Source organism: Mesocricetus auratus, unplaced genomic scaffold (genome assembly GCF_017639785.1).
Source record: "Mesocricetus auratus isolate SY011 unplaced genomic scaffold, BCM_Maur_2.0 Super-Scaffold_100046, whole genome shotgun sequence".
Lineage (NCBI taxonomy): Eukaryota > Metazoa > Chordata > Mammalia > Rodentia > Cricetidae > Mesocricetus > Mesocricetus auratus.
Window position 1 is genome coordinate 5,647,706 of NW_024429223.1, and position 71,796 is coordinate 5,719,501.

Here is a 71,796-nt window from a genome sequence, read left to right on the forward strand (position 1 = left end):
CAAAATAAAAGTTTGCAGAACCTGAGAAGTCACACTCAAGAGTGTCCTCCAGCCTCTACATACATACATACATACATACACAAGTGCACACACACATATATGTATATACATATATATACACACATACACACAGATACACAGACCCATTATATACAGACACACATACACACATACATACCTACACTAGTGCACACACATATACATAGACGCACACAGATACACAGATACATAAACACATGTATACATAGACACACACAGATACCCAGACACAATATATAAACACACACACACACACACACACACAAGAAGTGGAGTCTGGGAACTTGGTTCAGTCTTTGGGATGCTGCCCTGGGAAGGGATTAGGAATTTCTCAGACCATGTCTAGTTCTGAAGAAAGCATGTTGCTATATATAACCAAGCTTAGATGCCTGGCCTCTTGTCCCCTCACGAGCGCTCCCCCTTTAGCTCATGCTCCCACCATGATGTCATTCACCTTCAGGTCAGGTAGCCAGGACACTCTTGCCAAAGCTGTCACCATGCTAACAAACCGCTTTTTCTTTGTGTTACCCGGGCTTTGGCTTTTAATCTTAACGCTGAGAAACGGATCATTACACAGCCTCCACTTTTCCGCTTCCAAACATGAGCCCTCTGCTGAACTGGCCATCCTTATGGTGGGGTTTCCGCTAAACGGGGAAAAGAGAGCCGGAGAGGTTAGCTCTTTCTCCGAAGAATCTCTCCCCTCACTATAGTGTCTGGCTGACTCTGTGTACCTAAGAGGCATGGCTACAACTGTTCCATTATATATAGCCTCTGCGAATTCCACCACAGAAACCTAACTCTGGCTTGATAGAGTCCAGGGATAATCTATTGCAGCTCACCAATCCCAACTAGTTGAGTAACACCGTTTCCCGTTCTTGTCCTTGAATTAGCCCTGTACACTCTCAGGCTCAGCTCCCATCCTGCTCACACTCTCTCTGTCTCTGTCTCTGTCTCTGTCTCTCTCTCTCTCTCATACTTCCCTCATGCTGCCTCAGATCCTCAAGAGTTGAATGAGGCAAGGTAACAGAGGGGCTTGACAACTTGAAGCCGACCCCCATTCTTTTCTGGGTCTCCTGAGTCTCAGGCTGTTCAGGGGTCTGCACCCCTGCCATCACCAAGTCTTGGCTGGTACCGAATCCATAGCCTGGTGGAGGCAGAGGCAATGGAGAGAACCACGCAGAGTAATGATTGCTGTCAGATAAAGAGAGACTGCCTGGCTCTGGGTCGGGATCCAGCACACCCACACAGCCAGGGCTTGTAGTTGGCATTCTCGCTGGGTCTCTGTAAAACCAACTGCAGCAGACGCTATGGAGGAGACAGAGAGAGAGAGAGAGAGAGAGAGAGAGAGAGAGAGAGAGAGAGAGAGAGAGAGAGAGAGAGAGAGAGGACTCCTCCAGGCCTCGCACAGTGCTGACTGTTCTGATCCTATGTTCTGACTCTGACGCCAACCAAACCCAGGTTCAGGAGAGGCCCTTGGGCGTATGCTGGGAGTGAGCTGGTTTCGTCCACCCGCAAACCATCTCCCCTGAGAGGCATTAGCACCTCCACACAGCACGCCTTTCGTACCCGCGTTGTCAGAAAACTGTGGTGCGAGGCTCCAAGCTCTTCCTCCGCGTTACTGATTCCGTTTCCGTCCTCGCGACAGGTACCATGACCGAGGCGACTTAGCGATAAGTCAGATTTGCGACTTCAGAGGGTTAAGAGCCCATCGTTGTGGGAGGGCACAGCAGCAAGCAGCAGTGAGTGAACTCTAAGCAGGGAGAGGCTGTGTGCTCTCAAACCCGCCCTCGATGATGATGTACCCCCCACCTCCAGCAAGGCTGCACCTCCTAAAGCCTCTTCAAACAGCACCCACTGGGGACCAAGTGTTCAGATGCCGGAGCTTATGGAGGGCATTTTTCATTTAAACCACCACACTTGTCAAACGGCAGGCACACTATTATACAAGCCAATCCAGCTGGACTATTTCCTGGGAACTGGAGTGATAAGACTGTCTGGCAAAGCCTAGACACTAGACACTAGAATAGGTACCCAAGGTCCCTCAGCTCAGTGCCCCGAGGCTTCCCTAACTCTCTTTCTTTGAAAGCCCTTGTTGAAACGTCCTGTTAGTCCCCTCGACTCATCCATGTCCTTCTCTTGTGACCCAGCATTGAATTCTATTGCATGGAACCCAAGTGTCCCCCCATGATGGGGAAGTGTCTCCATGCACTCTGCTTGTCTTGTGTCCGTGGGCAGGATGTGGCACTCTCCCTGAGAGGCTTTGCCTCTGAAAGGGGAAGCTGAGGGAGGGATACGCCGAGAAGTTTCCACGGCTTCGCCTGGTGCTGCGATTGCTTGTCCTGCACTATTTGGTAGTCCCCTTCCTTCTGTGGTTTGGGGATCAAACTGTTTCCTTTGTTGTCTTGTGAGCACGATCCAGGGCCAGGCATCTAAAGCATGAGGACAATGTCCACAGACGCTCCTCTTCCCACTCAGTCAGCCTGTCCTTCCCTGGGGACTCCCAGGAAGGAAGTCTCTTTAGGGTCTCAGTAGCGAATCAGTGTATGGTTTTTATCTCAAACCTTCAGTGTGATGCGAATCGTGTCAATCATCCTATGTGAGCCCAAGTCTCCCCTGATATCAGCTTAGGGACTTTTCAGAGGACATGTCTCAGGATCTCCTGGTTCCTCCTTCTTTTCTTTATTCTATTGTACTTTTTTTGTTGTGCATCGGAGGGTGTGAGTGCGTGTTCACATGTATGTGGAGGACGGAAGACAACAGTGGGTGCTATTCTTTGTGTACCATCTACTTATTCTAAGACAGGGTCTCTCACTGGCCTGGAGTTCACCTACTCTCCTCTCCGTCCCTTCCCAGGTCTGAGGCTAAAAACATGCGGCCCTGTGCTCCTCTAAGTGAGTGCTAGATGTCAGCTAGGTATTGGACCCAGGTTCCCACCTTCATGACTGAGCCACATTCTCTCTCTCTCTCTCTCTCTCTCTCTCTCTCTCTCTCTCTCTCTCTCTCTCTCTGTCTCTCTGTGTGTGTGTGTGTGTCTCTCTCTCTGTCTCTGTGTGTGTGTGTGTCCGTGTGTGTGTGTCCGTGTGTGTGTGTCTCTCTCTCTGTCTCTGTGTGTGTGTGTGTCTGTGTGTGTGTCCGTGTGTGTGTGTGTCCGTGTGTGTGTGTCTCTCTCTCTGTCTCTGTGTGTGTGTGTCTGTGTGTGTGTCCGTGTGTGTGTGTGTCTCTCTCTCTGTCTCTGTGTGTGTGTGTCGTGTGTGTGTGTCCGTGTGTGTGTGTCTCTCTCTGTCTCTGTGTGTGTGTGTGTCTGTGTGTGTGTCCGTGTGTGTGTCTCTCTCTCTGTCTCTGTGTGTGTGTGTGTCTGTGTGTGTGTCCGTGTGTGTGTGTGTCTCTCTCTGTCTCTGTGTGTGTGTGTGTCTGTGTGTGTGTGTCTGTGTGTGTGTGTGTCTGTGTGTGTGTCCGTGTGTGTGTGTCTCTCTCTCTGTCTCTGTGTGTGTGTCTGTGTGTGTGTGTCTGTGTGTGTGTGTGTCTGTGTGTGTGTGTCTGTGTGTGTGTGTCCGTGTGTGTGTGTCTCTCTCTGTCTCTGTGTGTGTGTGTCTGTGTGTGTGTCCGTGTGTGTGTGTGTGTCTCTCTCTCTGTCTCTGTGTGTGTGTGTGTCTGTGTGTGTGTCCGTGTGTGTGTGTCTCTCTCTCTGTCTCTGTGTGTGTGTGTGTCTGTGTGTGTGTCCGTGTGTGTGTCTCTCTCTCTGTCTCTGTGTGTGTGTGTGTCCGTGTGTGTGTGTGTCCGTGTGTGTGTGTGTCCGTGTGTGTGTGTCTCTCTCTCTGTCTCTGTGTGTGTGTGTGTCGTGTGTGTGTGTGTCCGTGTGTGTGTGTCTCTCTCTCTGTCTCTGTGTGTGTGTGTGTCTGTGTGTGTGTCCGTGTGTGTGTGTCTCTCTCTCTGTCTCTGTGTGTGTGTGTCCATGTGTGTGTGTCCGTGTGTGTGTGTCCGTGTGTGTGTGTCTCTCTCTCTGTCTCTGTGTGTGTGTGTGTCTGTGTGTGTGTCTGTGTGTGTCCGTGTGTGTGTGTCCGTGTGTGTGTGTCTCTCTCTCTCTGTCTCTGTGTGTGTGTGTGTCCGTGTGTGTGTGTCCGTGTGTGTGTGTCTCTCTCTCTGTCTCTGTGTGTGTGTGTGTCTGTGTGTGTGTGTCCGTGTGTGTGTGTGTCTCTCTCTGTCTCTGTGTGTGTGTGTGTCTGTGTGTGTGTCCGTGTGTGTGTGTCTCTCTCTCTATCTCTGTGTGTGTGTGTGTCCGTGTGTGTGTGTGTGTGTCCGTGTGTGTGTGTGTCTGTGTGTGTGTCTCTCTCTGTCTCTGTGTGTGTGTGTGTCCGTGTGTGTGTGTCTCTCTCTCTGTCTCTGTGTGTGTGTGTCTCTGTGTGTGTGTGTCTGTGTGTGTGTCCGTGTGTGTGTCTCTCTCTCTGTCTCTGTGTGTGTGTGTGTCTGTGTGTGTGTCCGTGTGTGTGTGTCTCTCTCTCTGTCTCTGTGTGTGTGTGTGTCTGTGTGTGTGTCTGTGTGTGTGTCCGTGTGTGTGTGTGTCCGTGTGTGTGTGTGCAGCTGGGTATAGACTCTAAGGCTTTGTGAATACCAGGCAAGAACTCTACCACTGAGCTACAGCCCCGGATCTAATGGGAGTTTTTACGGAACACTGGCAAAGCCACAGAGAAGCGAGGGGGAAGAGAGTACCTTTTCTTCTGAGATTTGGACTCTGAACGTCATAAAAGGGTTAAGCGTTGCCATTCTCTGCAACATCGGTGAGAAAAAAGTGTGTACTTTAATTTCTAATAAAAAAATCAAACAGGTATGAATAGCAATAAAATTGCTCAAAAATTGTTCAAATTGAAGGGAAACAATTGAAAATGGATTTGGAAATATAATGTTTAGCTAAGCAAGCTATAATGTTCTGTTATTTTAATCAGCATTGTAAAGTAATTTAAATGATGCAGGAAGAGACTTTTATACTTTAATATATAATCACTTTCTTCAATGCATTCATCAAAAGGTATTTCATGTTAATGATTCCGCAGCTGATGACAAGCACCAGCAATAATGGTCTCTTGCCTGCTCTGGGCTTCTGTTTGGAACTTTTCACTTTGACTCTTTTCCCTAATCTTCGTGACTAGTCTTAAAGGGAAGTTGCCATAATTTTGAAAAAAAATAGTGTTGGTAAATGTTTCAAAGATTTGACAGACTTTAAAAAGGAAACTGTGAAGACTCACCTCCATTGGGCGGGCAGATAGACAGATGGATTGTTGGACAGGTGGCTACATGTACATATGGATGGATGGATGGATATATGGGTGAGTGGATGGATGGATGGATGATAGGCAGGTATGTGAGTGGATGATGAATGGACAGGTAGACAGATGAATGGACAGGTGGACAGACAGATTTTTCCAGGATGGACAATGGTTGGATGGATAAGTGGATGGATAGATGGATGGATGGACGGATGGATATATGGGTGAGTGGATGGATGGATGATAGGAAAGTATGTAAGTGGATGATGGATGGACAGGTGGACAGATGAATGGACAGGTGGACAGATAGATCTTACCAGGATGGACAATGGTTGGATGGATAAGTGAATAGATGGATGGATGGATGGATGTGTGGATGGCTGGGTAGATAGATGGATACATGAATGGATGGATGGATGGATGGATGGATGGATTGATGGATGGAAGGATGGGTAGGTGGGTGGATGAATGAGTGAATCTAAAGATAGGGAAGTGGGCTTGTGGGTGAATAAACATGGTTAGATGACGTATCATTGGGTGGGCAGGTAGATAGAAGGATAGATGGATGAGTGGGTGGGTTGATGGGTGGATAGGTATGCGAGTGAAGGTGACGACAGAGAAGGGGATTGGTGGGTGAAGAAACGTAGTTAGACGACAGATCAGTGAAGGAGTGGGTGGGTGGACTGATGGATGAATCCTCTTCACCGTCGACTTGATTGGATTTGGAGACACCTAGGAATTTGGTGTCGCATACTGAGTATGTCTATGATGGTGGTTTCGGAAAGGATTAATTGGGGGTGACCTACCCTAAATGTTGAAAATATGGGTGCTGTGATCCCGCAGATGGAGGGCCTGTGTGGGAAAAAGCGAGCCAAGGAGAAAGCCAGAACCTCTCTGTCTCTGCATCCAGTCCACCTGGAAGTGAGGAGCAGTCTGTGCTGCAAGTGACTCCTGCCATCATGAGTCTCTGCCCAGGCGCACAGACTGAGCCCTCCGAGATTGCGAGTCAAATAAATCCTCCCTCACTTAAGTTGTTTCCATCAGGTAAAGAAGGTAATATAGGAATCTGGGCATTTGCCAATCGGCTTTATCCTGAAATGCCAAAACGCTGTACCAGAACAGACATCATCTGAGTGATCCAACTGCCTCCCAGCCCTGAAATACACTGGAGGTCTCATTCTGCAGCCATTTTGTCTGTGTTCCATGAACGCCTAAGGAAATGTAAAACATTGCATGAATAGAGACCAAAGCAATATCCCCACTTGTTTCTGAGTTGCCATGAGGCGTTACTGAGTGGCTATTTCAGAAGTGCTTCCTTCTTCTTTCTTTGGTACTGTGTGTAAAACCTACAGGCTGTCCTGAGATAAGGAAATAATCTGCCATGGAGCCCAGTCCCGGAATGTTGTTTCTGAATAATTACTGCAGCTTGATCACTGTCATATCTTCACACTCAAAAGAGAAGGCAATATAGTAAAGTTGAAGGATGTGCTGCTCCTGACAGAACAGTGATGATGCATCCCCAAGATTATGAGAGCCTGACTTACCCTTGCTAGATTTTCTGACCCATGCGAGCAAAACATTGTTAGTACCTCTTTGTTCTATTGCTGCCTGTGTTAGTATTTGTATAATTGTAAAGTCCATCAATTCATCTATCCATCAGTCCACCCAACCACCTGTCTGTCCATCCATCCATCCATCCATCCATCCATCCATCCATCCATCCATCCATCTCCTTGCCTATCCTTCCCGCTATGTGTCATTGGTCTATCCAATCACCTGTCTATCCACCCATATTTCCATCCATGTGCCTTTCAGTTCATGCAAACCACCATGCACCCATGCAGCAATCAATCCATGAATCTACTCGCCTATCCATCTTTCCATCCACTTATCTATCTATGTCATCCATCCATCAGCCAACCCATCCATCTATCCATCTACCTATTTGTTAATCCATCCATGCATGTATATTGTCAGAGCCTAACCAAGGACAGAACATAGTCCTTGATGTATCTTTAAAGACCCCTTGGACATGATTTTCAAACGCACGAAGTTTCCAATGCCATGGACTAGAAGTGTGTCTGGAGAAGACAGCATGCATCCTCTGCTCTCTTTCTTTGTGCTCAGGAACCACAGGAAAGTTGGTGGTCTAGTGAGAGTGAGCAGGACAGGGATGTCCTTCTGGGCTGGGTCTGCTTGAGATGGAGGGCCCGACTATTGTCCTTGTCTTTGGGTTTGGCAACGAGACACTGAAAGGAACTGCAGTCCCCAGGTTGATTGGACCCTTAGCTTCTTGCTGATTCTGACTGAGGCCCCATCTCACATTCCAGGGGACTCAGACCAGCATGCCAGTGACCTTCAGGAAAAGGGAGACATCAAGCAAAGGGGATGAGGGCGACCTGGAGACAACTCAGAGACACAACCATCTGTGAGCAGGAACGCGACAGGGAAAGAAACTCCCATGCAGGCTCAGTCCCTAAGATGCTCTGAGCCGAGGCTTTCACATATGTAAATGATCAATCATTACAATCCAGGCATCCTGGCTCTTTGTGAGAGATACACAGGGAACAAGTACACTTAGCCCAAAGTGCGGTGAACAGTGGCTGCTATTCACCGTGAAAGGACAATTGTGTCCAGAGACAATGAGGACAGCATGCTCAGGAAAAGGCTCTTGGCTGCCCACCTCCTAGTCCTCAACAGGAAGTGGCCACAGGGACTAAGAGGATGGCAGCCTTGTTGAACGCAGAGGCTCCCAACTCTGCCTTCAGAGCATTCTTCTTCAGTGCTCCATTAGGAAAGAATCCAAAATGCAAGGCTCCTTCCAAAGCCCATGTGAGCTCTGTCTACTGCATTCTGTGTCCTGTGGTGAGGGAAGGCTTCTGTCTTGCCCTGGAAGAGAGTGTGACACTGGAGACAGAAGACACAGAGTGCCTTGTGTACCCCAGCAACTCATGTGGTTCTACTCTTGAAACCTGCGGGAGATACTCCAGGATAGAGGCACGGGCAGTCTGGAAGCTAGCAAAAGCGCTCCTCCGAACTCGGGGTACTATAGGGCAAGCTGCAGCAGGGAAGACTTCATATCCTCCTTAGTGACAACCCCCAATATTAGGGCAAAGAAGCCAAGTGATGCCTCACCATGTTGCATAAGTACAGACATGCTTGCAGGAGTGAGGTCTGCAGTGTAGAGGGAGGCAGTTGCCTTTTGCAATTTACACAGTTTAAACTACCCTCTCCCTCGCCCGTCCCCCCACCCCACCCCACCCTGAAAACGCTAGGGATGGATGGAGAAGAGGAAGGGACAGCAGAGGAAATCAAGAGCTTAGTGGAAGGCAGCCAGAGGAAAAGGAAATAAGTAAGTGGGGGAGGGAAGAAGAGGCTAGGGAAGAGAGAGGGGGAAGAGTGTCAAAGATACACAAGAAGGAGAGAGTGAGGAAGAAGGAAGGAGAGACAGGAGGGATGGGGAGGAGAGGAAGATAGAAGGAGGAAGGACAGGAGGGATGGGGATGAGAGGAAGAGAGAAGGGAGGAGAGACAGGAGGGATGGAGGGAGCATGGGAAGGGGGAAGGAGGAAGCCTAAAGAGGATGGAGGAGAGAAGGGAGGGAGGGAGAGAAGGAGAGAGAGAAGGAGGTGGAAAGGAAAGAGAAAGGAATGGAAGGAACAAGGGAGGAAGCAGGGACAGATAAAGGGATGGAGGGAAGGACAGGAAGGTAAAGGGGGAAGGATGAAGAGAGGAAGCAAAGAGGGGAGGAAGGAAGGGAAGGGAAAGGGAGAAGAGGGGAGGGGAAGGGTGGGGAAGGAGAAGGGAGGGGAGGAAGGAAGGAAGGAAAGAAGGAAGAAGGAAGGAAGGAAGAAAGGAAGGAAGGAAGGGAAGGGAGAAAGACTTTGAAAAGACTTTTCTCCTGGCAATTTCCACTTCGTAGTGGTTGCATTCTTATTGGATATTCTTTTCTGTCTTTTCTTGCCCCTGCCTCGTGGTTTCCAAAACTGAGATGTATCCAAGTCAGACACTCTTTGACCCACCGTGCTGAGCCTGTTTGCAAACCTTTCTTCAGTTCTCTTACTTAGTACAGTGGTCCCCGACCTCCCTGATGGTAGTTTAATACAGTTCTTCGTGTTGTGACTCCCAACCACACAATTATTTCTTGGCTACTTCATAACTGATTTTGATGCTGTCATAAATCATAATGCAAATATCTGACGTGCAGGGTATTTTATATGTTTCCCCCTCCCCCCCAAAGGGTTCACGACCCGCAGGTTGCAAACCTCTATCAGGATTTGCTGCCTAGCCTTTCTTCTCCAGTCTTCCACAGAGTTCCTGCCTCCCGGGAGTGGTCAGCGCTTACCGATACATAGTATCTCTCCCTACATCTTGCTGTGCCTACCTGCTCTTGCAGACTGTCTGCTTTCTTTCCTGTCCCAGTCGTGGTGCCCAGGACATCACACACGTGGATTCCCACCATGTGTAAGACCATCAAGCGAGACCAGGCCTATGGAACACAGCCTCAATGGAGGGAAGCGGAAATGGCTCTTGACATTCACAAGGGTCACGTCCCTAGATGAGCTAAGTAGTGAGGGGACTCTCTTTGGCAGTGTTTCTGAAGTCCTGCCTGAGTTACAAGTGCACAGGCTTAACTCTTGAGTGGTATAGCTGCCAAGACCGTACAGCTGCTTTTGATCCCCCACGTGTTTCCGTAGTCGCTACAAAAAACGTACTGGTTTTCCAAGCTGGACTGTGGTTGCCCTCTTGTCTGGGACGAACAAATGTTTCTTTGTATTTCCTAAGAAAAGGTCCTGCCTGCAATTCATGTGCAACAGTTACTTTCGGCTAACTTGACATAGACTGCAGTCATACAGAAGGAGGGAACCTCAACTGAAGCATTGCCTCCATCAGATTGACCTGTGGGCTTGTGGGCAGGGGCTGCCTTGACTGTTGATTGATGGGAAAGTGCCCAGCCCTCTGTGGGTGGTGCCACCCCTAGGCGGGTGATCCTGAGCCATGCAAGCAGTAATAAAACCATAGGGAGCCGGCCAGCAAGCAGAGTTCCTCCATGGTCTCTGTTCAAGTGAGTCCCTGCCCTGACTTCTGTCAGAAGCAGAGAGCAACCGAGAATTGTAAGGCGAAATAAGCCCCTTTCTCCCTGTGTTGCTGTTGGTTGGTGTTTTATCACAGCAACAGGAATGCAAACTAGGACACCACATTCCCTGGAATGTCTGCTTGGTTCGTTCTTCGGCGAAGCTGAGGCAAACCCTGCCAAGGGGTTCCAAAGCTTTAGACATGAAAAATCTTCCTGCTCAGCCCCAAACTCTAGGACCTGTTAGTAAATTTCTTGGATCCCTTTACTGTGCTGCTCCTCCATCTTTTCGATCCGTGGCTTTTAAGTTCCTGCCATTTCAGATTTTATTCTGATTTTCAGACCCAGTAAAGGAGCAAGGTATAACCACTGCAAGGAAAACATTTGAAATACAAAGGGACTCTTTAAAACTATTAAGGATGGGAAAATAATGTTGGCAGAGAGTGTAAGATATATATCATGGCCCTGTTATACCAGATGCATAAATTTTAAATAAAAAGTGATAGTTTGAAAAGGCCATTTTATAATAACACAATGATCATTTATGAAGAAAGGCAGGAATAATGAAGGTATGTGGGTGCAATAAAGAAGTTTACAGTTGCAGAAAGAAAACATAAGCAGAAGGAGAAATAGATAAATCTAGAATTGGAGTCAGAGAGTTGGACAGCTTGCTTTCAGTCATAGAGAAAGGAGAAACCAAAACACAATTTGAAGAGTGTTATCAATCATGTGATCTAGTGGGTATTTATAAAATATTATCCTGAACTATTTTGTAATATACAACATCTTTTCAGAGGACACGGAGGAATCACTAGCATATAACTTACTCGGGAGCATAAAAGAAATTTACAAACTTTGAAAGTTAAAGTCACTGCGTGTGGACAGCAGGTATGTAACTAAGTATTTACAGCAGGTATGGCTAAGTATTTACAGTACAAAATTGGTCACATAGAAATGTAGAATAATGCTACAATTTGTTGGACATAAGTGAATTTAGCAAGGTTATAAGAAGTAAAACTATGCCTGGAAACAATTTGTCTATATTAGAGAGGGACAAATGGAAAATGGAACTTCAAAGCAATAGCATGTAAAATTAAGAAAAAATAATTGTGTGAGAGTTATACTGAAAATGTAACAAAGGCACCCATGGAAATTAAAGGAGATCCAAGCAAATGGGGAGGTGAACTAGGCTCATGGATTAGAAAATGCACTATTTTCCAGGTGTCTTACTTCTGTGCACTGGCTCAATGCTATGCAAATCAGAGTTTCAGCAGGCTGTTTTTGATTGATAAGCAGATTCTTAAGTGTAAAAAATAAAAGGATTTAGAACAATTAAAATAATATTAAATGAGAACATTGTGAGGTGACCTACCTATCCCATTTAAAGACTGTCCCTAAACCTGCAGTACTCAAAAGGGTGTGTGTGTGTGTGTGTGTGTGTGTGTGTGTGTGTGTGTGTGTGTGTACAAATTAAATAAGTGGTTCGTATGAACTGAAAACCAGATGCAGTCACTAAGTTGAGGTTTGTCAACAAACTGTGAGGCAATTTAATGAGAAAAGGGCATGCTTTCAGCAGCTTGCATTAAAACGTACATTTAAAAAATGTGTTCTTTGGAGCTGGAGAGATGGCTCACCAGCTAGGAGCACTGGCTGTTCTTCCAGAGGACACAGGTTCGATTCCCAGCACCTACATGACAGCTCACAACCTCCAGCTCCAGGGATTCTGATGCTCTACTCTGGCCTCTACGGGCAACTGATTTCTTGTGCACATACTCCACCATAAACACTCGCATATACACGTAATTAAAAAGCCAACAAATATTTCTAAAAATGTGTTAGCACATAAGCTACCTGACAGAATGCACATAAATTAATTTGTGTCTTGGATCTTGCTATAGATTTAACTATAAGAGCTTGAACTATAGTAATCTTATAAAGGAACAAAAGAAAACCTACCCTTGACCATTGGGTAGTGAAATGTGAGATATGACATATAAACACACACCAGAGGCTGGAAAGATGGCTCAGAGGTGAAGAGTGTGTACTGTTCTTCCAGCGGACCCGAGTTTGGCTCCCAGCCTTGGGCAGCTGGTAATTACCTGTAACTTCAGCTCCAGAGGATGTAACACCTGTGTTCTCGGTGTGTATCCCACTTACATGCACAGGCACAAACACATACGGTTAGAATAGTCAAAAGAAATATTTAAAGATACAAACCAACAGAAACTAGATCCACATTAAAAGCTCCTCTTCATAAAATGAAATTCTCAGCGATGAGCTGGTTAATGGAATATTATTCGGCAATGCAAAAGACTGAAGTGTGTATACACACAGCAGACTGCACAAGTCTTAGAGCTGCTCGGAGAACTAATATCACAGGATATTATATCATTTATATGATATTCCCTTGATGAAAGTGATGACTCCATCCACTTCAGTGAAGACATTGTTCTGGTCATGACCGATTGCATACAGCCTCTGGTATTAAATACCAAGCTTTCTTTTTCATGGGTCCATTGGCAGAAACTGAGCCAGGTCCTGAGACAGGACTTTTGTGAATTAATAGTGCAGTAAGCAAAGGAAGACATCTCTCTTGCATAAGAAGTTCATTTCCTATATTATGCTGTGCACAAAAGATATGTGCAAATGTGTGTGAGTTTCAAATGATGATTTTGTCAGGGTTAAATGACACTGATGTTGCGTGGGAGTGAGTGAGTTTCTTTGTGTGAAGATATTATTCTACTTTGGTTATAGTGGTGGCCCTGTGAATTGCTTTGTGCTACCGGAGAACCAAAGGAAGTTAGTTAATACTAAATAAAACATGGAGTTAAAAGCACTGGGCTCTCCTGCACAAGACCCAGGTTTGGTTCATAGAACCAACATGGAAGCTGATAACCACCTGTAATTCCAGTTACACGGATTATCTGGCGCCCTCTTCTGGACTCTGTTGGTGCTGCATGCATGCAGTGTCCATACACACATGCAGGTTCACAGAACTTCAAATAAAGTAGAAACAAATCCTCTTAAACATTGATTCATAATAAGCGCTGGATAGAAAAAAATTACTTAGAATCACATATTATGGAAAACCTGGTCTAAAGATAATGAGTGTCCCAAGAAGACAACTCATTTGGGAATTGAGCAGTGCACCACGGAAGAGGAGGTTGGGATTTTAAGAATTAATTTTGCAGTTTTTGCACAGAAAATGAGCTCCGTTATGGTATTTTCATGCATGTATTGTATTGTACTTTGTGTTCATGTCCTCCCTTATGTCCCTTTGTCCACACCTTCCTGAGAACTCATCCCCTCCCCTAGATAATCTCACTATGCTTAATTGTCACAGAGGAAAGGGGATAAGAAGGAAGGAAGGAAGGAAGGAAGGGGAAGCAGGAAGGAGGGGAGGAAGGAAGAAGAGGAGAGGAGAAAGGAAGGAAGGACGAAGGGAAGGAGAAATGAGGAGGAGGAGGAGGAGGAGGGAGGGAAGGAAGGAGAAGGGAAGGAGAGAAGAAGAAAGGAAGGAGGAAAGGAGGAAGGAAGGAGAAGGGAAGAAGAGAGGAAGAAAGGAAGGAAAGAAGGAAGGAAGGAGGAAAGAAGGAAGGAAGGACGGATAAAGGAAGGAAGGTGGAGAGTTAAATCTAGACTCTGCCAAAAGGAAGACGTCCGAAATCCACCTGAGAATGTGATCCATGTCTGTGAGTACCAGGAGGGTGGGAAGGGAAAGGAATCTGGAGAGCCGTGTGTTCCCACTACAATGCTTATAGCTAACAAGACTGATGCCATCTGTGGACTGAGCGAATGGCAGCCCTTACACTCCTGGACAAGCACAAATAGATGCAACCATTTATGCACAAGTCTTTCCAAGGTAGGCGTTTTGGTTTCTTCTCAGTGGACTTGCCAACGCTAAGGGAAAATTGTGGTTCATTCTATGCAACGTTGCCAAGGTGCTTTCCAAAATGGTGCCACTAAATCTAGAAGCAACATTAGCTGGGCTTGGGGGTCAGTGTCTACACTTCTAGCACCAGAAAGACAGAAGCAAGGGGAGCCCCGGAACTTGGCGCCAGCCTGGGCTACATAATGAAAGTCTATCTTTAAAAAAAAAACCCGAACACTCAACAAACTAATGCTTGCTCAATTTGAACATTAGGCATTGCCTAACTCTATCGCCTGCCCTGGTCTTGAACTTGGGGCCCTCTTGCCTCAGCCTCTTGAGGGCTGGGATCACAGGCTTGTGATGACACACTGGGCTCTTTTTTTCAAGTTTTTTCAAGTTTTACCTTTGAACTCCAGGGGCTGGGGGGAGGTAACCCCATGTCAGGAGAATACAGCCTGAGGTTTACCATAGGCTGAGCACAGAGGATCTCAGTGAGCAGCCTTCCTTTGTGGGAAAAAAAATATTAAAAAGCCACAGCATCTTACCTTTCTCCTCGTCCAACCTTTCGTTTAAATTTTTTGAAAATGTCATTTTTTTTTAACGTTGGGTTGGTCATTTTGGGCACACAGGCCGACTTCTTTAGGGGACTGTGATAAACAGGGGTGAGACCTTCCACTTCATTTACCAATCGCTCCGTCTTAAATACCTGTAACGGTACCTGGAAATCAACAAAGCTCCATGCGACGCCCTTCCTAGTACCATCAAAGACCGTCTTACCCACTGGAATTTAGGGAAGGGTGCAGTTTAGTTAGCAAAATATCAGAACTTTCCACCCATCATTCCCACTGTGAAAACACAAGCACGTGCATCGGCCGACGATAAAAATAAACCGTGGAGGCGGGGGATGGTTAGCAAAAGAAGGGTCTGGACAAGAAGGAGGCTGAAGTCCCAGGATCGCCAGAGAGCAAGCCTCGGAGGTTTTACAGGCCTCCTCAACTGCCCAGTCTTCCTTCCCGCTTGGAAATACTCGGAGCACCCACGTGCACACAGGATTGAATGCATTGGTACATACATGCATGCATGTCCACACACTGAATGCAAAGAGTCAACTTTTAGGTCAAAGGGTGCTGCATCATATATATTTCTATTTCAGCTCACTGTTTTTTGTCACCTGCAGGGCTGCAGCTGTGGATTTCAGTAAAGTTGCAGAGTGCCTTCTAACAAATTGTTTTTTAAAAAGAAATCAGTTGAAGGATGGTGGAAACAATGGGCACAAATAAGTGATTTTTTAAACTTTTTTGGCTCTCAGCTTTAACGCTAGCTACCACTGCCCTTTTCCATATTCATAAAGTACACACAGAGCTAATTTTGAATGGTGGCCTTTACGACTGTGTCACCGCCACAGCGTCATGTTCTGAAGGCGTAATTAAAGATTTACCTAGATTTATGAGGCTTTATTATCATCAATAGGGTTAGGGAATGCCAGGGAGACACATTGTTGGGAGATTTTAGTCAGCAGTTTTGGGAGCAATGAGAGTCCTGATATTAACTTTAGTGCTGAGGGGGAAAATGACTGTTCAGGATGAGTATGACTCTTTATTCGGAGGGAGCGTTGAAGGCACCTCTGTCAAACTCTTCCCTGCCTCCCCGCTTCTCCTGATTGGGAGCAGGAGGAGGAAGGGGCCACATGACTTGCTCATGACCACGAGAGTGATGACGGAGGTGTCAGACCCCCCTCAGTAGGCACGGTGACCTATTACTCCCTTCAGGAAGCCTGGGCTGGGCCAGCATGGCTTTAAAACAGCATGCAGTGACTTCCCGTGGGCTCTCCTTCAGCCCTCTGGAAAGCAGGAGTTAGATTGGCCCCTCATCACCCACTGACTTGTCAGAGGAAATCCCTAGTATGTCAGAGGAAATCCCTAGTATACCTGTGCCCCCCCCACGATGCCCCTGCAGTCCTCACATGGACCCTCCTGCTTCTGAGCCGGTGACCCTGTGGTGTCAACAGCAACAGGCTTTCTTTCTCAGCTGTGTAGTTGTTCATTTTCTTCTCCTCGGTTCAAGCTGCAATCACACAGTCATAACAAGACAAGTTGCGGTGTTGCCTCTCGTGTGTTTCTTGAAAGTAAATGAGCAGGCTGGGGCCTGTAGCTCGGCACCCTCTCTTTAGACTGGGCAAGGGAAAGGCATGTGTTGATTAGCTGTCATTATGACAAGAGCTACCGTTAGATCCTGTAGTGGAAATTTTCATTTTCTACTGGCCCCTTTCAGACAGCATGTCCTTCTGAGTTTCTACCTTGACTACTCAGGGCTTTTGAGGATCAGTGAGATGAGGATGACACTGAGAATTGTGATAGGTCGGTAGGAAGACAGAAAGATGGTGATTGACAGATGGATAGATGATAGATAGATAGATAGATAGATATGTATATCCAGATGGACAGATAGTAAAATAGGTGATATATAAAAAGATGATATGGTAGATATATCCTGGACAGATGGACAGATAGCAGATAGATGATGGATAAAGAGATAGGTGATTGATAGATGTCCGATAAAATAAATGGTCGACAATAGACTGATGATAAGTGATAGACTGTTGATTCCACAAATAGATAACACATACATAGACAACAGATAGAGAATAGATTGGTAATAGACCAGATAGACACATTGAAGCAAAGGTGGCAGATGAAAACACATAGAGAGAGACATGATAAGCAACAGATGTCAGAAGACAGAAGTAGATATGTTCATATACTAAATGCTAGAAAATACAGTAGATAAATAAGCATAAATGATAAACAGTCTATGACAGATATAGAAGATAGAGTTGACTGATGGAATGATAGATGAAAATGTACACATACACGAACCAATGATATAAAAGGATAGATAGTGGTAGATATGCAGAAGCATGTTAAAAATAGGAGACAGATGATGGATGGATAGATAGAAGATAAATGAATAGACGGGTAGGTAAACAGATGATAGATAGATAGATAGATAGATAGATAGATAGATAGATAGATAGATGGATGGATAGATGGATAGATGGATGGATGGATCCATGGATGCACTGATGGATGGGTGATAGACAGACAGATAGGTAAGTAGGTAGAGGCAGACTCAACTATCTTCTTCTATCTAGCTTCTCAGATGGTAGAGGCTGCCTAGTTCAAGGTCTCCAGGGCAGACTGACAGGCTGGAGGCTCGGGTGAGAACTACTGGAAGAACAGGAGAAGCTTGTGTAGTCCTTGAGGCCTTCAGCAGACTGGATGAGGCCAATCCATGCTCTACGGAGCTCTCAACTGGATGCTGGGTCTGCTGACTTAAATGCTACTCTCATCTAAATCAATGCCATCTTGGCAATAAACCAGTTGTGTTTGAACAAACACTTGGGCCCCAGAAATGGGGACTATCATCCTATGCACTTGGCAGCCCATGAGTTTTACCCCACTCACCCTCTATGAATTAGATTCTTATTCTTATGTTTTCTTTATTTAAAAAAATAAGCAATCAACCATCACTGTCCCTGACACCTTCCACTCTGATGTAGTTTGGGTTAAAACAATAAAGAGTTCAATCTAGGAATTGAGGCCACTGTGTAGGGAAAGTGTCGGAGAAGAGGGTGTCAAGGAGGTGGGGGTTGGCATGGTGTAAAAACCCCTGATGATGCCTTTGCTCTGAAGAGTCCACTTGGCTTGGCTTCCCCATTGGAGGGCATAATGTGCCTAAGTGGGGTAGAAGCTCAGTTTCTCAAACCCTTCTGAGGCACAAGACTTTCTCCCAATGGCTGGGGAGCTTGTGTGTCCTGTAACTCAGAATGTGTTACCTGCACATTCACAAGAAGAAGGGTTGAGGCAGCATAGCGTGCCTCCTCAAGGCAGCCTTGTGCAGAATCAGGATGAGCTTGGCCATCCTGGTCCTCTGGGAGCCCATGCTCCCTGGAATGACTGACTGCCCTCTGGACTTGAACTCCGTTCATGCCCTGAACTATGCATGCTGGCTGATTATCTCGCATCTGTAGAGAAACAGCATGAGAGCATGTTTATCCTGCCTGAACTCCACAAGGCAGTTATAGCTCAGGGCAGACATCGCTGCACAGAGAGACTGACAGTACTCACTCTGGAGATAAAACCAATCTCTAAGCCGCACACTGTAGCTCTTCAGTGGCCTCTAACCCATAATGCAGGCACATAGTACGCAGGGGTCCTGACTGGCACCAAATCTGACTACAACCGGAGCATGGCAAGGGACGGGACCCTGGTGGCCGCGGCCAGCCCTCCATCTCTGTGACGGTTCATCTTCATCATCAACTTGACTAGGTTTATTATGTATGAGCATGTCTGTAAGGGTGTTTCCAATAAGTCTGACTGAACACAAAGGAGAAGGTGAGTATTCCTCTCTCTCTGCTTCCCGACTGCAGCTCATATGCTGCCTCCTAGACTGGTGAGCGAGCTGTAAACAGTTCTCTTCCACGGTCTCTGCCTCCGTTCCTGTGTCCAGGTTCCTGCCTGGAGCTCTTGCCTGACTCCCCTCAGGGATGGATTTTGACCAGTAAGACAAACAAACCCTCTCCTCTCCCAAGTCAGCCTTAGACATTGTCTTACCACAGCAACGGAGAACCAGACTAGGAATGCCCACTGAGGTGGACTAGACCCCTCTTAAACTGTAAGCCAAAAACAACCCTTCTTCTCTCAAACTGATTCTGTCACGGCGACTAGAACAGGGGTGAATTCAGTCTTTTTGGCTTCCCTTTGGTGTCTGGCAGATGGGTGTCTCCTTTGCCTGTGTAAGACAGATCCTTCTCTCTGCCAATTGGTCAGCTTGCAGCGTCCGCAATGAACTGACCATTTTTTTTTTCAGTTGAAATAGCTTCAAGCCGCCTGTACTGGCTTGGCTGAGCTTCTCATAGAGTGCCGTGTTTGTTAATGAGATACTGTTTTCCAGGGCGTGGCGCTTTGGGAGGTGACAGAAACTAGGGAGTGGGGTCTAATGGCAAGAAGTTAGATCTCTGGAGGTGTGCCCTTAAAGGGGATAATGGGACTCTGGTCTCTTGCTCTGTCTTTAGGGTTTTTGGTTTTGTAGACAGGAACACTCTACACTTTGAGGTCCAGGCTACCTCAAAAGTGCAATCAGTGTCCCTCAGTTTCCCAAGCAGTTGCATTATAGGAGCATGCTACCACACCAGGAACTCTCTTTTCTTTTTGCTTTATGGTCACCGTGAAGCGGGCTGCTTCCTCTACCTGCTCCAAGTATGATGCCCTGCCTCACCAGAAGCTCACAAGAAAATGTCTCAGCTGTGCAAAGTAAACCTTTCTCCTCTTTAAGGTTATTGAGAACCGGATACTTGTTACAATAAGGAAAATCATACCAGTACTCCACTGTAAGAGTTTTCTGGCCTGAGCCAGACCTGTTTGCACAGATATAGAATCCCAGATAGCTACTCAGGATCCCGTGTTCAAAAGCCAGCCTAGGAAACTTAGGGAGAACATGTCCCAAAACTTTAATTTTGAGAAGGGCTGTGGAAGTAGAAGATCCATGGCTGAATATTCATCACGAATATCCGAGGCCCAGGGTCCATTTACTGGGATGGTCCATCTGCATAGCTTCCCCCTATTCTCTTCCTCTTTGTGTGGCACTATGGATCTGTGGGTCTGCCAACAGGACACAAAGTTCTGGCAGGAGCCCTTTGCTTCAGACAACACTCAGCATGGTGCTTCGCTGGGACCCAGATCTACCTCTCCGAAACCCAAACCAGTCTCTCCCTCCCCTTCCTCTCTCCCTCCCTCTATCCTTCCCCATCCCCTCCTATTCCATCTGATGTAGTCACTTTAGCAATATTTTTTTAAAGGCAAAGTGCCAAGCCGGGAAGAAATATCCTCCCCGCTAGAGAGCCCAAATGACCTAATGGGGTGATATTACTGGACCCTACGGCCCACAGCCCACCTTTCTCCCTCTGCTGACGGTCATACCAACCTGCCCCTTGCATGGTAAGGTGAGGGCCTTGATGCCGATGTCACAATGAACTGGGTAGGATTCTTTCTTGTATCTCTCTAAACCATACATTCCTGGTCTTAAAAAGGACCATCATTGTACTGTTTTGTTTGTTTGGTTTGGTTTTTAAGAAAGCATCTCACTATGTAACCCTGTTGACCTGGGATTCCCTCTGTAGATTAAGCTGGCCCCCACAGGTTTCTTCCCTTCCCTGGCTCCATCCTATGGCCACACGCTAGACTTTGTTTGTTTGTTTCCGAGACAGGGTTTCTCTGTAGCTTTGGAGCTTATCCTGACACTTGCTCTGTAGACCAAGCTGGCCTTCAAACTCAAAGACATCCACCTGCCTCTGCCTCCCAAGTGCTGAGATTAAAGGCACGTGCCACCAACGCCTGACTGGTGCTTGAGGTTTTTTAAAAGCTGGTAAGTGGCTCTTAACTTCCCCTACTGGGCAGGTTAAATCTTAGTCACAATGTGAAGACCTGTAGTTCTTATGGTGTTATCCCCCAGCCATCCCTGCAAAGAGCTCTGGAGAAGAATGACTCGGGATTCCGGGATTCTACACAATGCCCTGTCAGAAGGTCACTTGGGACACTTCGAGGACAGAGAAATTCGCTGCAGTTGATGAGGTGACACGCCTCTTCCTAGCAGGTTGGGATAGAGTGTGCAGAATCACTCTCTAGCCCCAACATGATCCTCCCCACAGGGGGATGGCCAGATAGCTGCCATAGCCAAACAGTGGGGGGGGGGGGGGGACGGCTCAACCACAGTTCTCACCAAAGGGACGGGAAGTCTGTCAAGGCATCCAACTCCTGCTTTCCAGTATGTCTCTCACGTCAGAGAGAGGGAACATCTGCGGTGGGCCAACGGTATGTCTTAGCAACGTTCTTTCTTGGGGGGGGGGGGGGCGGAATTAGCATTTGGTGGGAAGACAGGTTGGTGTTGCTGCGTTGTCACTTAGTAATACAGCAGCTCTGAGGTGATTCACACCCCTGAGTTATGTTGGGGCTGTGTGGAGACCCAGCACAGGCAGCCTCAGTGCTTACTTCAGAGTCAGGGCTTGGAAATTTCTGGAAACGAAATCACTACGAAAAGCTTGGATGTTTTTCAGCCCATGTTTAGACGTGAGGAAATGTGCACCAGAGGAAAGAGAAATGTCACCGTGCTACTGTGTTGGCCCTTCACCAACACTAGCTAAATGTGTGTGATGAGGCAGACTCTGAGAAGAGTGGGCATGAGGCCTGGCCCTTGCTATCTAGGACAGCATATTATCCATCCATCTGTCCGTGTGTCTGTGCCCGTGTCCATGAGTCCACGCATCTAGGTGTCTGTCTGTCCATCTTCCCATCCACTTATCCATCCATCCATCCATCCATCCATCCATCCATCCATCCATCCATTTACCCACTCATTCATCTGCCCATGTATCTATGCATGCATGCATTCATGCGTCCATGTGTCCATCCATCCATTCATCCATCCATTCATTTACCCACTCATTCATCAGCCCATGTATGTATGCATGCATCCATGAGTCCATGTGTCCATCCATCCATTTACCCACTCATTCATCAGCCCATGTATGTATGCATGCATGCATCCCTGTGTCCATGTGTCTACTCATTCATCCATTTATTTTTTCCTTGCATCCATGTGTCCATACATCACCCATCCAGCCACTTGTCCATTGATTCATTGGTTCATAAGTCCACGTATTCATATATGTATCCATTCATGTGTTCATTCATTTATCCATCCTTCCATCCATCCACCCACCCATCCACCCATCCATCCATCCATCCATCCATCCATCCATCCATCCATTTCTGCTAGACACTGCCAATCCCTGGGTTACAACAACCATCAAAGGTCAAATTCACCTAGAGGTATTTATTTTCAGGGTGATGGTAAAGCTAAACAAACATGAAACACATATAAACAGGGAACAGGTGCATTGCTGTACTGTGCCTTTCAGGAAATCCCAGAAAGTGGGCCGCAGTTCTGCACCTGATCCAAGTGTAGATCTGTCTGTCTGTCTGTCTGTCTGTTTCTCTCTCTCTCTCTGTGTTTGTTCGCGCATGTGGGCGTGTGTGTGTGTGTGTGTGTGTGTGTCTATTTTGAGACAGAGTCTCCCTCTGTAACCCAGGTTAGCCTGAAACTCACGATAATCCCAGGCTGGCTGGAACTCACTATGTATTATTGCATAGCCCAGGCCACTCTTATATTCCCCATCCCCCCCAAATGTTAGGATTGTGGAAGCACGCCACCGCGCACAACTTACAGAGGCGGAAACTTCGGTGGCTAAAAGAAAAAAAGAGAGAACGTGTCAGCCCCCAAAGTTATATTTGTTCCCCAACACCCAGAACCTGTGAATACTGCCTTACATGGCAGTAAGAATAATTTCACACTTGTATGGGAAAATCCAATTCAAGAATCTCAAGAGCAGTTTATCTTGGGCTACCTGCATGAACCCCAAATGTTGTTGCACACACCCTTGTAAGAGAGAGACCGAGGGATACCCCCGAAGACTTGTAGAGGTGATGGCTGTGTGAAAACAGAGTCAGAAATAGTATGCCAACTCACGTTGCAGTAACTGTAACAAAACACCTGAGTCAGGGTAAATCATGAAGAAAAGAGGTGGGTTAATATCAGCCTCTAGCTCTGGAGATCCAAGATCAAATGTGTAGTGATGACATTTTTGCTGATGAGACTACAGAAGTCGTGAAGAACATCCCTGACAAAAACAGGGAGTGTCTAATAAATATGCCTACATCCTTCGGATTATCTTCCTGTAAAGCCACAGGTATTAAGTTACAGAGCACCACCCAAATGCCTCATGCCTAGTTCCCTCACAAAGGTCCTGCCTCCCAGGAACAAGTCAGCCGAGTCTCCTGCTGCTTAGCGCTTCAAAAGGGGTGATCTGACCTCAGCTGAAGATCCCATGCTCAGCTGTAGTGGGCTGAGTTCTAGCCTCAGGACCTCAAAATAAAAAAAAATCCCAGCTCCATAGGAATCTCAGCTGAAGAACATACTGGATTGTCAGGAGGCCCTGGGAACTTGCAGGCCAGGCAAGGTTTAAGCCCTCCCGTGGAGAGACCCCACCCCCACCCCTGCAGCAGCCAAAGAGTGCAACTCCACTTACAACTTCTGATTCCCCAAACTCTCAGCCTGTCCAGCTATCTTGCCTACCTCAGAGGTGCCTGTGGCCATTTGCAACTCCAGGAAAGAGCACAGTTACCCCCACATCGTCACTGGACAACCCAGGTTTGTGGCTGACTGGTTGATAGGCTAGTTGGAGCTGCCCAGTCCAGTCCAGTGCAGGGCTTAGGGAAACAGATGCGTCAGGAGGCACAGACCTGCACCTTGGGGAGATATGTGTTCCCTTCGCCTCTGAGGAAACTGGAGATGATTCATGCACTCACTGGGCCCCTACTAAGGACAAGGGCTGTGGTGCTGGGAGTGTACTGTGTAATCTTCCCATAAGAGGCTGCAATGAGGTGGGTGGGGTCTTTTTTCTCTACATTATTTCAACATAGAGCCACATTTTTGATGTTACTATATGGACACAGGTGACAATTGTTTCTCCCTCCTGCAGGAGCTGCTAAGGTCCTGCCACCTCCCAAGAGGTCCTGCCACTACCCCAGGAATGTATACTGTGTCCACACTCTCTGCTTCACCTAGGTGAAACATAACCAGGAAACCAGCAAGGCTGGGGGTTGGAAATGAGGGAGGGTGACTCTGAGCCTCCCTGGATTATAGAAAAGGCTAATCATTGCCACACTGTGGAACTGGCCCAGAAGGAATAGCCCAGGCCTCCCCAGTGTGAAATGCTTTGTACATTTGGTACTCTGGCCCTTCCAGAATTGCAAGCTAGACACCAGGGGTGAACAGGGAGTTACAGGGGGGGGGGGCGGGGAGGAGGAGAGGAACCCCGTGGAGAGGACAGAGCTTTAGTTTCTAGCTGTCAGGGAAGTTTCCTGGTCTTTAAGGCCAGGCCCTTCTGATGTAGGCCTAAGGCCCTGAGAAACGGCAGCAGGGTGCCCCCGGATGTCTTGCCCAACGGCACCTGGAATAGAGTCAGCTGGTGCCCGGCAGGCACTGTCGATCTGGTCAGTGTGGCCAGTCGCTGCCAGGGTGGCTTAAAGGTGCCTCTGGGATGTTTTGGAAGCTGCCTCCATCAGTGAAGCAAACAGTGTCTGAGCATAGCGGGCTGGGGGCAGCCTCCAGCCTAGCTCTAGGAGGGACTGATGGGAGGGAGAGCATCCTACAGGTTCCAGGAGCTGTATGTGCCACACCTCGCTGGGGGGGGGGGGTCTCTCTGGCTGCTCCTTCCGCCTCCATGCTTGCATCTCCAAAGAGGGTGCTGAAAGCTAGCCAGAGGTGATTGAAGGGTCCTATGCCTTTGAGCCTGGGGAGGGACCAACTTGGGCTTCCATCTTGGCAGTCGCATTTGCTTGTGGGTGTGACTTTGCTCCTCCCCAAGACTCAGTTTCCAAAGCCGGAAGATGCACATAACAAAAATCTTCCTCCCGGGAGTTCATGGCGGGCTGTCCTAGTTCTTTGCAGTCTGCAAGCTGAGGGACACTCATCTGGCTTGGGAGACCCCGTGACCATAGCCTCCTGCTACCTTTTTCCCTTGTTTGTTCAGCCCAGGATTCATCAACACCCATCTCCACTCAGACACCGGGGGACGGTGCTAGAAATCAAAATGACATGACTTCTGCTTCTAAAGAGTAAGCTCTTTAGTGGGAACACGGGTTCTAAGACAAATCAGGGCTGGAGAGACGGCTGTGCGGGTAAGACCTTCCCAGCACCCACATGGGGAGCTCACAGATGTTTATAATCCCAGCTACATGGGATCTGACATTCTCTTCTGGTTTCCTTGGGCACAGCACATGCATCTCTCTCTCTCTCTCACACACACACACAAACACGCACACACACAAACACACACACACACACACACACACACACACACAATGAAAATAAAACCTTAAAAGCCAAACAAACAAATGTCTGGGCAATGGTGGTGAATGTCTTTAATCCCAGCATTCTGTGGAGGCAGAGGCAGGTGGATCTCTGTGAGTTCAAGGCCAGCCTGGTCTACAGAGTGAGTTCCAAGACAAGCTCTAAAGCTACACAGAGAAACTCTGTCTCGAAAACCAACAACAACAAAAACAAACAAAAAAACAAAACAAAATAGTTACTGGAGATCATTTAGACCCCACTGTGGCTTTGGGATGGCCTATAAAGAGAGGATTCCACAGCTAGATAGGGTCTCTGTGGTTTAAATGCAGCGCTGATCCGAGAAGGATGTTATATTTGTAAGGATCCCTGTGGCACAGGATCCTCAGGGTGCCACAGTGACAAGTGGAAGTCCCAGGAGTGGCCAGGGAACCTTTGTCTAGAGATGGCTGGAGTACAGGTCTGGAAGATTTCCTGGGGTGGTGTTCAATGCAGGCTGACAGTATTGGAGGCAGGGTGGGTTCCGAAGGGTAGGAAAGGTCAAATGTGTGTTATGGGAAGCGGCGGGGGGAGTTCTGACCTTGATCAGAAATTCACCCCTAAAGTACAACCCCCTAAGCAGAGTCTCTGGTCTGCCTCATGCTGTCAAAACTCCGTCTCATTACTGACACCGACAGTACCATCCCCAGCAATGGGGAGCAGAAGGGCTGTATGCCTCCTACTCTCCCCAAACCAAAGTCATTTTTAGAAATGTTTAAATCGAGGCATAGCACGCCCACAGTGATCTGTCACGTGAAGTGCTCCATGGTCCATTTATCCATTCTCTTGGTGACGGACGTTGGGATGGCTCCCAGATTGGGGCAATTATATACGGCGCTGCTGGTGGCATGTGCACTTGTTTTTGCTGAGTTTATTTCTGAAGGGTGGAGGGTGCTTCAGCGTAGACACTGTCAAATGCATTTGCAAACTGACTGCTCCAATCCCTACTGTCACCAGCAGGACCCGAAAGCTCCTGCGGTCTAGGGCGTCAGCCTGCACGCTGCATTCTGACTCCTGGCTGCTCTTGTCATTCTGTGTGGTGCTGTCTGGCCGGGGCCTCAGGGGGGCTCCTCACTGGTTATTTTAACAAGAGGAAGCGACTTCTTGTTCCTTCCCTGACGGCAGCACGGGATGTGCTTTTGTGAGGTGTCTCTCTGAGCTGTCTGTTCGAAAAAGATCTTTTTCGTTTTTCTTTTATTTTTTAATTATGTGTATATGAGTGTCCAAGTGTGGGTTTGGACAATGCCTGAAGAGGCCAGAAGGGGAGGGCGTCACATCGGATCCCACGCAGCTGGAGTTAAAGGCAGCTCCCTGGTGTGGGCGCTGGGAACTGAACTTGCGTCCTCTGCAAGAGCAGTACACACTCTTAACTGCTGAGCCGTCTCTCCGGTTCCTGTGTCTTCCACCATTCTATGTCATTTCTCACCAACTCACGTGAGTCCTTTTTAGACTCCACACTCCAAAGTCACCTTTAAGAGTGACAATCTGGCCACTGATACTGACCAGATGCGGCTGTCCCTAAGCCTCTGGTCCACCTGGCTTCTCCTTATACCTGCGGAGATGCGAGAGAATTCCCAGTGGTAGGTGCAAGCAGGGCCTCTCTTGTAGTCATTACCTAGGGTGACTTATTGTTACTTCTGGGACTAGCCTGCCCATGTCAACCACCTGGAGAGCAGCTCTTGTTACAGCCCGTGTGAAGAGATGAGGGGTGTAATGAGCCCAGGGTTGCCTTGACCCTTTCCAGCTCACGTAGAAACTTCCCAGGACCCCTTAGATCTATCTTCTTCCTCCTTGTCCCTCGGAGTGGAACCTCGCTTATGTGGATCCGCCGGCGTCTCTATCCTGTGCACCGAGAGACCGAAGCTTTCCTGAGTATGAGTGTAGACTCAGAGTCACATAAAGACCCATTCTTTCAGTGCTTGACGGAAAGCAAGGGTGCTAACTACCGCCTGACCCCTCTCGGTGTGGGGCCCACGGGCATCTGACTAGCCACCCTCGGCCCATAAGCACAGAGAGCGGATACATGGCCACGGCCTCCAAGGCTCAGTGTCCCCCACTTATGCCTCTCAATGCCCTCCCAGGCGTCTAGGCTCCTCTTTGAACGTGTTCTCTTCCTGGATGGCCCTGTCGGAGAGGGACGTGGTTCATGTGCTCTGTGACATCAACTCAGCCTCGATGGCATAGCTCAACTCGTGAGACCGGCTTCTCAGAGGAACGCAATGCTGTATCTGATGTGCTCAATGCCACGGGACAGACAGGAAGAGGTGATGGTTTGTTTGTTTTTTTTTTTAAGTCATGCACCTTGGAGACATATTCCTCCACAGTGTTGGGGACTCTCATTGAAAGCACCCACCACCACCAAAACTGACTAACAAGACACAGAGAACCTTATGTGCCAACGGGAACAGTGAATAGAAGAATTCAGGGCTCAAGGGGTTTAGGAGTTAACGCTGTGTCAACCTGTCCCCTGGTTTCTTGGAACCACAGACGGTTGTTGTGATGAAAGGTGACCACCGCCAGGGTCAGATGAGACCACAGGATGGCTTGCGTTCCCGCCGTTCCTCATCTCCACACGGAAGCCATACTGGGGACCTACCGAGGTTTGGACTTCGCTTTGTTACCTTGTTCAGGGACAGATGGGCCAGGCCGGGCTTGCCCGGCTCCAGACTAAAAGCACAAAGTGGTGTGCTTGCAGACACGGTGGATTCCAGCTCTCCTTGAAAGGTCTGAGCACCTCAGCCCTCTTGCAACCCCCGCCACTCTTTCCCAGCCCCCTCTCCAATTATTTCTCCCCTTGACAGTCTCCTCAGGCTCCTTCAGGTTCTTTTCCCTGTACTAGATTTTCCCATAGCTGTGACCAAACGCCTGACAGACCAACGTTTTAGAGGCTTTGGCCCATGGTCAAGAGGTTCCCCTGCCTTCGGGCCTGCTGGGAGGCAGAAACTCCTCACTGGTGTTAGGCTGCGGTGGGTGGCAGAAAACTTGTGCCTCCGGGGAAGCCGGGAAGCAAGTGTCAGACAGGAAGAGGCAGGGCAAGCTATACACTCTTCAAACTCGTTCTCCCAGTGACCTTTGACCTACGAGCAGACACCATCTCCCCTTTGCAGATTCAGCTGCGCCCTCATCCACTGATGGAGTTAGTGGCCCCACTGCCCGGATTCAGTCGCCTGTCAGGAAGCGCTACCAGGGGAGACCAGAGCCTCCAGCACACACAGATTCCTTGGAGACCGCTCCCTATGCAAACCACAGCATCCCCCTTCACTAGAATTCATTATCTTGTCCTCCCAATACATCTACCTGTGCCCGGATTTAGGACTCTACCATTGCTACCTCCGCTAGCTACATTAACTGAGAGCTCACTGTGTACCTGTGTCACCCCAAATCACCCAGATTTTCCTCTAGGAATTCCAAAACCATCTTTGTTGAAACAGAGTCAACACCTCCTGGAGATTGGAGAACTGAGGCGCCGAGAGGATAGGTTACTTTCCCATGACTGTTTTCCAGTGAAGGGCTTCCCACCCCATGCCTAAGCCTTGCCCCGCCATCCCTGGGGGGGTACCATGGTCCTCAAGTGTCTGGGAGTTAAACAAGTGCACTGGATGTGTGTGCCTTTTAGATGTGACCCCAAACCTGTGAGTTGACATACCAACAGGCCCCCAGACAGATTAGACCTGGGCACATGGGTCTCCACTTAGCAGTGCTGTGCAAAGGTCCTCTGGTATCTAATCTCACAAAGGGAGATGTTTGACAAGTGGGAACTAGAACTTGAAATAATTAAGGCCTGCGGAAGAATGGACAAGACTCCCTTGAAAAGTCTACTCAATAAGTGAGCCATATGAATTTCAGCTTCAACATTTGTAGACTCTGCCAACCACATCCACACCTTCCTTGTAAGGCATTATGTAGTTGGGATAAACACCTGCAAGAAAGGAGTAAATTTTTTAAGACTAGTGCTGGTGTTGGAATCATGGACTTAAGAATTCTAGGTAAGTGCTCTACCACTGAGTCTGGGGGTGTCTAAGCGGGGTCTCTACCACTGAGCCACACCCTAGCCCATCACTGGGGGATTATAAACAGGTGCTCTACCACTGAAAGACACCCCAGTCCCTCACTGGGGGATTCTAGGCAGCAGCTCTATCAGTGAACCACACCCCCAGCCCCTCACTTGGGGATTTAGGGATAAGCTCTACTGCTGAGCTAAATCCCAACTGTATCTGAGTTTTAGAGCATAAAAACACCATGTAGACAGAATGAGTCTCAATCAGCCCCAAACGGAGCTTTTGAGATGGGTGTCAGCATCCCTGGCCCTCCTCCTCACCTCCCTAGCTCAGCACAGACCATTTTTATGGGCACTTTTTCTTACCAAGTGCAAATTTTCTAATTTTGATGTGCTATACCTAAATTCCCTTTCTAAAGAATCTCTACTCAGAGAAACAAGTTGATTTCTCCATTGAAGGGCTTCACTGTAATTAAACTGATTGCCGAAAAAGACATCATTCTTCTTTTAATAAGGCAATTTGCATATTCAATAACTTTAGACTTACTTGCTGAAAGACAGTTTGGAAGTTTGTTTGTATATTCTCTCACTCAAATGTTTTCAGACGGGTTTACCTTATTTCCATTCACAGAGGGATAACTGACAGAAAATACAAGAGAAAAATACCTTCTGATAAAAAAATATTACTTATTTTGTCTCCAAACACATTACAATTAATGGGCAACAGAGCTCCTGTGGAGGAATATTGCAAAAATCGGTTATCCCACAGGTAATGTCAATGTCCCATCTGCAAACCCATCCTTGAAGTCCAGTTGGGTGGAGGGTTTTATGAGCCGAACTTTTTCAAGGCTGTTAGGAAACACCAGACACGCGCAGCTTCAGAAAGGAAGGCTGCACTTGGGTCCACGTTTTCAGAAGTGGTGGTCCATCATGGTGGAGAGGGCAGGGCAGAGAAAAGTGGCTCAAATCATCATGAGCATGAAGCAGAGACACAGAGAAAGAGGAGAGAGGGACAGAGATTGGTTGATTCATTTAAGGGGAGTATATGACCTAAAAATCCAGGGGTGAGAACAGAGAAGCCACGGTGTCCCATAGCAGAGTGGGTGTGGTGTACTGCACCCCCAGCCACAGAAGGAAGGGTTCTATGAAGATATCACATTCCTTACAGACTGAATGAATGTGTCCCACCCCCAAACTCCCAGGTCAAGCGTCACACCTGTACTGTGGCAGTATTTGGAAACAGCACCTCCACAAGGTGATCGGGGTTAGATGCAGTCATTGTGATAGAGTTAGCAGCTATATAAGAAAGGGTAGGACAACAACCAGAACGCTTTCTCTTTGTCCCCAAGGTGAGAACACAAGAAGACAGCTGTCTGCAAATGGAGACATGACCAGTCCTCACCAGAAACCAAGCTCACAGCTACCGCGATCTCAGAGTTCCAGTTTCAGGGGTTCCGGTGGAAGCAGCTAGGGTCCTGCCAGCCACCCTGTCCGTGTCGTGTTCTACAGAAGCCCAAGGTGTCAAATGCAACACTGCCGCCTTGCCCCCACGTGACGTTGGTCACCTTGATGATCCCCCTACTCTGAAGCCCCAAGAGCTCCAGTTACGTAGCATCCAAGCTCCTTTTTAATCTTGTTTCCTTGCCCCTGACTAGGTGACATTATTGCTGCAGATGGGACAATGGCTGACTGTTGGTACAGACTCGTGAGGGTGAGGGGAGATGCTTTCATCAGCATTATTTTTTTCTCCCCAGAGAAATTTCATGTCATGATTAATCAAGAAGCTTCCCATGCCGTGGAAACTTAAGATGATTCTGGACCAGCGGGCCTCATCCTGCTCCCATGCTGGGGGTGCCTCTGTAACTTTGTGTGGTTTTATTTGTTTGTTTGTTTATTTTGTTTTTTGTTTTGTTTTGTTTTGTTTTGTTTTTACGAGACAGGGTTTCTCTGTATTGTTTTGGAGGCTGTCGGTCCAGCCCGGCCTCGAACTCACAGGGATCCGCCTGCCTCTGCCTCCCAAGTGGTGGGATTAAAGGCGTGCACTACCACCACCCGGCTCTTGTGTGTTTTTTTAAAGAGCTCACCTCCTCCCTGGCAACGTGGAGTGACACCTCATGGCTTGATGTGGCAGGGAGACTCACAGGGCTGTGTACCCTGGGGGAAAAAAAATCACAAACCCCATTTGTTAAAAATTACGTTATAACATAAAAGTTACCGTGCTTAAAAGATTTGTTCACTAATGGATTTGTGAGTGCATGCGTGTGTGTGTGTGTGTGTGTGTGTGTGTGTGTGTGTGTGTGTGTGTGTGTGTGTGTGTGTGTGTGTAACCTCAGAGGCCAGAAGAGGGCATCGAATCCCCTGGAGCTAGTGATAGGTGGTTTCTGAGCCCTCGTGTGGCGCCAGGAACTGAACCAGGTCCTCTCCAAGAGCGGTTTGTGCTCTTGGCCACGGAACCAGCTCTTCTCCATCCTCTTTTTAACCATTTTAAAAATGTACAGCTCAGAGATATGGAGAGAACTTATGGTGGTGTACCCACACACAACCACCTTGGAGTGCTTCCGTTCTAGTGGGGTTTTTTTTTTTTTAAATAAAGCAACCGACCTTATTTGTCCGTTTGTTTGGATGGGGATGTGGGATATGAATTCAGGGCGTTGTACATGTTAAGCAAAGTGCTCTACCGCTGAGTCGAATCTCCGGGAAACCTTCATTCTTTTTGCTAATCTCATTCTTTTTGCCGATCTCTTCATTGATGGCGGGGTGGTGACCTGTATGCTGTGAGCATATGCTTCTGTTATTGGCTCGTGCATAAAGCTGTTTCGGCCAATGGGCAGGCAGGATGTAGCCAGGCAGGACGTATAGGCGGGGCTACCAGACTAGGAGAATTCTGGGAAGAGGAACGCAGAGACTGAGTTGCCAGCAAGAAGCCGTGCAGCCGCTGGGAAAGAAAGAGGTCTGGGCATTTACTGGTAAGCCAAGACCACGGGGAGATACACAGATTAATGGAATGGGGGGTTAATAATTAAAGAGACCTAGTTAATGAGAAGCCTGAACAAATAGGCCAAGCAGTTTATGTATAATGTAAGCCCGGGTGTGTTCATTTGGGACTGGAGGGTGGTGGGACGGGGCTGGACGGAAACTTCTGTCCACACTCATCTATGGACCAACCCTGGAGATATTTCTGCCTTCCGTCCTTGTCAGTAATGTTGCTGATGCAAGCATGCCTATGCAGCCTCAGATGCCTCGCCTTCTGGTCTGTAAGATGCAGGTTCTGAGTCAAAGTTTCTGGATCACAGGGTTATCCGGTGCACAAGATTTTCAAGACCTGGGGGACCACCTCTGTCGGGTGTCGGTCACAATCTCCCATTCTCATTGGTAGGGGAGCTATTTCTGTGCTTTCTCCTTGGTTTCCAGCGTCTGCTTGCATTATTAACTACCTCCGCGGGTAGAGTGGCGATCCTGCCCAGCCCAAGCCCACGCCCAATTTTCAGTCACCCCAGACAATGGATTTTGTACATATTTTTTTTTGGAATCTTTTAATTATAGCCTGTAGTCAGTTGTCACGTGTTCAGATGAAGAGCTGGATTAGTGAATAGCTGTCGCGTGGAGACCGATCACTGCGGTTGGCGTACTTCATCCTTCAAGAGCCTTTAGGTTTGATGTGTCACCCAGATGTATAACGGCATTTTGGGACACAAAGAACCTCCGTGTAGGCTTCAAGTTGGTGTGATCCAGAGTAAGTTGTGGGGACAGCACTCAGGAAGGCTCTGATACTGATAGTCCTGTCTAAGAAGGGCAGCTCGGGTTTTTCCTTTGTTAAGGAACATAAAAATCCGGGCTGAGGACACCTGCCTTCTCTCAGGTGGGCTTCAGAGCTCTGCGGCTGCTTGGAGAAGCAGTGTCTCTCCCCAACCCCCCACCCCTTCCAAGTGATCTCCGTAATGAGCCCCAATCTCAGCAGCTCCCGGTGTTTAACCATTTTCCAAATGGAATTCAGGTGCTCCACTCGCTTCCCTCCAGTCTTGAGCTCCGGCTGTGGAGTGTACGCGTGATCCTGAAAGGGTGAATTTGGACAATCGCAGCTTGGCCGTTTTGAGCACATATGCTAGAACTAAGTCTTTTTGGCTCAGCTGTAGCTCGAATCTAATGAAAATGACAGATAATGCAGCGCTCTGTGTGCCTGCCAAAAAAGAGGATATTTCCCACGAGATAGCACCTGGTGATGCAGAAATAGACACTATAGATTTGTGATTGGCTGCTGCGTGCGCGCATTCATATGTAGTCTGTATTATCAGCCACACAAGATCAGATCCCGGATAATAACAGCAACAATGACATGCATAAAAATTACTGCAGCGAGAGGAGGAGGGGAAAAAAGCTAGATCAATTATATCAGTTATGCCCCCATCCTGGCCCACCTCTCCTGATTTTACCCCAGTGAAAAGGTGGCCCCTAGTTCTGATCTAGTTATTTGCACATTTATTCGTGGATCCTCTTCTTCACTCGGATATAAAAGGGCTCTTTTAGAAACACACTGTGGACTCCAAGGTGCTTACATACATATGTGACTTACATTTTAGTGGCTTACAAATCAGTTACTTGAAAGGAAGGGTTTCGCCTGTGTGCTCTAAGGCAGAGGGACAGGGGGCTGTTCCCAGGGATGACCTTCCCTTGGAACCGAAATGCCATTGGTCTTGAAAAAACCGCCGTAAAATTAAGCTGCAATTTCAGCCCCGATTCTAGTAAAAGCCCCCAGATTTTCAAGGCGTCTTTAAGTGCTTCTTAGCAGACTGCCTCTGAACAGTCACGCACAAATGTAGAACATGGGAACAAGCTTGCTATTTTCCCTTCATCCTGACCCTCTTTTCCCTGTTTTTTTTTTAATTTTTAGTTCTGTTTTTAAACAGCCATTCTTGAGGCACTCTCTTGTTCCTTCCCTTTCAGAAATGTACTTGAGAGACAGCAGCATACACTGTCTCAGAACCAGGCCTGACTTTGCTGCAGCCTGAGTTCAAGGTCTGCTCATCGCTCTCTCTAGGGTCTGGAGACAAAGCTGGTTCCTGCACCCTGACCTCTGCCACACCATCTTTCCAAAGGTGTCCAAGAGAGGTTTGAAGAGAATTTTCTCTAGGCTAGCTAGAACAGAAGGTGATTGGAGAGAGAAATACAAAATCATTTGAACAGATCAGTAAATTTGGTAATGAATTGTTTCAATTAGATTCATGTGGCAGCAGATGTTAAATTACTTCAGCAGACCCAAGCTTACAGGTTTGTGGTTTCTCTTCCGAATTAAATACATAGATACAAAGGACTAGATTCCATTTCTGGGCCAGCTTCTCTAGGAGATAAGTCCAGAACTCACTTCTGTGGGAGAGAGATGGAGGCGTATCACTCCCCTGCTAGGTCCACCGAAGAGCACACAGCTTGCTCTGGGGGAGCCTGCTCCCGATTTGTATAACGAGCTCCTGTCTATTCCTGACACAGTGACTTGTCTCTGGCCCTAAAGCATGTCCTGCTTCTTTGAATCCCACTTACTAGTCCCTGACTTGGAAATATAGATTCCTTGGTATTGCTATTGGGTATATGCAGTTGACCTCACCCACCTACAGGGTTTGCATACCTAGATTTACCTAAGTGCAGATCAAAATACTTAAAAAGCAGAGGTCTACCAGATGACTTAACAGGCACAGGCTCCTGCCACCATGACTGGTGACCTGAGTTCAGCTCCAGAGCGTAACATGGTATGACAGAGATAACCCAATCCCGTGCATGCACACAGACGCACATGCTAAATAACTCACACGATAACTAAATAAAATGTAATAAGAGATATTCAAAGGCAACGTGCTTGTTTTGAACACGTCCACACATCTTTCCCTTGCCATAGTTCCATAAACAATATAGTACAGCAACCGTTTACCAGGAGTTCACCTTGCATTGGATGTGAGGCATCATCTGGGAGGACTTGAAACCTATGGGAGGGTGCATATGGATTACACACAAGCATTCTGCTGTTCCGTATAAGACATTTGAGCCTCAGGGGATATGGGCGTGATGGGGAACCTGGAACTCTGGAACTGATCCCCAGGGACGCCAAAGGACAACTCTGGCGCTTTCTGTTTCCTTTGAGCCTTTTGATTCTGTAGGGCTGAGCGGGAACTAACTAGTGTTCTTGTGCATGCTAGTAAGCAAATATTCCGCCTTGAGCTGCATCCTGGCCCCTAGAGTGTGTTTTCATTTGCTTATTGAGAACAGATCTCTCTGAGCAACCCAGGCTGGCTCCAAATTCGCCATCTTCCCACCTCTGCCTCCTGAGTGCTGGGATTAAAGGCGTGCCTGGTTTTATGATGCATTTTTTGAGGCGTGGCCAGCTGGCAAACCTTCGGGTTGGGCGTTCTCATGGGCCTGGATACCTGTGTGCAGTTAGGGCTGTCTTCTGGGGAAGCTGGTGATGAGGACAGACTGTCTGAAGGTAGGGAGGACTGGAAAGGCTTCCAGTTAGCAAGTTCGCTCAAGCTCCCTAGGCCGCTGACCTAGGGTTTCAAGGGACCACAAGCCTGGCACACACTGGACAGGGTCATGCTATCCATCCCAGCTGTCCTCAGGTGAGTCTGGATGCTGGAGCGCACAGGATGCAGAAAAGGCCCCCAGGACAGCATGTCTCCCATCAGTGACCCTGCAGCCCTAAAGTCTGGCTACAGCCCCTTCCCCCAAGGCTCCTGCCTCCCTCAGAGGCTCAGCACGGGCCCTACCCATTCCCACTCAGGCTCCCCAGCAAGGTCCGCTACCTCATCTCTCTCCCGTCACCAACTGCACGAAGCCCGTGGAGCTCCTGACGCAAACCGACTCTTTAAGAACTTAGCTCATATTTTCAGAAATTGACTGTGAGGATTCTAAGGGATTGGTGCCACACGGATCGCACTCACTTTCTAGTTAATCCTTCACGAGGGTCAGGCGCCCCCTCTCTTCTCGGTGGCTCATTTGATTGTCACCCACCTTGCACGGAAGCCTCCCAGCCCCGAGCACTGTCTGCTGGGTTTGACAGGCAGGCAGTGTGCTGAGCGTGGTGCAGGAATAACTGAATTAGAGAAAAGCTGCTGGCGCTGTAATAAAGCGTTTAATGGACAGACAGCCTCTCTTGGCTTCCTTGGGGTAACACTAAATCCCTTTTTATTGTAGTTTGCACAGATGTTAGTGAGTTATCCATTTCTGTAATCATACTAGAAGTTGGCACATCCATCTTAAATAAGAAGGCCAGCCCACTCGCTCTTAGAGAGTCCCCTTTTCTAATAAACTTGTGTCAGTTTCAGGTGAGTTTTACCAATACAAATAAAATTCAAACAAATAAAAAGTATATTGTCTCGTGATGAGATTTGTGTAATGATGTCCCTCAGCTCACTTTAAATTTACACAGGGAGTTACACCCTGCAGAGCCCTTATTGGGGACTGCATGCTACTCCCACTTGGGGACACACACTTTCAGAGTTTAGGATATTACATCATATGAGGGCACAGTGGATCCTCCGGCACAGAACAGCCCTCTGTTGACATTCTTATGTGTGCGGGGGGCAGGGGGCTGTCTGGGGTCTGCTCTGAACTATCTCTGGAGAGGTCATCGGGTCACAGGTGACAGGGACAGGGTTTGTGATTAGGGGATGGGCGGGGTAGGGAGCGGTGAGGTTTCCTCTCTGGACAAGTCAGTGCTGTACTCTTGTCAAAGCGTGTGGACCACCCAAAGATCTTTCTGGAAAAAAAATTTGCATCTGTCCATGTGTTTGTGAAAAGGAGAACGGAGGGGGTGTTGAAAAGATCCCTACCCACCAAGGTGCTCCCAACTGCAACTTCTGTGGAAACTGGAAAGGTCACCTGAAGTTCAGGCAGGGATAAATAATTGCTGTGGCGAGGGGTTCCTTTTTTCCCTTCTATGGAGCTGATGGGTTCGCAGCGGTAGCTGAATCTTGATAGATTGGCAGCCGCTGAAAGGAAATGCTTAGTGGTGACCGGGGCAGGGCTGCACTTCAGCTCTGGGGGCAAAGGGGTGGGAAGCTGAGGTCCCAGGGCTGGGAGGACCACAGGGGCCAGATGACAAAGCTGCCTCTGTCCCTGCACAGAGAGTGAACGGCAGGGCCAGCATGGCCTCCTGGACGGGCTCCAAGGGTGGACTCTCCGATGCCACCGAGCCTCACATTTGTGAAACAGAGTGACTGCTCTCTGGGGTCTCCCCCTGCCAGGGAGAAGGGCTGTCTCTGTTGTGTTTCCTGGTCCAACTGGGCCACCTCGTAAATCAAAGACGATGGGGCCGTATGTTAACTATTTGATGTCCTGTTGCAAAGAGGGAAAATAAGATTAGCCGTCCCCTGGGCGGGGGATGCAGAGAGCTTGGGAGCGATGGGAGCGGCACCTCACACCTGTGACAGCTTCTAGGACAATCACCTGTGTCCCAAAAAGACGATAGCATCTCTGAATTGGCTTGCTCCACATGTGGAGCCGAAGGCCCGGAGCAACTTGATGAAGTTCCGTGTGAAAGGGGGGGGGGGTGCTGGGAAACTTATTTCCCTTATCATGGAGTTCAGTCATTTTCAACACCCCCCCCCCTGCATTCTTCTCCCTCACCCCCTAACTCTGAAACACTTTCACAACCTTGTGCATGTGGGTGCATGCGTGTGTGTGCCCGTGTGTGCCCGTGTGTGTGTGTGTGTGTGTGTGTGTGTGTGTGTGCTTAGCATGAGTTGCTTAGAGGATCAGTGGCAACTTGCCTATGCCTACACCACTGAAGAAATCGACGCCCTCCCCTCCCCCCAACATCCCAGTAGCAGGCATGGGACACCTTCTTATGAGTTGCCACCAAGAAGTCCCCAGAGATCCCCCCCCCCAGGGCAGTGTAGGCTGTGGCCACAGTCTGCCAGAATTCAACAACGAAACTCTATTGCTGAGGACAACTACTACATGCTTTGGTCACAGGAGCTAAAATCGTATACCGCCCCAAGAGGCTCTGACTCCAGTCTGGTCCTAGGAATACCTCCATTTCCTCATCCGCTCACTCATTCAGCTTGTCATCCAACGGCTATACCCAGGGCCTTTCCCATGTATCAATGTGCTGCGCTGCGGGTAGCCGGGAACTCAGGCAAGCGTCTTGGGTTTGACGTTCGTGAATTCTACTCTTTTTTTTTTTTCATTTGGTTAGTGGTTAAACGTTTGATATCACCCACCTGATGTTTTCACCCTCCTAGCTGGAATATACAAGCGATGGTGGGCTTCAGCTTCTACGCACTATTGTGTGGATGTTCTGTGTCGGCCGTTGGGTTGACCGCTTTGCGTTGCTGTGACAAAACAGGAAACAGCTGGGGGATAGGACTCAAAGAGGTAAAGGCGTGCTTTGGCCCCGCTTCAGAGGTTCAATCTGCGGTTACTTGGCACCATTGCTTCCGGGGCCCATGTACGGTAAGGAAGAGCATCGTGAAGGAGTGAGGTCTCCAGGAGCAGGAAGACATACCCCGTAAGGCCACGCCTCCAGTGATCTCCTTCCTTCAATCGTGCCCCATTTCCTAATGGCCCCATGAGCTACGAACTCAGTCATTCACTCCATCGACATAGTTAGGCCATCACGATCCGACCATTCAATAGCACCCCTGTCTGGTACTGTTAAAATTTGAATCCCAGGCGCTTCACAGTGGAGCTGTCCTAGCTCTCTCTCTCTCTCTCTCTCTCTCTCTCTCTCTCTCTCTCTCTCTCTCTCTCTCTCTCTCTCTGCTATCAATTCAATGCCATCTCTAGTCCTACGCTGTTGTCAGTGTGACCTCCAATCTGCTAATGCCCTGCTGATCCATAATTCATTTACACATCACTCCCTGTCCACCCAAGCACCACCCCCCACATCCACTCCGGCACCCACCGACCCATCCCTCCATTAGGGCTCACCCCTGCCGTAAGCCACCCTCTCACCTTCTCAGGTCACGCTCCCTCAGATCGACCCTGATAAGGCCTCTGGACTCCTTTATTGTCAGCGAAGTCTTGTCCTTGGGATAAGGCCTCCGGACTTAACCCACCCCTCAAACTCCCACTTGAGTCCGCCGTCCTGGGCGTCACAGTTTCCGGCCCCCAGACTTGGTGTGAGCCTCAGCCGTCGAAGTAGGGGGTGTTAGGAGCCTCAGTCTCTGCAGCTGGGTGGTGATGGAGACTTTCTGGTTGCCGAGAGTCCCGGTGGCGCATGGGAGAGACAGAACGGGTCCCGGTACCCAGTGGGTTCTAAGGGGATGGGAAAGTTATTGTGTAGTTGCTGGGTAGTACCGAGCCTTTCTTCGGGTCGGTGACGTCGCGTTAACACCCCCCCACCTGTGCATCGAATGGATTCAGGGGCTTATTTAAAACAAATAAGATGATGCCGTTTCAGAGGCGGGCATGACGCATAGAGGAATGCCTGGCGGGAACTGGAGAGGAAACGGGAGGTGGATAGGACCATATTTTTGATGTACGCATGTGTGGAATTCTCAAGGACTGAAAGGAATTTTAAAACCGTCCCCTTTGGTGGCATAGGTGTACTTGCGGGTATGCACATGTGTAGATACATGGGCCTACGTTCGGAGATGAGGGGTAATCTACACACGAAACGTTCGCGCACAAGAACATACATACACACAGCCTCGTAGGGATTTATAAACATTTTTTGGTGTTGCCTTTTAAAGGGTTTTAAATTGTGTGTGTGTGTGTGCGCGTGTGTATGTGTGTATGTCTGAGTTTATGTTCACCACATGGATGCAGATGCCCAAGAAGCCAGAAGAGGGTGTCAGGTCTCACAGAGATGGAGCCACAGGCTGTTGCGAATCACCTGATATGGGTGCTGGAAACTCAACTCAGGCCCTCTGCAAGACTAGTGAGTGCCCTTAAATGGCTGAGCCATCTCTCCAGCCCCCCTTTAACGTTTTTAAAGACCAGTTATCCGTTCATAGTGCAGACTCACCCTGAGTGAACGATCCTTCAGACTCATGCTCTTGAGTGCTGGGGCCACAGGGGCCAGCCACCACAGCTGTTTTACGAAAGAATTAATGCTAAACAGGGTTTCCCTTACGGTGAGGAGGGAAGTAAACCCTGAGCAGTGCAGATGTTGTTTGACAACTGGTTATGGAGTCCGAGGACAGACAGCCGAGGCAGGAGGATCACTGGAGACCTGGATTTGAGATCAGCTCGGGTAACATGCTTGTGACACCTGCCCTCCTTCATGCTCACCTCAAAAACAACCCAACAGGGAAAAAAAAGAGATCATTTGAAATCACGAAAGAATGGCGTAAAATAAAGGAGAAGTATGAGCATGTGAGTTTCGAGAGACGTACACATACCAGCATGTATGAAAAGATACTTTAAAGCATGTATCTGCAGCTGGACATGCGCATGTATTTTAAGCACAAAGAGATTTTGGGATTACATGGGGGCTGTGTACATTGAATGTGTCAGAGAAGTAGGCACTGAGGGTGGAGGGTGCTGTATACATTGAGTGTGAGTGTGTGTGTGTATGTGCATGTGTGAAAGAGAGAGCATGTGTGCATGAGGGTGTGTGCATGTCCCTGTGTGTGTGTGTGCACATGCCTGTGTGTGTGTGTGTGAGAGAGAGAGAGAGAGAGAGAGCATGTGTGCATGAGGGTGTGTGTGCATGAGGGTGTGTGTGCATGTGTGTGTGAGAGAGAGAGCATGTGTGCATGAATGTGTGCATGTCCGTGTGTGCATGTGTGTGTATGTGTGTGTACATGCCTGTGTGTGTGAGTGTGTGTGTGAGAGAGAGAGAGCATGTGTGCATGGGTGTGTGTGTGTGTGCGTTTGTGAGAGAGCATGTGTGTGCATGTCCATGTGTGTGTGTGTGTGTGTGCACATGCCTGTGTGTGTGAGTGTGTGTGTGAGAGAGAGAGCATGTTTGTGCATGTCCGTGTGTGTTTTTGTGTGTGTGTGTGTGTATGTGTATGTGTAGGTGTATGTGCACATGCCTGTGTATGTGAGTGTGTGTGTGAGAGAGAGAGAGTATGTGTGTGTGTGTGTGTGTGCATGCATGTATAACCAAACTGTCCTTCCTTTTAAAACTTTGGCAGCTGAGGCCTTTTCTGAACTCTTGGCCTTCTGCTGCTGTCTGTCTGGGGAAATCAGGCATGTGTGGCGTCTAAAACCTTTCTGCGCCTGTAACCACAGAGTGGGGAGGTAGAGCTGGCATAGCTCAGCATGGCGCATCCTGTGAAACTCTCTCTGCATCAGTACTTAGACGCCTAGCTATGACCCTGCCAGGCTGAAGTAGGGTCACTTGAAGTTTTCCAACACAGCCGGTGCCAAGTGGGTATGAGATCACCACCTGGCTCTATCTAGGAACGGCCTAGTTTGCATCCCAAAGTGCAAACATCTGATAGGGAGTTTAAGCCCAGTTCTTAAGCAGACGCTTCTCCTTGTTGGCTTTGTGCTGCCAACCCTCTCTGCTCTTCAACGACCTTTCTCATGAGAGGTGATTCACAACAGTCTCTTTTCTAGAGTTTTTATATAAAGATGGGCGCAATTAACACGGGGGGGGGGGTCCCAGACCTTGATACACTATGCACTATGAGCTCTTGGTAGGTGTGAGCTACTGCTGTCCTATTGTTCATGTCTGTGGGCTCAAAGTGACCCTGCTTTCTTCAAACATGACTTTTAAGACCCCCTCTATCCTCAAAGTAGTTTATGGTGAACTAAGCAGGTCTGTATGCTGTCATGCTGTCTAGTGGAGATTCCAGGGAAGCCTCTGGGTCCACATCAATGTAGAACTGGGCGTGATGTAGTCACGCTTGTCATGTCATTACTCAGGAAACTGAAGCAAGGGATTCTACATTCAAGACCAGCCTCAGCTACACAGTGATTTGCTGATCAGTCTCAGAACATAATAGGATAATGGAACCTTCCTTGCCTCTAAAACAAAAGGACAAATGGCTTTGATCAGTGGTATAGTACTTACCCAGAATCCCCCAGTGAGAAGGGCTGGGATCATGGCTCAGTGGTAGAGCCCCTGTCTAGAATCCCCCAGTAAGAAGGGCTGGGATCATGGCTCAGTGGTAGAGCCCCTGTCTAGAATCCCCCAGTAAGGGGCTGGGGTCATGGCTCAATGGTAGAGCCCCTGCCTGGAATCCCCCAGTGAGGGGCTAGGGGTGGGGCTCAGTGGTAGAGCCCCTGCCTAGAATCCCCCAGTGAGGGGCTGGGGATGTGACTCAGAGGTAGAGGCCCTGCCTAGAGTATCCCAGTGAGGGGCTGGGGTTGTGCCTCCTAAATATCATCTCTAGTACTGCAAAGTGAATTAACAAATGTATTTCAAGCATGAAGACATTTAAGTCAATTGTGAGATGCAAAATAGAGATCTGTGATAAATACTCAGGGCAAGGGATACTGTTTTTTTTTTAACATGGAAGAGAACTGAATTGATGTTTCAGATGGAATTAAGCTGGGCTGCTATTGTTGGTGATTTTGTTGTTGTTGTTGTTTATTGTTTTCTGTTTATTTATTTTTTGATACTGGGTCTCACTGTGTAGCTCTGGCTGGCCTAGAACTGGCTATGTAGTCCAGACTGGCCTAGAATTCACAGAGGTTCATCTGCCTCCACTTCCTGAGTTCTGGGATTGAAAGTGTATGCTACAATGCCCAGTTCAGGGCTGTTGATTTAAAGGCAGGGATAGGATCCAAGGGGATCTGTTAACCCACTGTAGTCATGAAAGTCTCTAGGCATGAGAACAAGGAATCTATAGACTTCTCTTTCTGGTTTGAGATGCCAAGAGGAAAGGTCCGTGTAAACCCCTTCTCATTGGCTTTGAAACTGAGTGACCAGGCAAGCGGTTCTGGAACCATCCTGAGCCTTGGCAAGTCATGAGGATCGATTCTGCCCTGGAGGCCCCCTCCATACCCAGGCACACTCGTCTTGTCCTGGGGCATTCATTAGTTTGGATCAATATGATAGAAACAGCTTCATGGAGAAAGGCTTACAGTTTTAGAGGGTTTAGTCTGTTCTCCGAAGGAGAGATCAGGACAGGGAGCAGGGCAGGCCTGTGGCCTCCTAATTACGCCAGCTAGACTCCACCTCTCAAAGCTTCTCCCTAAAGCAGCCTTCACTACCCAAGAACCCAGTGTTCAAACACCCAGGCCTATGAGGGACACTTTGAACCCAAACCTCAGCACCCAGTAAGGCCTGTGTAGGCTCTCTGGCCTGCAAAGTGGTACAATAATAAATGTGTGTTGTTTTAAGCCTCCTTGTCGGCAGTAATTTGTTACAGCCGGGAGAGAAAACGAATACACCAATATACCAAATATTATCATTTCAACATGCAATCAATATGGCAAATTATTAATGGGATCTATGGCACTTCCTTTTTCTTTTTTAAAAAAAATATGCATTAAGCCTTTGAAACCCAGCATTTGTTTTCCATTGACAATCTGTTTTATTTTGGCCTAGTCACATTTCGAGTGTTTAACGGCCACATACGGCTGGGCTGTTGTTTGGATAGCTCTTCTGCGATGGGCCCCCAGCTGAGAGATGACATCAGCAGTGGTGATTCGGCGCTATACACACCAAATCATAGGCTTTCTTTGTAAATCTCCCGCCTGTTCACGTGATTACAAATATTTGATCTGTCCTTAGCTTTAGTCCAGAGGTCTGTGGCTGATAGGTGGTTTGATACGCCAGGACAGGCACCGAGGGATGAAGAGGAAAGGGAATTCCAAAACAGCCCCAATGCTTTGTAGTAGTCCCCGTCTCTAATCCCCAGCGCTCAGAAGGCAGGCCCCTGTGAGTTTGAGGCCAAGCCAAGCCTACGCAATGAAACCCTGTCTCAAACAACCCAACCAACCAAATTAAACACCCCGTGCTTCAACTGCCACAGTCTGATGTGGGATGTCCTTCTGTGTGCTGCAACTACAGTGTTGCTTTTATTTGTTGACTAGTAAAGCTGGCTTGACCAATGGCCAGGCAGAATAGAGCCATGTGGGAAACCCAAACAAAGACACGGAGACAAAGGAGGCAGAGTCGGTGAGACCAGCAAGATGTGAGGCAACAAGCCACGAGCCTCATGGCAAAATGTAGAACATTAGTAATGCGCTAATATAGCTGTGAGAGCTAGCCAGTAGTATGCCTGAGCCATTGGCCAAACCATTATAATTAATGCTAAGCCTTAGAGTGGTTACTTGGGCACCGGTGGGTGGAATGATGAGAAACGTCCAACTACAGCAGTCTGTGTCTCAAGAGTCTTTACCAGCCCCAGGGATGGTGTAGTTTTGACATATTTATTATTTTGAGTCTGCGCAAATAGAAGGCATGAATGGCTGCCACAAGCCGGAGTCTTATTTCTCACCGGCCACCACAGTCAGACCCACGAGTTGGACTGGTCCTCAGGCAGCCTCTCTGAGCCATCTGCCCAGCCCACGGTTTCCACATAACTCCACAGCACGTCGTACAGTAATCCGCCTCTTGCCTGCGATACTATTTTCTTTACCTTGTTTTAAAAGAAACCTGTGTACTTTTCCAGTGACAATCTAAGGGGCACATATTCCAGGGTCCTGAAGTTGTATTTGGACAATTTACTTTCTATTACAACTCCCCAATTCCTCTCTCCCGGAATAAAAGCCGTCATAGATTTTGACACACAGGAGTCCATAGATGCTTAACAATAAAACCTTATTTACAAAATCAAGAGGACATGATCTGGCCCTCCAACCTTGTTGTTTAGACTCCTGTCTATTTTAGCTGTTGCATACTACTCCACTCTTTAAACACAGCAAGGATCTTTTCAAAGCAGTATTTTATACATGGCTTGAAAGTTTTACACGATGTGCTTTGAGCTTGCCCCCTTACTCCTTCCTTGGACTCCCTTTCCACCTTCCCATCCTTTCCCACCCAACTCTGATATGTCTTCTGTTTTGTTTCCCTGTTGGAGCTCAGTTTGCATACCCAGCTACTCTTGAGAGCGGGGCTTGCTGTGGCATGCGGTCGATATACCAGGGGTAACATCATTAAGGAAAACGGATTCCTCCTTGTCCCAGCAGCTATCAAGTGCCAACAGTTCCTTAGTTGGTAGTGGGATGTCACGGCCCATCTCCCCCACTCTGTGCTGGTGTTTTGTCTGGCTGGAATTTAGCAAGAACTTTTAACCCACCACGCTAGGGACATTAGGTAGCTTGAAGTCACTACCCCCAACTAAAAGTCCAATGTATACTTTTCTCATGTCCACCTGCACCGGAGTTTCTTTTTTTTTTCCAGAGTTTCTTGAAGTTAAATCCTTGTAAGAAGTTGCTGGGAGAGTCCGAATCCTTCCAGCTCAATATCTAGAGCTGGGTTGCTCCCTCGTATTGCCCTTGCAATTGACCCTCTGCCCAAGGCAGGAGAACGGCCATTATCAATAACAAAATCCCTTTGACTCTGTATTATTACCTAAGGGACTTCTGGGCCTGGTGACACCTGGCAGCAGGACATGTCTGCCAACCCTGTCCTCGCCATCCCATCCTCCCTCTGCTGGTCCTTGGTTCCTTGGGGTGGAGATGGATGCTGCAGGCCACAATTAGGCAAAGGACCAATCAGTCTGCAGCGTGTGTTAAAGCATAGGGATGGTCTCGCATTTCATTGTACCTTGTTGGGTTCGACAGACAAAACAGACTGCTCTTTATCTTTAAAGGGAAAAGAAAAGAGAAAAAAAATGTAAGAAAGAAATCCACAAGGCACTTGGCTTTGACACTGATGACCCGGGAATGATTTTGCAACTTGGAAAATCAATGTCTTGGCCTTATAGCATCGTTTCAGAGGCGCGATCGCTAGAGAAGATGGCACTCCCATTGAGATCGCTGAACCTGTGCCGGTGGATAATGATCCAGGAGTCAAACCCTCTTCGCATTAAATAGACACCTGAGAGTCTTCTGATATCGGCTTAAGCTTGCTGCTGACCAGGTCTGCTGCAAGAGCATGTACGGCCACCCGGGAATGGCTTGTTTGTCTACACAGAGGGCATAAAGCAGAAAGTCACATCCCTTTCAGGGAAATGTATTTGGTCATTAGAATTGCTGCTTTTAAGATCTGAAATTCACTCATCTCTTCTCTGTCTTCTCTCCCCTCACAGCTTTTCAACCATTTAACACTGTGACCAAATTCCTGGAAAACAAGAGCTCAGGGAAGGTAAGTTTTTTTTTGTTTTTGTTTTGTTGGGGGGATTGGGGTGGGGGACGTGTGGCCAGGGTGTGAAGGTGCAGCCCATCTATGGCGGGGGAAGTCATCGCAGCAGGAGCACGGGCCGTTGGTCACATTTCAGCCACATCCAAGGAAGCAGAGGAAATAAACCATGTGTTGAGCTCACTTCCTCCGGTTTCTTTTATTTTTTTAAGTCTGGGTCTCCAGCACAGACGCTGGGCCCACTTATGCTCAGGCTGGCCTTCCCTGCTTCATCACATCCAGGGACATGTCTCTTAGGTGATTTCAAATCAAATCAGATTGGCAGTGCAACTAGCCATCAAAACTATCATGGGCTAGGTATGCTGGGCGCTTGCGCTACATCCCTAATCATAATGGATAAAAGCCCTGTGTTGATGGTTATAACAGAAGTCCTGTCTCGCAGCACACATTCATGTTCGAGGAAGGTGTGGCGGATAGTAGGCAGAATATATAACTGAAAATGTTTTAAGCTTTTATTTACATTTGTTTTATGCTGACCCTAATTCCTGTGCCTAAAGTCTTCATTCCTTCCGTTTCTTAGACGGTGTCTGTTTCCTCTTCCACCGCAGGAACAGTTTGTCTCTTCTAGGTGTGGCAGGGGAGCTCCTGAATGACTTGTATGGATCCTACGAGTCCGTCAGTACATCCTGGTTGCTCTGTCAACCTGGGCGTGTCCAGCAACTAGAATTTTTCTACACCCAAACCATTAAGTTCAGCACTCCATTCTGTATTGTTAAGTACATGCAGCAAAAATTCAATATTCTTTCTGGGCTGGTGACCTTGTATCTAACACCATTGTTTGGCCTGGGCACACTCTCCTGGACCTTACAGAATGACACACTTGGCTTCTTTGAAGTGACATAGTTTGGGTACTTCGTGGGTTTTTGGATATTTGTACCTGTGCTGGTTGGCTTTCTGATGCTGTCATTAACATCATGATCAAAAACAGCTTGGGGAGGAAAGGGTTTATTAGGCTTACATTTCCACATCACTGAAGGGATCCAGGACAGGAACTAAAGCAGGGCAGGAACCCGGAGGCAGGAGCTGATGCAGAGGCCTTGGAAGAGTGCTGCTTCCTGGCTCGCTCCTTATGACAGCCTGTTTTCTTATGGAACCCGGTACCCCCAGCCCAAGAATGGCTCCACCCACAATGGGCTGGGCCCTCCCCCATCAATCACTAGTTAAGAAACACCCTACAGCAGAATTTTATGGAGGCATTTTTTTCCTCAACTGAGGCTCCCTCCTTTCAGATAACTCTAGCTTGTGTCAAGTTGATATAAAATGAGCCAGGACAGGAAGCAAAAGGCTTATTGGACTCACACTTGTGATCACCGTAGACCATTGAGGGGGAAATCCCAGCGCAAACTGAAGGCAGGAACTAAAAAAAAAGACCACAAAGAAACCCTGCTTATTGGCTTGTACCTATGGCTTTCTCAGACTGTGTTCTTATAGAGCCAGGACCACCAGCCCAGGGTGGTATTGCCCACAGTGGTCTGGACTCCCCGTGAACATCATTGATTAAGAAAACGTCCCACAGACTTGCCTATAGTCCAGTATGACGAAAGTAATTCCTCAAATGATGTCCCTTTATGCTCTAAGATGACTCAAACTTGTGTCAAGTTGACAAAAAGCTAACCAACATAGTATTCCTGAGGTCCTGTTAATCTTCACAGGTGTTCTTACAGTGAACATGAAGTTCTGAACATCTTGTATATATGTATGTATGTATGTAATGTATGTATTTGAAACAGGGACTCACTGTATCCCTGGCTAGCCTGAAACTCACTACTTATACCAAAACTTACAGGTATCCTCCTGCCTCTGCCCCTTGAGTCACAGAATGAATTACAGGCTTGAACCTTTTGACTTGTTGGATTGTTTTTAGGGTCTTCTGGATCAAGAGACTAGTTCACTGTGTCCACAGGTCACCCCAGGCCACCTATAGGAACAGGAAGCTGTCAGTTATTTTCATTGTATGCTAGCTGCTGCGTTGTCGCAGGAACTGAAGTTTTCATTCTGTGGTGGCATCTCCAACAGATGGATCCTGTAATAGGTAAGGCTGGCCGGTGAAATAGATGCAAAGCAATGTGAGCTCTAGATCATCATTCAGTGTGCATTCTTACTGTGTATTATGTACGTGCTTAATACCCAGTAAGAATGTTGGTGATGGTGTTGTTAACACAATTGCAATGGGCTCTGTTCCAAGGGAATTGGAGGACGCCTCTTCTAGCTCTAAGCCACTGGGATGTGGCTATGGATAATACTTTAAAAGATTCATTTTTACTACATTTGTGTGCCCACGTGAGTGCAGTGCCCATGGAGGCCAGAAGAGGGCGTGGGATCCCCTGGAGCTGGAGTGACAGGCAATTGGGAGCCACCTGCGGTGAGTGCTGAGGAGCAGAGACAGGCCTTCTGGAAGAGCAGCAAGCACCCTTGACTTTTGAGCCTTCTCCCAGCCACCTGCCATGCTTGATCTTGACTCTCTGACTTGACTGGATTGAGAGTCGCCTAAGTGACTATTAAAACACACTTGTGGGTATGCCTGCGATGGTGTATATGGACAAGATAAGATCGTGAGGACTCTAACCTGAGGAATACTTTGGCCTTTTGATGGATTGAAAGTCAGAATAGATGACTGTGAGGTTGTGAGCTCCTGGAATGTGGCGCCTGGTTGAATGAGGTGGGTCACTGGACTGTGGCTTCAGAGGGTATCATTTTTCTTTTCCCCTGGGGTCTCTCCCTGCCTCCTCTCCTCGCCACTTCCCAACTGCTATGATGTGATTATGCGCCTTCGCCACACCCTTCTGCCATAATATCTGCCTCGGTAGGGGCCCAGAAAGGAGGTAGCCAGCCAGCTATGGACCGTAAGCGCTGAAGCCGTGAGCCAAATAAATCTTTCCTCCATCTCTGAGGTATTTGTCACATATGACTGGTGGCTCAGAGGAGTGATGGGAGGGAAGTGTGTGGTTCAGGGAAGGCTCACTTCAAGACAGAAGCCAGGACAGATGTCAAGCCGTGAACGGCATAAGAAAGTGAGGCGTGGACGTATGTCTGACTGATACATCTCGTGCCTGTCTGGTAAACAGTGGCGTCAAAAGATGTGCTCTGAGGTACGCTGAAGCCACAGCGGTTTGAAAGAGAGAGTGCCTCTGGACCTTTGGTCCATGCTGGTACCCAATGGCATAGCAGATTCCCTGTAAAAGGCTACCCCATGGGTCGCCCGATTTTAACGAGGTCCCGGGTTCAGAAAGGTGTACCCTCAAATGCAAGTCCCCAAGTGATTCCATTTTCCAGAAGGGTGGTCCCTCTGAGACAGCAGGTTGTTTGGGAAATCTCGACAAAAAGCACACACTGAAGCTGCGTTTTTTTCTTAAGTTGAGAGCTGCTGTGATTTTTTTTTTTTTGGAGGCAAAATTCCAGCGTTTATTATGTAGTATGCTTTTCCATGATAGAATGACCGTCCGCCGAGGATGAAGGCCAGAATGTCTGAGATTGGACATATCTGTGTCTCTTGGTTGTTGGGGGTCAAACTGGTGTCTTTAGTGCACAATCAACCATTGAGAGTTAGACCTCCATATGGGTGAGACCAGTTTACCCCACCCTTAACGGGAGGGGCCACAGACAGATGTGTCCAAAGGAGCTCTCGAAGAGAGACGCTAAGGCTGAGTAAAGGTCATTATTTTATTCTACACAGGGTAGGTGGTAAGCTGTCCAACAGTTCAATTGTGTTATATTGTGCCTACTAGATAAAGGGGGGGGAGATTGTAATCCCATGTCACTCAATGATCATGCAGTCAAATATGTGACTCCTCAGTAGTTTCAGCAATGTACAAAGCATAGAGTATATTTACATAAGCCTATGTGGTATGGCCTGGGCCATGTAACATATATATATATATATATATATATACATATATATATATATATACAGACATATTTTATGTGAATTATGTTATAGTAACTACAAAAATAAACTGCAACACATAAGTCTATATTATATATAAAATACATAATCATAATACTATATTGTGTAAAAATAATTATGTCTATATGACATAATCCTTGCTTCTAGGGCCACGATGTGGAAAAAAACCATGAGATTAAGTCAAACGAATGATGAAAGACGCAGTCAACAGACATGGTAACCTCAAGCTGGAGGCAGCCGCTGCCAGCATAGTACATCATAAAGGTTTTTGTTGCTGTGTTTCATCGGTGCTGATGAGATTGAGCCTAGCACCTCTGTAGGCAGGTGCTCTACCACTGAATCACGTAAGAAATGTCATTGTTGGGAGACGGTAGGAGGTCGGGGGTGTTACTGAAGGAAGTAGATCACTGGACTGTATCCCTGATGATCTGGTCCTTCCTAGGATCTCTTTCTCAGGTTCTCATCTGCCATGAGGTGGATTTTCTTACCTGATGTGCCCCCCTTTCTATATAGGATATTCTACCCAGAAACAACCATGAGCCAAAGCGAACCTTCCTTCCCCAAAGTCATGTTTCTGAGGCATGCAGTCGCAGCAGTGAGGAACATTACCCAGCAAGGCATGGAATCCGTGATGCTTCTCTCTCAGCTTCTGTGAGTCCCCTGATGCTCCTGTCAACAGAATGACAGGTACGCCAAGTCAAGTGAGGAACGGAAATGGCCTGGATACTGGGCATGGCCAGACAGGCATTGTTTTTGTATGCCTGGCAATCCAGGGCGGGTAACCACAATCTTGCTGCTTTCCCAAACTCCTTTCCAAGGGAACAGCCCTGGCCGTGTTCAGGATCCCAGAGCTATGGCGTGTAGATGTTCCCATGAACATCTGCAGGAAGGAGATCTGAGCAGATTGGAATAACGTTGTCAAAGGCCACCTGAAGGCTCTGAGTTCGAGATCAAGTTCCCCAAGTCTGGTACAGATCTGCCCCTTTCTTTCCCACTCACCCTGGGGGTACTTCCTCATTCCACGGGCCACCCCCAATTTCAGGTAGTCATGTCAGCAAACGCAAAATCAGGCCCAGAAGATGGGATTGCAATGGACAGGAGCCCTGGCCACACCCGCAGCGCACACACATGTTCACACATGTGCACGTTTGAGCACACACTGCTGTCAGAGGAGTTGTCTCCTGTCCCAATGGCAAGGCACGGGGTCCGCACATCCGAGTCCTCAGGGGACTCCTTGGAAAGGTTCCACAGTGGGACTCCTTTCTTTCCTTCCTTTTCCTTCTCCGTTTCATGAGTCAGAGTTCTCAGTCTGCAGAACTGTCTCCTGAGAAATTTACAGGGAGAATTGACTCTTTGTCTCCACAAAGCCACGAAGGAAAGAGTCTAAGTGATAATTGTATGCGCAGTTCAAAATATTTTAAACGAGCTTGCTCTGACAAAGAACTAAGTTATGAAGTTAACTTTTGTATGTGTGTGAATAATTAAAGTATTGTCACCACTTTAAATTATCATCCATTGTTAACTTACATCATTAAATCTTACCTCTTTGCTAAAGAATAATGAAAAAAATGCACTTAATTAGCAGTTATTGCAAGCTCCAGGCCATTGATAATGCCAGCCTCAGCCTGAATTTCACAAGTGTTTTGTGCTTCCTTCCCTGTTGTTGGGTCAGGGGAAATGAAGCCCCAGGTATCGCGAGGGATCTGGCAGGTCGCCCCACATCAGGGCGAATCCTTCCCCCTAGAAAACGTGTTCATTCTGAACCAGACAGTCACATCAGGGCTTGGCTTCCATGCACAGGATAGTGGACGGGTCCCGGCCCGAGCCTTTTGTTCTTATGAAATATCCTTGGTCTTTGCCATATTGGAGAATAAGCCCCTCCCTCCACCGTCCTGGGTTCAGTCTTGGAGCTATCCTTTTGTGGGGACTGAGGAGACGGAAGAGTGGAGTTTGGGGTGACTCTTTCCAGGATTCCTGAAGAGGAAGAAGATGCCAGTTAATTTTTCCTTGTTTAGATTAAAGAGGTGCTGGTTTTTTGTTGTTTTTTTTCCCGTGGTTATTGTTAAAGAGCTTTGCCAGGCCTGTGAGGACCACGCAGCATTCTTCAGATGAAATAAGGCCAATCAGTAGAATAATGAGGAAAGTAATATCTCCCCAGAGAGGCTGATGGGGTTTTCATCAAATCAGCCAACCTTTTCCCGTCACTTACACCGCCATGCACTCCAGCCAGGCCCCGTCTCCTGCCTCCTCTCCTTCCCCTCTTTGTCAAACTTCCTAGTGGTTATTACTGATGACTGAATACTGAGGGTCCCAGGAAATTTATGTGCATTTTGGTACCTCCTCTTTATTTTTATTTTTTACTTTTCTGGCACTGCTCGGAATTGAACCTGGAACTTCATTCATGTTAGGTAAGCACTCTGGCTCTATACTCCTACCTCTGTCTGGGTACGCTGCCACCCCTGGACAGACAAACTCCTACCCCATACACACTCCTACCCCTGGTTACATTCCCACCCCTGGACACACTCCTACCCCAGATACACTCCTATTCCTAAATAACTTATACCTTTGAGACAAGTATGTTGCTCTCTCACTGAGTGAAATCCCATCTCCAAATTCTATCTATCATCTATCTGTCTGTCTGTATGTCTTTCGTCTATCTATCTGTCTGTCTATCTATCTATCTATCTATCTATCTATCTATCTATCTATCTGCTTATTTGCAGTAATAGGGGTTGAAACCTCCAGCCCTCCTTGTGCTTTTTAATAATCAGACAAGAATTTCTGAAATTTCTCAAACTGGCCTTGAGTTTATAGCCCTGACAATTTTTGAACACTTTTTGAACACTTGAGCCCAAGTAGTTCTGCCTCAGCCTCGAGAGTAGCTAGCACTGCAGGCCTGCGCCGCCAGAACTGGTGATAGTTCCTCCTTTTGAAAGGTAACTACTAACTCTTAAGTTTTTTGACTCAACTATCCCATAGGCCCCGAAAGAGTTTTCAGAGGCATGGGAGGGAAACCAGGCTTCAAAAGTCTGGAGTGTTTGCCTCTCAGTGACCTGTGTGTCCTTAGGCAGACATGGAGAAAGGTGTTCCCTTGGCAACTTGCTTCTGAGGTTAAGTGGAATAGGAAGTCAGGGCCCATGTGTGGAGAGACGGATGTCAACATGATTGCTCAAGGAGAATTCTGCAGAAAACGTTGTCCCTTCAGCCATTTGTGTGATTCACCCGTGGAAACACGGGAGCATGGAAGCCAGCCAGCAAAGTAGTCCAGTTAGGTTGGCTTAGTGGGTAAAGGGGCTTGCCGCCAAGTTTGATGACTTCAGTGCAATCCTCAGGACCCATATGGGAAAAGAAAATAATCGACACCTGTAAACTGTCCTGTGATGTCTACATGTGTACACACACACACACACCATATACACACCACACACACACACACACACACACTCACACATACACACACTCACACATACACACACACACCATATACACACCACACACACACACACACATACACTCACACCACACACACACACACACACACACGTGCGGGGTAAAAAAATAATTAAAAGTTTGTAACAAATAATCCTTCTCAACACTATGGCCTAACCAGTCCATCAGGGCCCAGTGTGAGAGGGGACTAAATGAGCTGGCTTCAAATACGTTAGAACACATCTGGCGTGTCTGCCCAATGGTCTGTGAACCATCTTGTCTGCTGGTATATTACAGTGAAGTCTCATGAAAGCTCCCTCCTCCATGGACGGCGGTTGTATGGGAACGGAAGGCACACAGAAGGGCAGGCTCATACCTGGATGCTCAAGGATACAGATGCAAGGCGCTGGCGTCACCACGGTGACTGTTCCCTGAAGCATCAGCTGCCAATCAACAGTGGTCAGCACAAGGACTCTGGGATGCTGCCAACAGAGAAGTAGGGTATTACAGGTGTCCATATCTCCTAAGGTCGTTAGCATCCCCCTGCCCACTTGGAGGCCCACGGGGCAATGTGGGAAGAGTCCCGTCCAGGCCCTCGTAGCTCTTCCGTAGGGATTGTGGAGAGGGCCCCGGAGGATGGGGAGGAATCGCGTTTTGCTTGTAAAAGTTTTCCAAATTAACCGGGGTTCCTTCCGTTCACAGGAGTCCTCCCACCGCCGCGCTCGGCAAATGACTCAAATCCTTTCACGTGATTTCATCTGTGCAGACTCTAATCCACTTACTTAATGAAATACATAATTAACATATTATAATTGCAGTAAAGATGGTTTTGACAGAAATCATTTCCCGTATCTAATACCGTGGTAATTTAATCTGTTCCCCCACTCCCTAACACGACCCTCTATGATTAAGTTTCATAAGAGTTTTTTTGATTGATTGACTCATCTGACGGGCTGGGCTTTGCTAAGGCGGTGTCTGTCAGTTTCTGGAGCGGCATGTGAAGTCGTGGCAGATGGCTGCGGCGGGCGGCGGGCTCTGTGCATGGTCTCCCTGTGTGGTCTCCTGTCTCCCAGCTCTTTCTTCTTCCCTTCCCCTGCCTCGGAATGCCCTGGTAATCCACCCTCCACCGCCTGAGTGCCAAAACCGCATGTTGCTAGCTGCTGCTCCTGTGTTGTGGGGGCTGTTATTACAGGCAGGGAAGCCGGGACCTGCTTGGGTGGGCTGGTGGCAGGCTTGAGATGTCTGTCTGTCTGTCTGTCTGTCTGTCTGTCTGTCTGTCTCCCACCTGGCTGGATCTCCTGTCCATTCCCACACACTCTGGGCACTGGGAGTCGAACTCAGAGCTTTGTGCACGTGAGGCAGCTGTGTTCTGACACTGAGTTTGAGTTATATCTAGATTTTTTTTTTACTTTTTAAGCAAGGCCTGTAAGGACTCAGGCATTATGCTGGCCTGCCCCTGTCACCTGGCAGAATGCACTCAGGCAGTGCCCTGGTCAGCCCAGGTGCAAAGGACCCCCTTAAAAGAAAGACCCCCGCCCACTTGCTCTCTCCCTTTCTCTTTCCCTGGGGCAGACAAGACTTTTCCTGTCTCCCTCTTCTCTTCTGTCCTCTGTCTCTGTGTCTCTTTACCTCTTTTCTCTTTTCTCCTCCCTCCCTTTCTAATAAAGCATCTCACTTAAGCTCCGTCTGCCTGGCAAGTTTGTCCCTTCCCCACGGTCACCCTCGCCAGCCACGGAATCCGCCAAGGTTCCCCTGGCGCTTTATCATAACAAGGCCCATGTATCTCAGGGTGGCTTCAGACTCCCTAGGTAGCCCCGGTGCCCTTGAACTTGCGATGCCCCTCCGCAGTGTCCTGAGTACCAGGATGTGAGACATATGTTACCAAGACGGTCCTGCAGTCCTTCCCGAAAGACCAGCACCCATTTCCCCCGGAGGGAAAAATAGACACATCTGTGCTGATTGATGGATGGAGAAAGATGCTGGGAGTTTCTGTGGTTCTGCATCCTATGGAAGCATGTACGAGAGAGGAAATGTCCAGGGTGCCTCTGACACATGGTTCAAACAGCAAGGGGACGGGGGATGTGGAAGTTTCTGTAGAGTGACTTAAGAAACAGCGCAGTGTCCAAGCCTGGGCTTGCCGCTCTCTGAACCCCCCTCGAAGTAGTTGTAGCACTTAGTCTATACTGGGCATTTGGTCTCTTGAACAGATTTAAAAACCCAAAAACCTGAACCCTAGTGGCTATTGTGAAGCTTTCATTGCTGCAAACTGATACCAAATGAAGCGATTTTAAAGGTTCACAATGCAGGGGTAAAGCTGAGAGTCATGGCAGAAATGCATTGAGAGAACAAAGCTACTCTTCCGCATGGCGGCCGGGGAGCAGAGAGACGGCACCAAGAAAGGGCCAGGGCAGGGTATGTGCCTCAAAGCTGCATTCCTAGTGACCCGCTGCCTCTAAACAGTCCCCAAACACCCGCAATGCATTCAAACCATGAGTCTGTCCAGGCTTTAATCCATGTATTGGGTCAATGCCCGCCCCCCCCAAAGCACACTCCCACTCCCACGATTGGATTCACCAGCTGCACTTAGGATCAAAATTTCCACATGTGAGGCTTTTGGGACACTCTCCGCAACTGAGCTGTCACAGTGGGGCTTAAGCAACAAAGTCACCCAGCATGTTGGTGGTGGCACCCACTTGGGTGATTCTTGGGGATGGTGGTGGTGACCGGGCTGAGTTGTGAAGGGACCTGTAAAAGGCCATCTGCAAAAGTCAGACAGTGCAGGGAAAAGCTTGGGACGGTGCAGTACATTGCCCTGGCTCTCACCTAACGGGACCCACCCCATTTCTGCAACACAATCACTTCCAGACATCAGCTCTAGGGCTCCTCTTTTCCCTGATCTGTAGGTTCTTCTTCTTCTTCTTCTTCTTCTTCTTCTTCTTCTTCTTCTTCTTCTTCTTCTTCTTCTTCTTCTTCTTCTTCTTCTTCTTCTTCTTCTTCTTCTTCTTCTTCTTCTTCTAAAATTCTTATTCGGTGCTGTGACTGATACAAATTTCGTATGCGTATGTCTAAAATTCCGTGTAGACTTGTTTCTTCCTCCCAGGATGCAGAGTGAGTCTCTAGCGCCCCTGAGGCACGGGCACTGCACTTTAAGGCCTGGGATGGCGGTGTCCCCTGCCCCTGTGCCCCCCACCCTTACACTGAGCTGTAGAGCTGTGCAAGATCCCCAGGCATCCTTCCCGCAAGCCCAGGACCTTGGCATAAACACACAAGCCAGAGCTGTCTGAATTTCTAGAGGAAGCATCTTCAGGGGCCCTGCTCTGCCACTCAGTGGTCGTACCCGGGCTTTGGAAACTCCTGATTCAATCACAGAACGCTAGCCATATGCCCCCCCCCTTTTTGGCTTTTGTGAGCTCCCTCCTCCGTAAAAATAATACCGAAAATTCTGTCTCACGTTTGCCTAGGTTTGAGGGCATATAATCTTTGACCTTAAATTAGTTTTCTCTTCTGGCTCTAATGGAAATGAAAGCATCTTTCTGCTTAATGCTGGAAAGTACTGCGGGTTAAAGATGCTTTGTCTCTTAGGAGACCCTGAGTATCCTGGGCTTGAGGAAACACCTTGAGAGCCTTGCCCCAGGAGTCCAGACAGCACACCCCAAACCCAGGTTGAGGGTGCAGATCCCAGTAAGAAAGAAAAATAATAATGACACCGCAGCCAAGTCCTGGAAGTGGTTGCCAGCACTAAGGGTCCTTCAAGTGTGACTGTCCCCAAAGTTCTTAGTCTCCCCTTTGTTAGACGGTGAAGCAATGCCAGGAACCTCAGATCCTCTCCTGTATAGGCACACTCAAAGGCTGGAGGTCACGATCTGGGAGCATCCCTAAGGAGAGTCTTTTTAAATGAAAACGGTCCTCCAAGTGCCTTGTGGGACACCAGTCGCCACCAGCTTATTCCTCACGCATGATTCCTACCAGGCTTGGCGCCTTGTCCAAGGGCAGGTCTGTCTCATCCGTTAGCATCCAGATTCAGTACAGACAGGTGCAGAAGCCGGGCACTCCCTTCCCCCCCTCCACGGTCTTAACACAGAGCCCTGCCGTCTACGGCGTGGGTGGGTCTGAGCTTCCCACACAGGAAACGCAGCGAAGCCTGCCCCCCGTGTTAAAATACCCAGCCTTCTAACTCCCCTGGGCCCTGGAGGGGGGCTGTTCTCCCGAGATTGGGGCTGCCCATGAGGAACTGGCTCTGAACAGGGGCAGCTTGGGCAGAAGTTGGGGGCCAAGGGCAGCGGAAGGCAGTCTGCCACGCACGGAGCTCCAGGGTACGCACTCATCGGAACCTCCTAGCCTAACTGCAATCCCTTGGGCAGGGGCGGCTGGTGTTCCTCCTGCCTGCGCACCGGGGGAGGGGCGGCTCACCCGTGAGTGGCAACTGTACATGAACGCCACCGCGTCAGCTGCCAATATGTTATGAGGCCCTGGTAACAATCCGGAGTCTCCAGGGAGCTCTGCTGCAGTTCAAGTGCGCACCAGACAGAGAGAAAACAATTTCTGGTGCCAATAATGCAGCACAGATGAAAAATGTTTTAATATTTGAAGCTGCTTTATGGCAGAAGCGATGACAGTGATGGACTCAATGTCAGCTTTTTTTCCTTAAATGTCATCTTTCGTCTATGAGTTTTCCCTGCTCCGGAGGCATGCAAGCCTAATGCTGGCTCGTTGCAACCATTGATCATTGATTTTGTTCTAAATGGAAAGCTTGCCAGAAGACTAGAAATTCTGGAATTTATTAGGATTTCTTTAAGAGGCACTTTAGCTCAACACTTCTCATTACTGTCTTTACAATGTTAGTTATTTTTCTTTTTATGTCGTATGATTTGTAAAGGGTTAGTACTCAGAGAACAATATACGATTAAGCCATTGTGCATGCTGGAGCTGCTGGCTTTAGTGAAAAGGGTTCTCAGGGGTCTAAATACATATTTGACTAGCGATCGGCAACGTGGGGGCTGTTTTACCAGCAAAATCTGCATTTTGAGATTTGCTGATGGGGTGCAAGCTAAATGGCGTTTCAATGGGGGGTTTTGATTAAACAGGGTCACTTAGAAATTCATACCTCTTAATTCCACGCAGGCAGGGCTAAACATTTTTATATTTTTGACACTGGGTGTGCAAACATCCTGGAGTGGGTATCACAGCCAGCAGCCCAGTGCAGAGGAGGCATGTTGAGGGAATGTTCTAATTCTGGGTGGGCTTGGATGGCTCTAAAAGCTCATTGTTGTATGTATTTACAGGGACATTACCTTCACGAGCGTCGAAGAAGGGTGGCTTAAGTGTGACCATGTGTTAACATTTAACAAACCCTTACGAACACAGTCAGGCAATCCTTATCCTTTGCCTGGAATGCCCCCATTTGCATGAGACGGTGGACTAAATCTTTTTTTTTTTTCTTTTCTTTTCTGACGTGTTTCCTTTGGCACAAAACTAGTTCAAACAGGTATGTTAGCTCTTGGCTGGGCTGTCTGACATCCCGGCTTTATTACAGAGCTATGTGCCCAGGGAATGTGAATTATAGTGAGCATCAGCCTTGGCCTCCTAAACACATCACTCAGTCTAGTTGATTATGGAATTTTCTCTGGAGCTGAGTCTTCAGATCCCTCTCCTGAGTGAGGGGCCTGTTTGCACAGTGCTGGGAGCCTAATGCAGTTCCTGCAGGCAGACAAAGAGACACCTGAGAGGAAGGAAAGGGTCTGAGAAGGAGCCCAGAGGGACAGAGGACCACCCCAGGCTGCCATACTCCGCTTAGAAGACCATCCTGTAAAAAGCGACTGGCAGGTGGGAGAACTTTCTGGAAAACGGAATTCCCCCCCCCCCCCCCACCAATGAAGCTGTTTCCGGTAGCTGCCTGTTTAGCACTGGGATGCAGAGCGTTTCCTCATAGCCTGGGAGAGGCCGCCATGTACTTTTATAACCAGGGAAAGGCAGGTCAAATACATCCACCGCACTCTGGGAGGCCTGGTATAGATACATCACATGCAAATGAGCTTCATGCAAATAAGGCATGGCAAGCCCAGTGTGTGAGATGAAAGAGGGGGGGGGGGGAAGCAACAACAACAAAACCAATTTGCTCCCGACCTGCCACAACGCTAGTATGAAGGATGGGCACTACTTTACCGTACTACAGAGCCTCACTAATTAGGACACCTCCTCCAGTCATCACTGATGGGTGGGGGGCACTGGGAGACCCTTACAAAACTGTGTCTCTGATTTCTTTCTTTCTCTCCACTCTAAGTCACTGTCCAGCCACTGCCAGGATCCCCCCCCCCCCCCACGCCCATCTGAGACGCAGGACCTCATGGCCAGTGATTTCACTGCAAATAAAAGGCAAGTGCTTTAGTGACACATGGTTTCGTGTGAGCCACCTGACCTCATTGCTTTCTTCTCTCCTCTCCCTACTCACTAGAGGCCTCCAGGCAAGGGCTCCTCCCTCAGGCCTTCGCATGTGTGGTTTCCCCCTGTGAAGCTGTGAAGCTGTCTCTAGGGAGAGCTGCAATTCAGCAACTGTTCAAACACCCCCTCTGCAGGGCCATTTCTACCACCTTACACCTCAGGGCAGGACAGCACTCCTGTTTGCCCGGTCTCCAGAAGGGAGCAGACACGCAGCTGGAGGAGCGTGGTTCCAAGGTGTGTAGGGGGATCAGCCCTGCCTAGGCAAAGGACGGAAGTCACTGGGCAGAAAAAGCTGAGCAGCAATGCAGGCAGGCCACTCGTGAGTACTATCCACCGAAGCACCTAAACCTTCCTAGCTTGCCTTGTTTGGCTCCCAGATCCTCCACTGAGACCGCCCCCCAGAAAGGGTGAGACCTCTGTCGGTGTAGTTCAATGCAGCCTGGCAGAGCCTGAAGGGGCCAGAGCTGGTGGCTATCAGCTGGCCACATTCCTGCATCTGGGCAACATGTCGTTCCCCAATAAAGGTGGTATCCACTCCTCCCTCCTTTCCTTATTGTTCTGGAGGTTGCGTTGCATTTGCGTTTATTTAGTGAAATCTTCCTTTCTTCAGGAGAGTCTCATCTGGGTTATTCTTCTGCCGTGTCCTGTGAGGCTGGAATGGAATCACTGCTTAGTAAAAGCCTGTGGAGTAAGGGAGTGCTTACTAACCATTTTGGGATCTCCTGGGCAATCCTCTGAAGGCCGGTACTGTTGCCATCAACAGTTAAGATGAGGAAATTGGAGTTTAGAGAGGCAGATGGTTCAAAAGATGACAACGGAAGAGGTTAGAGCCCTGGTCAGGGAGCTTTGCAGTTCCAGATTTTGGTATCACCATCATCAACACCATCATCACCATCACCATCATCATCACCAACAGCAGCAGCAGCAGCTCGTGTGCAGTAGCTTGAATGCAGGGATTTACACATGGGAGGCATATCCTCGCCACTAAGCTGTAACCCCAGCCCTTACCTTCAAGCTCTTAAGCTATGTGCCCCACTGCCTGTTGACAGGAGATGAGACTCTGAGCTTCAGCATGGTCTAAACACCATGGAAGAATACAGAGTGTGCCCAGGCCAGAGGTCAAGGCCAGGGCATAGCGGGGCAGGGCAGAGAATAACGCTTGGAAAAGTGGCAGCATTGGGGAGGCAAGTGTTACAGACTGGATGAAATGCTCCCCCACAAAGTCTCTGCTGCCAGCCGGTGAGATTTTAGGAAGCGATTGGACCATGAGAGCCCTAATACTTCGACGAGTTAATCTCACATGGGTTCAAAATACAATGCATTATTAGGAGGCAGGACCTCATTGGAAGGAGGGATGCTATGAGGTGACACCAGCGAATTAATCCCAGGTAGGTTCAGACTGCAGTGCATTATTAGGAGGCAGGACCTCGTTGGAAGGAGAGATGGCATGGGAAGAGTGTTGGTCAATAAAGCACTGTTGGCCAATAGGGAAGCAAGATAGGTGGGACTAGGAGTTCAGGAGGACTCTGGGAAGGAGAAACACAGGGAGTCGAGATGTAACGCCATGGGGTAGGAAGCCCGGAACTATTCTCCGGTAAGAGAAATACTTAGATTAACAATTATGGGGTAATTACTTAAGTCAGAGCTAGCCAGTAAGAAACAAGCAAAGGCCAACAGCTTCATAATTAATATAGTCTCCTGTGTGTTTATTTGGGACTGATGCGGCCCTAGAACCAGGCTCTCGGGAACGCTTCTCTCAAGGAAAAAGCCTCCCTTTACATCCCTCCACACAGGTCTCTCCTTTCCTGCAGCTACGGGCTGGGCGGGTTTGCTCTGCTATAGCCATTCCAACCACAGGCACAGAGTGCTGCGACCATGGATTGGAACCTTGGGAACCATGAGTCAAAATAAATCTCACCCCCCCCCCACATCTTTTCTCAGTTATGGAAATGTGACTGGGACAACCGTTATGATGGCAGTCGGGGGACACCCACTGAAAGGGCCAGGTAGGAGTGGGGGACATCGGCTGGAAGGGCCAGGTAGGATCTCTTCCTTCTGGAGCTGTGAGGCAATCTCTGAGAGCCCCCATTCCTGCTTCCTTCCATCTCTGACTTCCCAAGTTGAGGGTTCCTTCTCAAGGGCTGCAACTTATTCCAGCTTTGATGGATCACACCAGATTCCAAAGAAACAAAGGAATGGATGAATGTCATCGTGCGGGATTCTCTAAGTGAGTCTGGCTCAGCTCAGCACACTTCAAGGAGACACGTTTACCATGCCCCTGCCCCCCTCCCAACTTCTGAAATTTCTCACAGATTTTCCTCCAGGGCCCCCCCCTCCTCCTGCCAGGCATTCAAGCACGTCCTGAGACTGACAGAGAGAAAAAACGTGATCCAGGGCATCCTGATCCCGTTGGGGCTTCAGTCCAGAGTACCCCAAAGTGATTGAGTCAGAGTGCAGCATGGTCAGCCTGGACCCTGGGGAGTTCTTACTATTTTTTTTTCACTCGTTTTCCAGTTTCTTGCTTTTAAAATTTTTATCTGAGTTAATCCATTCTTCGTTGAGAAGTTTCTCTTTGGTGACACCAGCCAGAGACGCTTTGGGCTTCAGGAAACCAACAAGTCATGAGAGACGTACTTTCCTAGACCTGGCCTGGAAGGTGAAGGATGCAAAAAGAAACATTCTTGGACCTCATGGCTTTGAGACCATTCCGCACAAAACCAATGATATTCACGTATGCGGTGTGATAGCTCGTCTTTTAAAAAATCTCATTCATTGTTATTTTATGTGTATGGGTGTTTTGCCTGCACGTGTGTCTGCATCCCGTGGGTACCTGGTGCCTGCAGTAGTAGTCGGAGACGATGTTGGATCGTCTGAAGCTGGAGTTACAGGCAGTCGCGTATGGCCATGTGGGTGCTGGGAACTGAAACCAGGTCCCCTGAAAGAGCATGCAGGGCTTAACTGCTGGGCCATCTCTCCAGCCCCCATGATGGCTAATCTTGGCTGTCAACTTGACACAACTGGGAAAGGAGAGCCTCTGATGAAAAATCGCCTTCGTCAGGTTGGTCTGTGGCTATGTCTTTGGGGGGTCATTTTCTTGACTGCTACGTACGGAGGGAGGGCCCAATGGGCTGTGGGCGATGGTACCTCTGGGCAGGTGGGTCTGTGATGTATAATAAAGGTATGAGAGCAAGCCAGTAAGCTGCGTTCCTCTACTCTGCTGGAAGGAAGGAAGGAGAGGGAGAGAGACAGAGACAGAGAGAGAGAACTCAGACCGGAGTCAAAAGTTTTCCAGACCCAGCTGTGAGAGTGAACCTTTCCTGATGTACTGTAATCTTCAAGCCAAATACAACTTCCTTTCAGTCCCCAATTTGATTCCAGCCAGTGTTTTGCCACAGCAGACAAGCAAACGAAGACAGCATTTACTACATTGCTACCAGTTTTACGCGTTATTTGTGACTCTTTTCCATAACCAGAAACAAGATGAGATCATTAAAAATAATAGAGACACAAAGGGAAGGTAAAGGGGTCAAAATTATTTCTGCGGCCTAACACAACTTAGACCGTGAGCTTCTGGGTAGCCAGAACGTAAAGGGAAGTCTGATCAAGCTCGCCTTCCTCCTCCTTGGGAAGGGGGCAGGAGACTGGGGGAAATCGAGTCAGCCTTGTGGAGAGTGTGGGGAACCATCCAGGACCACATAGATTCAGACACACAATTCTCAGAAGCAGGGCACAAGTTGGTGTGTGAGATACATCCAACCCAAAGATAGACTTCCTCTGGCATTCAGAATGTTTTGTAAGTTGGAGTTAATTTGTATTAATAAAATAAAATCTGGGTCTCCTCTGCCTTCTGTGTTCACAGTCCCTGTGAAGTTATTCTAAGACTAATTCCGGTGTTTATATGGCAGTCACTTATGTGTGCTGCCGAAACGGAGATGAATGGCTGGAAAGGCAGAAGCCAGAGGGATTGTTTGAGGTGGAAGAGAGAGGGGAGGGTTGGATTTGACCATGATACTGGGATTAGGTTGGGACAGGGGAACTGAGAGGGGAGTGCCAAGCGGCAGTGAAGGAACGGGAAAGCTTGCAGATACCGGTGTGAGCCTGAGCCAGGCTTCTGCAAGAGCTCACAGTGTGGCTGGCTCCTGGTTAGTAGTCAAGGGGCCCTACGGGTCTGTCACATGCGTTCGGCCCAAGTCCCATCGTGGGAAGACAGTGGCTGCTATGGCTTCTGGATCAAGGGGGAAGCAGGCTGGACCAGTGTCTTGAGAGCTTCTCAGGGTGAGCTGCCTGGTTCATTCAGTGCAGACTAGAGAAGACCCACAGTGTGTGGCTGGGAACCTGGAAAGAAAGAAAGAAAGAAAGAAAGAAAGAAAGAAAGAAAGAAAGAAAGAAAGAAAGGAAGGAAGGAAGGAAGGAAGGAAGGAAGGAAGGAAGGAAGGAAGGAAGGAAGGAAGGAAGGAAGGAAGGAAGAAAGGAAGGAAGAAAGAGGAGGGAAGGGAGAGAGAGAGGGTGAGGAAGGAAGGAAAGAAGGAAGGGGAGGGAAGGTAGAGAGAGAGAGAGAGACTCAGAATGGAGTCAAACGGTTTCCAGACCCAGCTGTGACAGTGAACCTACACCCCCCAGATCACCAGTTTCCATACCTGGGAAACAGAACAGAGGATACTCTGCTTAGGCGAGGGTTGCGATATTTGAGAAGGTCTCTGTGAGAGACTTAGTGCAAAACCTTGGATGCAAGAAACTATGGGCCTGAGGCGGCATTTAGCATCAAATCCTAGTCCAAGCCTAGTTCAGAGACCACTAAGCTCCTGTAGATTCCTGGTTGGAAAGGGCTGAGGTCACAGGACACGGAGCTACGACAGTAGGAGGCATTCTCTGTCAGGAGGCTGGGTTTTCTGCCTCCTGCCTCATTTTCCTAGCCTACCTCTCAGTAGCTGGCTACATATATCCTCCAGCACCCTTTGTCTCTTGGTCTTCTTAGACCCCTAAACATTCTAGCCTCAGGTATGTCTGCGCTCATCGCTAGGACACCAGCTACTCTCAGACGTCAGCCTTTCCCCCAAAAGGATACTGGAGTCCCATAAGTGTCTTGTGGAAGGCCACGAAGAAGTACTAGCCCCATCCCTGAGGCGGACTTTGGAAGAGGAAGCTGCAGGTGGTCCTTCCGTAACCAACAAAAACCCATCCTTTGTGCCACGCCCACAAGATAAAGCAAGCGGAAGTAGTTCACCTGTTCCGTCCACGAGCCCTGGGGATTCTTCTCCTCCTCGGGAGGCACGTGGCCTTCTCAAAGTTTTCACATACACCATGCACTCATTTGACCATTCGCACGTCCTTAGCCGTGTCGTTTTGGACGCCCACATGTTTTCCAGTTTTATACTAGTGTGGGACATTCTCAACACTGTTTTTACTCATAGCCTTGTCCGTGCTGATAATTTCCATCTGTATTAAATAGAACTGTAATGGCTAACCCTTCGCCGTCAGCTTGACACACCTGGGAAGAGGGATCTTCAGCTGAAGAGTGGCCTCCATCAGGCTGGCCTGTGATCTTGTCTGTGGGGCGTTGCCTTATTGCTAACTGATGCGGGCGGGAAGTGCAGCCCACTGTGGGCGTTGCTCATCTTAGGCAGGTGGGCCTGGACTGTATAAGAAAAGCAGATGACCTCGAGACTGGGACCCAGCCAGGATGTGGTTTCGTGCTTCAGGCCTAAACCTTAGCAATCATGGGATTGCCGTGGCCGTGGCACCTCCCAGCTCTGTCGTTTGGCTCCTGCTAGGAGGCTGTAGCATTCCACGAGACAAGCCAGAAACCACCGAGGTGGCAATGATGTGCTTTGGGATCGTCTCAGTGCTGGCTAGATATTAAAGACCGGTTGACCTTGACTAGGCTTTCCAAGAATCAACGTGACAGTGCTCCAGTGACATTATTAAAGCTCCATCTTGTCCCAGGTTGTCTAGTCCCCCGGTCCTGGCTCTGACCGGTACCAGGGAGCAGACGGCTGAGAGAGAAGACAGGCATGGACACTCAGAATGCTGAAGAGAGGGAAAGTTGCCAGAAGGAAGGTTCCTGCGCAGAATCAGAGCAGGATGTTGGGTAATTGGTCTTGGACTTGGGAGGAAGTAGAGAGAAAATTGTTTGTGTGTGTGCATGCAATTATGCAGAGGTAGACTTGACCAGATGGGGTGGAGACCGCTCTGGAAAGGGGTCACTGCCAGCAAATGGACTCTTTAGCCAATCCGTCCAGGGCCCTCAGGTGTTTGGAAATGTTCCTATGATTCCACTAACTTGAAAGACCCCCTTATTCTGACCTCCATAAGGAGTGCATCTGTGGAGAGTGGGAGGACCGGCCAGGTCTCCCAGGGCTGACAGAGGGCCAGGCCTTCACGGGGGTACCTCCCAGGTCCGCTCTTCTTCCTGCCTGGGGAGCCAGCGAGAGCAGGCATAGGGGCAGCCACATACTTTCAGTTCCATCTGTGGGAAAGTGAAAACAGCTCCGCCCTAGTTAGAGATTTGTGAGTGTTTTAATCACTCTCCTTCAAGACCTGGTGACAGATGAAACCCCACATAGGCAAATGCATCTTGGGCTTGTTGACGAAACTCGTGGAGGGGGGGAGATAACCGAAGGAACGTATCCTCCGGAATCCCGGAGAATAGCAGTGGCCCAAAGGGGTTTCCTCGGGCTTTTCCCAACCCTGGTCCCTGTGCATGGGGATCTGGGCATCTCTATAATTACCAGGCATTTCTTATCTATTAACCCATCCTATTTGCTAGCTGGATTGCTTGTGAAAGCCTCTTGTTTTAATTAGCGTGTCTCAGATGAAGAGTAAACAAACATTCTAACAAACTATTATGACATAAAGTTGATTTTTTTTCAGTTACTCAACAGCTACGCTGTGGATATGGTGAATTTAGAATTAAACGCCTCTCTCAGAGGCTTTAATGATCTCAGTCAAGAATGTTTTGATTAAATTAAGGCTATTGAGAATGTGCTTTTTTTTGAAAAGCAATTGTGAAGGAAACACCAGGAAGGTCCCAAGCCCTAGATGCCTCGGGTTGTCGTGAGGTTCTCTCCGAGAAAGCAGAGAGTGGAGCCGTCCCAGTGGGACTGAGCTGAGGTATGGTGGGCGGCAAAGACCATTACACTGCTGTGGAAATGACTCAGAGGGGCTGACATGGTTAGACAGGGAGGCTGAAGAAGGAGGATCATGAGCACGAGATCACTCTGAACTACATGGTAAGACCCTGTGCCCAAAAGAAAAAGAAAAGGTCACAGAGCAGTGGTCTCTTAGCTAGGGCTTCCTGGAAACATGCCACCCAGAGTGATTTGCTGGGACACCCAGCCGGAGCCTAGCCTCAGATGGATCCTGTAGATGTTCTGGGTCTTGAGGGACATTCAGGACTGTCCCGTCCAAATTCTTCAGAAGTTTTTGGTTCAATTTGTTGGAAGGATTATGTTTCTTCTAGTGCATTGCTGTCCTTTCAAACAACCGTGCCCTATCTATGTAGGCTCACTTGTGTTCCTGGGGTTTCTATTCTGGTTTGTGCACCTTTGTCTGCCTTTATGACAACGTCATACTGTTTTGATCACTGTAGCTTTATAACACTTTATGAAATCAGACACCACCTGCTTCCCAGACTACTTCTTCTTTTCCAGAAGTTTCACTAAGTTGGCCAGGCTGGCCTCGAGCTTACTTTATAGCCCGGGCTATCGTTGAACTAATGATCTTACTACTTCAGTCTCCCAAGCAGCTGAGATGGCAGGGCTCCTCCATCAGGCTTGATTATTTCTGTTGTAGTTTGCAACCTTTTAAACCTGTTAGCATTCTTGAGGAGCCCATCAGATTTCCTTTGCTTTTTAAAGGTTTATTTTGATTTATTAATTTGTATTTATGTGTGTGTGTGTGTGTACGCACATGCCTGTAGGTGAATTCTGAGGCCAGATGAGGTATCCCCTGGAGCTGTAGTTACGGGTGGTTGTGAGCTGCTTAGTGTAGGTGATAGGAGCCACACTCAAGCCTTCTGGAAGAGCATCAAGTGATCTTAACCACTGAGCCATCCGACTAGCTCCTCCATCTGGTTTCCTACATAAATACTACTGCCATCTATGAGCAAGGATGACTCAACTCTTATTTTCCAGTCTGGATGCCCGGCAGACTCCAGGTTCCATGCACACAGACATTGTACAGGGCTCCCTGACTCCAGCGGGGCCTTGCCACCTGGTGGGATTCCTGTCTGGTTAGAACTCACAGAAGCATGAAGATTTCTCTCCTCACCTCTCAGGCAAGCTTTGATGACGCGAATGCACCTGCCACGACACCCAAACAAGCAGCCGTGAAGTAAAACTTTCAGGAGGATGGTCACAGTGAGAACATAGTATAATCGAAAATCTGCTGAGCTGTCTATCATTTGATCCCTCTCGATCGTCTGTTATCTCTCAGTTTGTCTCACAATGCAATACACTCAGACCGGCTGCTATTGGAAATACATCACCCCGGTCCTGAGGCATCTCTTCAGAACATCTGTGGCTTTGTTTCTGAGGTCCACACCCACCTCTGTGGTGCAGGGGGCACCTTAATTCCAGAGACCGGATGAGCATGGTCCAGGGAGCACCTCCATTCCAGAGACCTGGGTAGCATGCTCATTCCAGAAAGGTCATCAAGGCATGTTGGATCTTTACTATGTGTGGCGTGAAAAATAAAAGGTCCAGAGACAGATATTGGGGTTCAAGCTTCAAGTGGAAGCTCAGAAAAAGCAAAGCAGCCAAGCCATTAGCTGAAATGGCTGATCCTGCCTCCATGAACTCTCACCAAGTCTCAGACTGCAACCTCTCCTCAGCGTGGCTGGAGAATCATCCTGGGGCTGACGGCCGAAGACTCTGCTCCTATGGTTTACACCTCTCTAGTGTTGGAATTAAAGGCGTGAGCTCTGTTACTCTTTTACACTGATTGAATCTTGTGCAGCTCTGGGTGGCCTTGAACTCAGAGAAATCCATCTGCCTTTGTCTCCTGAGTCCTGGGATTTAAGGCATGCGCCTGGCTTCTATGGCTAACCGGTATGGCTGCTTTGCTGTTTTGATCTCCAGTGGCTTTAATGAATCATAAACAATATATCACCACAAAATTTACCTGGCCTCTTGTGTTTGTTGCGGTTTCCTGGGGCCATGACTTGCATTTCTTACTCCTAGGAGATCCACTTCTTTGTGGAGGAAACAAAATGACCGTGAACCAAGTCCCCGTCTATGTGTGTTTGTGGATGTGTCCATATAATGTGCCATCTCCATCTAGCACACGGCAAAGAGAGAACCGGGAATGGGCAGGATGTGGGAGGGCTCGCCAGTGTGCTCAGAAGCTGAAGCCATCTCAGCCGTCTCCTTCATGAAGGCCCCGTGTCCAGTGTGCGGCGGCACCGGCAAGAGGCAGAATCTCCAGGTGCCGGTCGGTGCCCGGTGGTGGAAGAAAGTCACAGAAGGTGTTTGGGACCTGGCCCAACCTTTCTTTCTCTCTCTCTCTCCCCGTACTCCTTCCTCCTCTACTTCCACGACGTAGTGAACAATTTTCCTTTGCTACGTGTTTTATTTTTTTTTAAGCATTTCTTGCTTTGCTCCAGCACTGGCCCCAAACCTCCGAAAGCACCTGCCAGCCGTATACTTTCTTTCGTTCCCAGCCTCAGATCTCCCGCCACCGCGATGGAAAGCTGATTAGCCAGGGCCAGGACACTCAGGGTCATCCGCTAAAACAGAAAACAGAGAAAAGATTAGGACTGGACAGCAACGAGATTGAGTTTTACTTATCGACTATGGCCGGGTGGGGGTGGGGGGTGCGCTGGTGCCAATGTGTGTGCGCGCGCAGAGGTTATTGGTGCCAGTGGTCTGGCTTTTAGAAGGGAGGTTGGGGTTGGGCTGAAAATCTGGGCGTGTCTAACACACGGAAACTGTGGGTGGCGTGAGGAGGCACGATGTGCATCCCGGAGGAGAAACGAAAGAGTGTCTCTTGCCTGGCTGTCCCATTGTGGGGTAAGAAGAGGAGCAAGAGACAGGTGCGCATAGAACGGGATTCGCAGGGAACCTTCCTTCCGAGCCAAAGAAGGTGGAGCCTTAGGAAGATGGTCACCGCCCGTTCTTCCAAGTGTGGCTGAGCTGCAGCCTGTAAGGCCATGGCGACCATGGGCAACAAACATGGAGGTCATGGGTGACAGGTAGGGACAGAAAGTTATGGGTTGGGCAGCATTGGAGGGCACAGCACAAATCAGCACAAGCATGTCTTGCCGATGTCTCAGCCTGGAAAATGAGTCCTGTCGGATCGCAGAGCAGACCCGGGTGCAGCCAGTTACAGAGCTCAAATCCTGGCCCCGTAGGGGTGGCGCCATCCACATTCAGGGTGGACCATCCTCAGTCAGTGAAATCTCTCTGGAAACAGCCCTACAGATACAGCTAGACTGTACCTCATGATCTACTGGGAAACCGTAAATCCAGCCGGGTTGGCGATGAAGATGACCTGCTTGGTCTTGTGCTTCCCATGTTCAAAGAGTACGAGAAATAAATTTCTTTATAGATCGCACGATCTCAGGCATTCTGTCACAGCAGAACACAGTAGAGGAAGACAAGGGCTGTTTGCAATGGTCTCACTAACCTGGCCAGCTGATAGGCACATTCCAGGGCCAGCCACTGTTGTTTAGAAGGTAAGCCCCTCTATTTGTTTCCATTCCTACTCTGCAGAGAGGAAAAGAAATCAAATTGCTTCTAAGCCCAGAGAAAGAGCAGAGCAGCAGGGTTCCCAGGAAAACACAAGCGTTGTCTTCATAATGTGGACTGGAAACTGGACAGGTAAAAGGGAGACAGGAGCTAGCCGTTGCAAATGGCTTTGAGTGGGACCCTGAGGCCTGGGACACTAGGTTCTAAACGTGAATGTGATCCATGGTTGTATCCGAGCAGAATGGTGTTTGAGACAGAGAAGTAACTTATGACCTCTTTATGACCCATGCTTGGCAAAAAAAAAAAAAAAGAGTCCAATTGGACCAAGCAACACCATTTCCCTAGGCCATTAGAGAAGAGGGGTCTTCTATGAACACCAATGCTATGGTGTATGTCAACCTTGGCCCACTGGTGACTACTCAACCATCCCATAGTAACTGTCCACTCAAGAATGGATGCACTGGAGAAATAGAGCCTTCTTCCCTTTCCATAATTGTTCTTGGAACATTTATAGCAACCTTGGCCCACTGGTGACTACTCAACCATCCCATAGTAACTGTCCACTCAAGAATGGATGTACTGGAGAAATAGAGCCTTCTTCCCTTTCCATAATTGTTCTTGGAACATTTTGCCAGAGTGTAAGGAAAGGGCATTTTCTTTTCATATTGTTGCATATCTGTGATCCAATACTCAGATGCAAACAGAAAGGAGACTAGAGAGAGACAGATTCCAGAAGTTCCCTGTGTCTCCTGTTGCTCCAAGGTCCTCCCTGTCACTCATGTATTACCAACAGCTTTTGTCTTCTGGTGGATGCAAGTGTTCATTTCTATCGGGCTCAGACCCCAAAATGAACTGTTTCTGGTAGGATATGTATTTGGTCAATGTCCATAGATAA

General features: G+C 48.3%; 1 long non-coding RNA gene across 8 annotated transcripts; it reads left to right on the forward strand.

Moving 5' to 3' along the window:
* The first annotated feature begins 32,125 nt into the window (after window positions 1-32,125).
* LOC110343024 lies at window positions 32,126-54,620 on the forward strand. Of its 8 annotated transcripts, none has more exons than XR_002385207.2 (8): window positions 32,137-32,211; window positions 46,009-46,180; window positions 46,333-46,388; window positions 48,307-48,474; window positions 50,494-50,690; window positions 50,860-51,033; window positions 54,076-54,274; window positions 54,481-54,620. It is a non-coding gene; the product is annotated as an uncharacterized LOC110343024 (long non-coding RNA). The 8 variants fall into 8 exon arrangements; XR_002385209.2 differs by having other exon boundaries at window positions 48,346-48,474; XR_002385206.2 differs by having other exon boundaries at window positions 46,009-46,163.
* Window positions 54,621-71,796: the final 17,176 nt, after the last annotated feature.